General features: G+C 33.1%; 2 protein-coding genes and 2 long non-coding RNA genes across 5 annotated transcripts; 2 read left to right on the forward strand and 2 right to left on the reverse strand.

The window, feature by feature from the left end:
* Positions 1–9,559: 9,559 nt before the first annotated feature.
* Positions 9,560–10,360, reverse strand: LOC145820038 (uncharacterized). The gene has a single exon (XM_082914416.1). It carries the CDS (start codon positions 10,358–10,360, stop codon positions 9,560–9,562), a length of 801 nt encoding a protein of 266 aa, XP_082770542.1.
* An 18,117-nt stretch (positions 10,361–28,477) lies between these two features.
* On the forward strand, positions 28,478–29,350 carry LOC145797525 (uncharacterized). Its single transcript, XR_014339080.1, has 2 exons — positions 28,478–28,612; positions 28,958–29,350. It is a non-coding gene; the product is annotated as an uncharacterized LOC145797525 (long non-coding RNA).
* A 259-nt stretch (positions 29,351–29,609) lies between these two features.
* On the reverse strand, positions 29,610–40,191 carry LOC114317618 (CDPK-related kinase 4). 2 transcript variants are annotated; one of them, XM_082884824.1, is made up of 11 exons: positions 39,367–40,191; positions 34,061–34,191; positions 33,625–33,666; positions 33,410–33,518; positions 33,069–33,147; positions 31,854–32,150; positions 31,615–31,724; positions 31,308–31,412; positions 30,560–30,622; positions 30,031–30,198; positions 29,610–29,948 (listed from the first exon to the last, which is right to left on the reverse strand). In XM_082884824.1, the coding sequence occupies exons 1-11, from the start codon at positions 39,898–39,900 to the stop codon at positions 29,811–29,813; spliced, it is 1,776 nt and encodes a 591-aa protein (XP_082740950.1). In that variant the 5' UTR covers positions 39,901–40,191; the 3' UTR covers positions 29,610–29,810. The 2 variants fall into 2 exon arrangements, with proteins under 2 accessions (XP_082740950.1, XP_082740952.1); XM_082884826.1 differs by lacking the exon at positions 30,560–30,622 and having other exon boundaries at positions 39,367–40,184.
* A 2,024-nt stretch (positions 40,192–42,215) lies between these two features.
* On the forward strand, positions 42,216–45,117 carry LOC145797526 (uncharacterized). Its single transcript, XR_014339081.1, has 3 exons — positions 42,216–42,384; positions 42,506–42,583; positions 44,861–45,117. It is a non-coding gene; the product is annotated as an uncharacterized LOC145797526 (long non-coding RNA).
* The last annotated feature ends 26,972 nt before the right edge of the window (positions 45,118–72,089 follow it).

A 72,089-nucleotide genomic window follows, 5' to 3' on the forward strand; every position in this document is an offset into this window, starting at 1 on the left:
AATACTAAAAGACAAATGTCATTTTACAACTTAGGCCCCGTTTGGTGTAGCTGTTAAAACAGCTTATAGATTATAACTTAACAGATTATAGATTATGACTTTAATCAAAAGTTGTTAATCTGTTTGGTGTAGCTGTTGGATTATAGATTTAAGTTACTGAGTAGTGTTTGTTAAATAAGCTGTGAAATAACTTTTTCAATTAATTTTTATTTTTTGTTTGTCTACATTTCTCATAAAAAATAATAATAATAATCTATAATCCATTTGAGTCTTTTTCTATTTTTAAAAAAATAAAAAATAAAAAAAATTTAAGAGTATAACCATAAATTAACATGTCCACAGCAGAAGCTGATAATCAGAAGTAAGGGGTGAGCAACTTCTCAAAATTAACTTTTTTGAGTTAAAATAAACTGTTAGAATCAGAAGCTGTTTGAAATAAGTTTAACCAAACAGTCCAAAATAACTTTTTCAAAGCTAAAAGTCATAAGTTGGTTCTGAAAAGCTGAAACAAACACCCCCTTAATACCATGGGATTCTAATCCCACCATTTATATCCCACACCCCCTATGACATAATAGTCCAATATATACTGGATTTATAATTCGGTCGGACCCTTAATCCGACTTACAAATTCTCAATTTCTCAATCAAATAGTGGATTCTATGGAGTCACATCACCCCTCCAATCCTTCCAAACAACCCCCCTTCCCCGGGTAGGGTTTAAGTTGTTTAATATAATATGATTAATGACGGACATTTAATTGTATGATTTAAGTTATCTAAATTATAAAATTATTTTCCTGCCCATTATAGGTTAGATTTTCACCCTAGCTAGCTGATGTTGATAGAATGTCTCCAATTGAACCATTTGAACATAAAATTATAAATTTTAACGACTAAATAGCTAAAACTGATAGTTTAAGAATAAAATAAAATAAATAAAATAATAATCAAGGGGATAAAAATTAAAATTAACCCGGAATTCAAACACTTCATGCACAAACTAGTTGAAAAATCACTAACCCAATTGGACAAGGTTAGTCTGAAAAGAACTTAAATCAATGCACCATATAAACTTTGACCTGGTGCCCACTTGTTAGATAGACATGAAAAAGTTGAGTTAAATAATCTTATTCAAAGAGTGTTTGACATGTGTATCTGGGTGATAGTGTGAGATTTAACTACTCTGAAGTCACAATCAAAGTAATTAAGATATAATTTCTAGAAAAGGAAATCTATAGTTAAATTTGTGGACACCATGTTCACTAAAGGTGCATTGTTTCCTAATCTTGAATAATGACAATTTTTAATGACTTTTTAGGAGCAAATTGCGTATAAGATATGTAGGCATTAGTATAATATAATATATTAGTATGTGTCTGTCTGTATCTATCTTATTATTTAATATGGCTGAAACTTGAATAATATATTCATTTTTACCATGAAACCCAAGTTTAAGTAGATAAGACAGGTCAATTTCTGAATTGACAATTTACTTTAACAAACTTCAGCCTGATCTTTTAACTTGGTTTTTTGAATTGAAAATGATATTTTTTTTCGCCATATGATTTTTATCGATTTTCACTTTTATGAAAATTTCACATAATAAATTTTAAGTGTATATATAAGACTTACAATGTCTAAAATGGTAACAATATTTTTTACATATAATAGGTTTTATATGTACGTATGTAATTTATTACTTGAATCTAAGTAAGAGGTTACAAAAAAATAACATACTCATCTTGTGATATATAATCATTATGTTTTGAATTAGCCATCGTTTTCTTTCTTTGAATTAGTCGCCAAATAATAATTCTAAGATGATATAGGGTTCACTGTATGTGAGTAAAGAAAAATTTAAGGAAATGAGTAAGTATAAAAATAAATAATAAAAAAATTAATATTATAATATATATGCTTGCTAAATGGTAAGAGTATTCTTAATAAAACATAAAGTCTTGGATTCAAATTTTACTCACGCTTTTGAATAATATTTTTTTATTTTAAGATAGAAAAATTTGTCACGTGATAAAAAGAAAAGTCAACATACTGTTAGACATCAAATCATGTACTCATATATATAATGAAATAGATATATATATATATTGCTCAGATATTCAAAATTACACCTTGACTAGTATATACCAATTAATTATTGGGTCAAAACTTTTAGGAGTAGCCTCAAGAAAAAGTAAGGAATGAAATGCGTATTCACTCCTTGAAGCTTGAACATATGGCTTTCATATGAGAGACATACAATTGGTTTTAGTTTTTGAAAACTGCTTTTTCTTTTTTCATGTTTTTTGGGTTTAGTTAATATTTTTTTAGTTTTTAGATAACATTGATTTAAATGCACATAAATAAATAAGTAAAATTTTTATGAAAATTTTGAGGAAAAAAAATATTAAAAATATAACAAACAAAAATTGAAAAATTATTTTTGAGAGAAAACCAAGTAAGCTCTAACCAACTAAGCCTCCGTTGGCAAATGGGTTGAATTAAATTAGCCAACAAAAACTAAAATAAGTTAATTTAATCAATAAGATAAAATATTGCATTCAAATTATAATCATTTTATTTTTTTCTTTTACAACCATTAAATCAACTACAAAAAAAATTAAACATTTATCTTAAATAGAACCTTTTTAATTAAGTTAAAATAATTTTAAAAAATCAAATTAAAAAAAGTGTACCCCAAATAACCGCTAAAGACAACCACCCTAGTTGGTTCTATATCTTCTCTCAAGCCGAAGGATCCAATGCCTTTGGGTTCCTTAGTCAAAACCACCACCACCCTCTAAACAAAAGAAAATTAGTATAGCAAAATATAGTATGGACAGAGGGCTGAGACCTTAACAGGCTTTGCAAGCATATCATTAATATTATTATTATTATTGATGGTGCTGAAATCCTTCTGATTCAATCTTTGCGTCATGACATGTAGGGATGTTACTGGATAACCTATTCTATAGGTATTTATAGAAATTCAACCCAAATACATGAGTTTTTTCCTTCTTTTTATCCATTGAATAGGGTAAATGATGTTCTTTAAATCTCCATTAGGAATGGGACAGGGATGGGCATTCACTAATTTTTTCTTAAATTTTTTTTTTAGGTACATCAGAAAATAATTTCTCCATATGTTTTCACTAGGGATGGCAATGGGGGTTAATGGGGTAGATATTAATTCCCGTCCACATTCCCCTATACTTATTTCTCCCCTTTCCCCATTCCCCATAGGTAGGATTGGCAACAGGCCAGGGCAGGGCCGGCGATCATACTCCCCGTCCCTGATCCCCGATGGTGAAAATTTTTCCATCCCCAGCCTCGATCCCCGACGGAGAACCTATCACCGTTCTCGCCCCCGTCCCCTAATGGGTATCGGATTTTCCCGAACCCGAAAATTCCCCGGCCAAAAAAAAAAAAAAACAGAGATTAAGATCGATCTGTTTCATCTCATCATCATCAAAATCAACAATAACAAGCAGACAGAGATTATATCAACACAACTATATATCAATAAGAATCAAAATCAACAACAAAGATTATCAACAATATATATATATATATATATATATATTGTATATATCAACAACAAACAGACATTATTGACAAGAATCAAAATCAACTATAGATATATGTATATATATATATATATATATATCAACATCATCAACTTCAAACAATGGGGATCTGCTCAGATCTGTCGGAAGAGGAGGCGACGGAAGAGAAGGAAGAGGAAGCGATAGGGATCTGCTCAGATCTGCCAAAGGAAGAGACGATGGAGAAGGAAAATGAGGGGACAGAGGAAAATGAGGAGAAGGAGGAGGCGACGACGATGAGGAGGAGGCAACGATGCAGGGAGTGACCGAATGACGGAGTAGAGGAGGCGACTGAGCAACGTAGAGGAAGAGGTGAGAGAATGCGATGTATGTGTCTCAGACTCAGTGTCTCTAACCCTGAAATGGGAAAAGAAAGAGAGAAAACATATATATATATACAGGGGTACAATGATAATTTCATATCGAGGAACTGGGTACGAGGACCGGCTGGGTCCGGGGCTGTAAAACATATCACCGTCCCCTGCCCAAAAATGGTCAGGGATTTGTTTTTAAATACCATCCCCGGTCCGTTGGGGATATTTTTTGAGAAAAAATCATTCCAATCTGGGTCGGGAGGTCGGGTCCCCATGGGGCCGATTTCAAACTGCCATCCCTACCCATAAGTACTACCCTCCCCATCTCCTAATGGGTTTGGATTTTTCCCAAGCTAACTTGACCTTCTTTTTTTTTTTTAAGATTCACAACCAAAACTAAATATACATCCAATCTTATTTTATTTTATTTGGCTCAACAACAAAATCAAATACACATTAATTAATATTGTCACATTATTCTTGTCAAATTTTATGTATATTTAGAATTTTTAAAATTTATTTTGAAAAATTCTATTCTTACAAAAAAATTTCATCTTCTTTTTTAATTTTTTTTTTTTGTTAAATTTTATGTATCTCCTTCTCCTCTCTACTAATTGATCTTAGATAATTTGAAGGTGAGTTGTTGCTCTCGTTTCCATCTTCTTCTTCTTCTTCTTCTTCTTCTTCTTCTTCTTCTTCTAATTTTTATTTGCATTTATAGAATGAATCTTCTTGTTTCAATATTTCCTACAATTGTTTTATTGGATTTCTCTCTGATTTGATGGTAACCTTAGATTAAATTTCTCAATTTTCATCTTAACTAGTGATCACCTTAATTGAAATTTTATACATTTTTATCTTCAATTTTCATGTTTTGGTTATGATTAATTGCGTGTTTTTGATTAATAGTCACAATCTTATCGCCGCTAGATTGTCGCCATCACAAATGGTCGTTGCTATAGTGAAAGGATGAGAGAGAGTGAGAATTAGAACTCTAATTGTAAATAGAGTAGTGAAAACATATGGAGAAATTATTTCCGATGTACCTAAAATATATATATATATATATAGAGAGAGAGAGAAATTAGTGGGTATCCATCCCCGGTGAAGATTTAAAGAATATCACTTACCCTACCCGATGGACAAGAAAAAAAGAAAAAAACCCATATATTTGGGTTGGGTCGCCATAGACCTCCCCCGTAGGGTTTAAGTTGTTTAATATAATATGATTAAAATGATGGACATTTAATTGTATGATTTATGTTATCTAAATTATAAAATTATTTTTCTGCCCATTATAGGGTAGATTTTCACCCTAGCTAAAACTGATAGTTTAAGAATAAAATAAAATAAATAAAATAATAATCAAGGGGATAAAAAGTAAAATTAACCCGGAATTCAAACACTTCATGCGCAAACTAGTTAAAAAATCACTAACCCAATTGGACAAGGTTAGTCTGAAAAGAACTTAAATCAATGCACCGCATAAACTTTGACTTGGTGCCCACTTGTTAGATAGTCATGAAAAAGTCAAGTTAAATAATCTTCTTCAAAGAGTATTTGAAATGTGAATCCGAGGTGATAGTGTGAGATTTAACTAATCTGAAGTCACAATCAAAGTAATTAAGATATAATTTCTAGAAAAGGAAATCTATAGTTAAATTTGTGGACACCATGTTCACTAAAGGTGCATTGTTTCCTAATCTTGAATAATGACAATTTTTAATGTTCTAGTAAAGGTTACTTTCAAATTGCTGGTTACTTTGCTTGTTGGTTTCTCACCAACTAGAAGTTGGAGCTTGAGTTAGCTCTAAGCTCTTCTTTATTGATATACTTTATCATACTTTGTATATTCTCATCAACAAAAAAAAAATTTACTGATAAAAAAAAAATAGTTGACTTTTTATTAGCAAATTGCATATAACATATGTATGCAATATAATGTATTAGTATGTGTCTGTCTGTATGTATCTTTTTTTTTTTGATCGGCAAAAGGAAAACTTTATTGATGGAAAAGGAAAATTACATCAATAAAGTGGAGCTTGGAGCTAAAACAAGCTCCAACCTCCAAGTTGGTGAGAAATCAACGAGCAAACACAACAGAGGAAAAAACCAGAAAAATCAGATAGCTTAGGCAGTACATCACCAAAAATGGCACAGATTTTCTGAGCTATATGCCATGAATTCCCACAGCTCAAACAAAGCATACCAAACACCTTGCCTTGAACAGCTGTTAAGATGCTTCAAATATGAACCCAATGCTTCAACCCACTCATCTCTATTGAGATCTGATGGGATAACAGCCAAAAACAAGAGATTCTCCTTGGAGTATATAACAGCAGCAGACCCACTGTGTGTATCAAATAACAGAACCAGCATGCACCTAATTACTCAATTAGAACTACAACCCCCAGCTAACAACAGCAGACCCATTGTAACCCATCGTGACTATCAATTAATTTTGAATCTTCCTCCTCTGCACAGTCCAACCCAGAAACAGAATTAGACTGCAAAATTCCAGCAAGAGTCAACCTGGGAGCTAAGAAGGCAAACTGATAGTAACAACCATAAAGTAGCCCAAAAACCAGAACACTGAAACTGGTGAGCACCATAACAGAGATAGGCTTCCCAAACAAAACAGCCCATGAACCTTTTGCCTTCCAGATGTATACAAAAACAGCACAATCAAGTAGCCTTCCCACCATAGCAGACCAAAATTCAAACACAAATAGATCAACACAGCACATCCCCAGAAGGCACCATAGCAGAACAACAAACTACCAAAATTGCTAAGCCTAGTTACTCTACACAGCATAACCCTCAGGTGGATTAGCCCCCAGCTGAATCAATTAACTTCAGCAGCTGGCAGAAGAGGATGGGGAGACCACCTTTCCTGTCCACAGCAAACCAGTGCACAGTCATCTGCTAACCACTACTACAACACCATTGGCTGAGATTGATCAGCAAACCAATTCAGACCACCAATTCAAACCACCTAATATGTGTTAGCCATCAGAAGCAAACCCATCAGCCAACAGCCAACTACAGCAGTGCAATAGCTCCAACTGCACTCCAGCCATACGGCATTCAGAGCATAACAGACTATTCTTCCTCCCACACAGATCAACCAGTAACAGACCATTTCATCACACCAGCAATTGAAACCTCCTCTGCTTTACCCCACCAAAGCTGCAGAAAGTCACAAAGATCCCATTCAATCTGCTGCAGAAACTCCTAAGCCAAGCATCTTCTAATCTGTTGCAAATTATGCACTAGGTCATTGACAGTGAAGTTCAAAGCTGGGACATAGGACTTAATCCACAAAGCAATTCAAACCTCAATAGATTCACACAAAGCTAGAAAATTAGGCTCCACCCCATTGAACACAGAGTCATTCCTCTGTTTCCATATGGACCAGAAAATAGCATATGGAATTACACTCCACAGCTTCTTTTCCAGTTTCCTCATGCTACAACCCGACCACCACTGAATAACACTCTGAACAGAACCTGGTGAAGCCCATTGTCACCCCCACCTTCTGACAAAATAAGACCAGATCAGCCACACACGAGGGCAGTGAAGTAACACATGGTTAATAGTTTCCTCCTCTTCTCTGCAAAAAACACAACAAACATCAACATTGGCATTTAGGATACCAATTCTGCGCAAATAACTAGCAGACTTGATTCTACCCTTCCACACCAACCAACCAAAGAATTGTGCTCTTGATGGAGCAGGAGCCTTCCACAAAACTCTAGAGATCAAACTATTAGACCCAAAGCCCAATTCAAACCACTGATAAACAGATGAGACACTAAAACAACCAGCTGTATTTGCATTCCAAGTCAAACAATCGGCCACATTAGCTCTAAGCAAAGGGGGACTACTCAGAAGTACTAGTAATCTACTCAATTCTGCTTCCTCCCAAGCAAAAAGAGGCCTCCTAAAATTAAACACCCAATTCCCATATACATCTCTATTGCTGTGAAACATGAATACAGACTCTTCTTTATCAACTGATAGAGAATATAGTCTAGGAAACTCATCTCTAAGACAAACGCCCTCTGTCCAACAATCAGACCAAAATCTAATTCTTCTACCATCCCTAAGCTTGACCACAGCATTACTCCTAAAAAATTGCATCAGATCTGCCCCAGAAGCCACAGTGTAAATAATATCAGCCCAAGTTTTAGAGAACCTACTAGTCCTCTCAGTGGAGGGATACCATACCCAACCTGTCTCCCTGTACTTTCCACATATAACATCCTTCCAAAGAGAGTTCTCTTCAGCACCAAACCTCCACCACCACTTCAGTAAAAGGCATACATTCATGATTCTAATTCTCTTAACACCCAACCCTCCTAAGTTTTTACTTTTAGAAACATCCTCCCATTTCACCAAGTGCACTTTCCTCCTCAAATCTGAGCCACCCCAAAGAAAAGCAGATTGAATACTTTCCATCTTTTTTGCTACCATCTCAGGCATCTTAAATATTGAGAGATAAAAAATAGGTAGGCTAGCAAGAACAGACTTAATCAAGGTCAGCCGATTTGCAAAGGATAGATATCTTCTCTTCCAAGAAGCAAGTCTTTGCTTACACTTATCAATCACTGGCAGCCAAGTTCTGCTACTACTTGGGCTGGCCCCTAATGGCAACCCCAAGTATTTGATGGGCAATTTTTGAAATTTACAATTCAACCTACTTGCAAAATCCTGGCCCAGCTCATCTGGAATCCCCACCCCACAGACCACACTTTTGTTAAAATTAATTCTAAGTCCTGACAAGACTTCAAAGCACCTGAGGATTCGTTTTATATTTACTATTTCCCCCCAATCAGCTTCACAGAACAAAATGGTATCATCCGCAAATTGTAGATACGTAATCCGCAGACTACTAGGCCCAATAGATGCCCCTGTAATCAGTCCCAAATCTTTTGCTCTACCCATTAAGATATTAAGTGCCTCAGCCACAATAATGAACAGAAAAGGTGACAGTGGGTCTCCCTGACGAAGTCCCTTCTGTGGACTAAATTCAGGAGTTGGAGACCCATTAACCAACACTGAAGTTCTTACAGAAGTAACACATACCTTCATCCAACTCACCCATTTAGTACCAAAACCAAATTTAACTAACATAGAGAACAAAAATTCCCAATTGACAGAATCATAAGCTTTATGAAAATCCAGTTTAAGCACAACTCCACATCCTCTAGCCTTCTTCCACCCATCTACTATCTCATTAGCAATAAGTATGCCATCTAAAATGTTTCTGCCCCTCAAAAAAGCCGATTGAGTTTCACTTATAATCCTAGGCAGCACCTGTTTCAACCTATTTGATAGTACCTTGGCCAAAATCTTGTACATGGAACCCACTAAGCTGATGGGCCTATATTCATTTAGGCTAGCTGGGTTCTCATTTTTTGGGATAAAAGCTATGAAGGAACTGTTTAACCCTCTAACCAACTTGGCATTTTGATGAAAGTCCCTCATAAATAGCAAGACATCCTCCTTCACTATATGCCAGCATTTCTGAAAAAAGCCCATATTAAATCCATCAGGCCCGGGGGCCTTGTTTCCCCCACAAGATTTAATAGCACTTAAGATTTCCTCCTCTGAAAATTCCGCTTCCAAAAATCCTGAATCATTTTTTTTCCCCAATTGACTTGAAGGGGCCATTTAAGGTGGGCCTAACCCTCCAAGACTCCTCAAACATATTGCTAAAGTGTTTGAACACCTCAGCTTTAATGGCTAGAGGCTCTTCTACAATAATTCCACTCATCAAAATGGAGCAAATGGCATTCCTATTACTTCTACATCTAGCCATAGCATGGAAAAAAGAAGTATTTCGATCACCCAATAATGCCCATTTAAGTCTAGATTTTTGAAACCACATCCTCTCCAGCATTTTACTTAGCTGCCAAGCATCACCTTTCAGTTCTCTCTTCCTCGCTATTTCATCTGCAGATAAGACCCTTGCTTCGGCAAATAGATCAAGGGCATGAACTTCCTCCTCTGTAGCTTTGAGCTTGCTCTCCACATTTCCAAACACCTCCTTATTCCACCCCTTCAAAGCTGATTTTAACCCTTTGAATTTGACTAAACATCTGAATCCATCCCAACCCAACACATTTAGAGCAGCCCAAGTTTGTTCCACAAATGGCAAGAAATTTGGATGCAATGACCAAGCATTTATGAACCTGAATGGTCTAGGACCCCAATCCCTCTTATCCTCCATCAGAATAATAGGGCAATGGTCAGAGACCAGTCTAGGTAAACCCCAAAGCTTAAAATTGAAAGTCTGCAACCATTCTGGATTTAATAGAAATTTGTCAAGCCTGCTCCATCTATCACCCTCTTGTGAATGACACCAAGTAAACTTCCTTCCACACATAGGTAGATCAAAGACCTCTAGTTGCTCTATCAATTCATTGAACTCCCTCATACCCTTATCCCTCCTAGAGCAACCTTTTCTTTCAGAAATGCTTTTAATTTCATTAAAATCACCCCCCAAGCACCATGGTTCCAAGAAATCACCCCCCAACCTTTTCTTATGATTTAATATAGCTGAAACTTGAATAATATATTCATTTTTACCATGAAACCCAAGTTTAAGTAGATAAGACAGATCAATTTCTGGATTGACAATTTGCTTTAACAAACTTCAGCCTGATCTTTTAACTTGGGTTTTTGAATTGAAAAATGATATTTGTCGCCATATGATTTTTATCTATTTTCACTTTTATGAAAATTTTACATAATAAATTTTAAGTGTACATATAAGACTTACCATATCTAAATGGTAACAATATTTTTTATATATAATAGGTCTTACATGTACATATGTAATTTATTACTTGAATCTAGGTAAGAGGTTACAAAAAATAGAATAAAGATCCGGACCCTCTTTGAGGGTCACCCCCACAACCCCTTTTGCCTTTGATTGGTCTATTTTTTTTTTTTTTTTTCATCTCCCCCTATCACCAACCCCCACGTGTGTGTAAGGGGTGTGTGGGGGGGGGTGGTGGGAGTGGAGAGTTTGAGGGGGTCTTAATCATGGCCCCAAAAAATAATATACTCATCTTGTGATATATATAATCATTATGTTTTGAATGAGCCATTGTTTTCTTTCTTTGAATTAGTCATCAAATAATAATTCTAATTTAATGTTTACTATATGTGTGGGAAGAGAAATTTAAGGTGATAAGTATAAAAATAAATAATAGAGAAATTAATATGTATGTTGTCTAAATGGTAAAAGTATTCTTAATAAAACTTAAAATCTTAAGTTCAAATTTTGCTCACGCCTTTAAAGAATATTTTTTTTATTTTAGAATAGGAAAGAAAAGTTATCATACTATTAAACACCAAATTATATACTCACATATATAATGAAATAGATAGATATATATATATATATATATATTGCTCAGATATTCAAAATTACACATTGAGTATATGTAGTCATTTTGTCTCACATATACCAATTAATTATTGGGTCAAAACTTTTAGGAGTAGCCTCAAGAAAAAGTAAGGAATGAAATGTGTGTTCACTCCTTGAAGCTTGAACCTATGGCTTTCATATGAGAGACGCACAATTGTTTATAGTTTTTGAAAACTGCTTGTTCTTTTTCATGTTTTTTGGGTTTAGTTAATATTTTTTTAGTTTTTAGATAATATTGATTTAAATGCACATAAATAAATAAGTAAAATTTTTATGAAAATTTTGAGGAAAAAAAATATTAAAAGTATAACAAACTGCAATTGAAAAATTTTTTTGAGAGAAAACTAAGTAAGCTCTAACCAACTAAACCCCCGTTTGGCAAATGGGTTGGATTAAATTAGCTAACAAAAAAATAAAATAAGTTAATTTAGTCAATAAGATAAAATGTTATATTCAAATTATAATCATTTTATTTTTTTACTAAAAAAAATCAAAAACTTATCTTAAATAGAACTTTTTTAATTAAATTAAAATAATTAAAAAATCAAATTAATATAGCAAAATATAGTATGGACAGACGGCTGAGAGCTTAACAGGCTTTGCAAGCATATCATTATTATTATTATTATTATTATTATTATTATTATTGATGGTGCTGAAATCCTTCCAATTCAATCTTGACGTCATGACATGTAGGGATGACAATAGATAATCTATTTTATAAGTATTCATGGAGACCTAACTTAAATACATAAGTTTTTCCCTTTCTTTTTGTCTGTCGAGTAGGGTAAATGATGTTCTTTGAATCTCCACTGGAGATGGGGCAGAAATGGGTACCCACTAATTTCCCCATAAGTTTTTTTTTTTTTAGATACATCGAAAAATAATTTCTTCATATGTTTTCACTAAGGATGGCAATAGGGTTTAATGAGGTGGATATTAATTCTCGTCCCCATTCTCCTACACTTATTTTTCCCCTTTTTCATTTCCCATAAGTACTACGCTCCCCATCTCCTAATGGGTTTAAGCTAACTTGATCTTTTTTCTTCTACTTTTTTTAAGATTCACAACCAAAGCTAAATATACATTGAATCTTATTTTATTTTATTTGGCTCAACAACAAAATCAAATACACATTAATTAAAATTGTCACATTATTCTTGTCAAATTTTATATATATTTAGAATTTTTTAAATTTATTGAGAAAAATTCTATTCCTACAAAAAAAAAATTATTTTTTAAAAATTTTATGTATATCCTTCTCTCTATATGAAGGTGAGTTCTTGTTTCCATCTTCTTCTTTTTTCTTTTTTTAAATTTTTATTTGCATTTATAGCATGAATTTTTTTGTTTCAATATTTCCTACAATTGTTTTATTGCATTTCTTTATGATTTGATGGTAACCTTAGATTGAATTTCCCAATTTTCATCTTAGCTAATGATTACCTTAATTGAAATTTTTTTTGTCGTCAATTTTCATGTTTTGGTTATGATTAGTTGCGCATTTTTAATCGATAGTTACAATCTTATCACTGCTAGATTATCGCCATCGCAAATCGCCGTTGCTGTAATCAAAGGATGAGAGAGTGTGAGAATTAAAACTCTAATTGTAAATAGAATAGTGAAAACATATAGAGAAATTATTTTTTGATGTACCTAAAATATATATATATATATATATATATGGAGAAATTAGTGGGTACCCATCCTCGGTTGAGATTTAAAGAACATTACTTATCCTACCTGTGGACTCGCCTTTTTCCGCGCCCCCGCCTTTTGGAAAGGGTTTGAAAAGAAGGCCTCACAGTTCGGACTCTCACGGTTCTGAATCTGATCTCGCAAAGTGCAATGTGAAACTGATAAACACCAAAGAGTCCAAATCCAGCAAATCTTTTTGGAAAATCGATTTTAAATCAAATAATATCAAAATTGGACTGCTTTGCCAGATTACAGAGTCGCCACCTAAATATTTTATTTTTGGAGAAATTTAGGAAACCCTAACTCGTGCCAAAGGCCACGTGTCCATCATCACCAAAGTTGCCTCGACTCGGAAACTTAGGTACGAGAGGGAAAGGTCCTGAAATGAGCACCCCCACTCGTCCGATCAAAGATCGGCCTCTACTAATCATGATATACTCTTTTATAAACATTATGTGTTCTTGTTCTGGTTATTAGCTAACATTACTATATGACACACACAAGCAAGTATAGACTAGTTGCAAGACTTGGAACAATTCAACTCGTGTTTGTTTGTGAAAATAGTTTGAATTTGCCACCCTCAAGTGGGCTCAAAAATGCGGATTTGCCACCAAACAAAGTGGGCTTAAAACAGGATTTCGCCATAACAAAGTGGGCTTAAAACACACATTCGTTGAATTATTCCAATTCAAACAACAAAGCCTTCATCCACAGGCATTCATACAGTTTAGCATTTAAACACATAACCTCATGGCAAGCATGCAAAACATGGCAATATGGCAATCGCACTCATGCAAGTATGTTAAAGCATAAAACTCACCGAGTACTCCAAGTCAAAATAGAAATTAGTTAGAAAAATGCATGATCCTAACTATACAAGATGCCTAATGCAACGCATGTGATATGCAATTAAATAGGCTCAGCTACTTATATGGCATATAAAACACTTTGATAGCATGCTTTGAAACACGTATTCAAAGAAGTATTGAAAGTGCAATGCAATTTGAATGATGCGCCGAGTCTCGGTGCATGCAAGACAAATGAATGGATGCAAACATGCAAGCAAAATTTATGCTAATTAAAAATGCCCCTAATATAACCATCAAAAGCAATTAAATAAAAGGAAGAAAGACGTGGGGTTAGAAGACATACACATGCACACTTATTACAATATTACGCCTTCACGAAGGAGGGTCTGAATGAATAAACTAGCTAGCTAGGCTAATTAAGCTAAACAAATTATTACAACAATTGAAATGAATTAACTAACTTATTCTAAACTAATTAAATATTACAAATCGAAGTAAGCTAATTAATTAAAAAACAAATTAATTAACTAAATAGTTACAACACTTGTATGAATTAGTTACAACTAACTAACTAAGCAAAGCAACTAAATGGCCTCGAGAGACGAGGGATGCATGCATGCTCAGTTTTCGCCCCAAAAAGCCCTCTGTTTTGCTCCCGAGAGACTCTGTTTGCAGGGTTGAGCACACTCCAGAAACTTTCTGCTCCAACTTACCAAATCTCTGCGAAGGATCACACCAGTGGCCTGCCGGCCATGGGAGGTTGCTGCCGACCCCCTGCCGGCCAAAAGGATGCCTTGCCAGCCAGAAATGAGGCATTGCAGGCCATGGATGGGGCACTGCCAGCCACTGATGCTCTGAGTCACCATACTGCAACAGAGCACAAACAAAGCAAAATGAAAGTTTTTCCAGGGATTTGTTTGTACGGTACCCCTCCTTATCATCTCAAAACCTCAATGAAGTGGCACACTTAGATCCAAAACCACCAATCAAGCAATTTCATTGCATGATGGCCAAACATCCAAGTTGTACAATTTTGATAAATGCACAAATAAGATTCAAAGGACCACTACCCTATCATGCATGATCAAGGACAATGGAGACCAAGGAAAATGGCACATTTCATCACTATTGAGTATGAAATGTCCCATTTTCCTTGTGTTCAAACTAACGTTCGGTTTGAACACATGCAATGCAACACAAATAAGGCTTATCTTGCTTCTTTTACTTATTCAATTTTGTTTACTCATTTTATATTACCGATTCATTCTTTAATTGATTTAGTCCAATGGTGAGAGTCCTCTAAAGAGAAAGAAGTGTCAACCAAATGATGATGTAAGGCAAGAGAGAGTTCATGCCGTTGATAATGAACCCTCAAAGATGATTAAATCATTAAGCATAAACTCTATCTCAAGCTTAAAGAATCCCAAACTTGAAACAACTCTCAAAAGCAATTGAAAGAGTAAAACAAATGAAAATGTGACAGAGCTATATATGTTGAAATTACATGCAAAATGACACTATAACATGCAACCAACTCAAACAACTCATGTTTAAAGGCCTAAAACAATGAGCTAGTGAAGGAATTAACCCTACAACTATGCAATACAAGACTCAAATGACTTAACCAGGCAAAAACAAAGTTACAACAGTCCAAAAAAATAACCTAAATCATACTGGAATTAAGCTACAAATTGCTAGAAAAATAGGCTAACACATAGAGTTATGTAGCCTAGAAAACAAGACAAAAGGAAAGAAGGCTAACCCCTCCTATTTTGAACTTCAAAACATGATTTTTACCACTGAAATTACTCTAAAATTCAGCGTTTAAAATCTTGAAAAAAGATAGTAAAAGGGTGGGAAACACAAGGGCAAAGGCCTCCAAAACAAGGTACAAAGAAGGGCTATTAACCCCTCAACTTTTAATGGCCTTAGGACCCAAACTTCAGCCCAAAAACACAAAGTTTTTATAGCCCAAAATCAGTTGAAAGACATGCTGGAATGTAGACAAAACTAGCTAAGACAATAAGCTAATACATAAAGTTTTTGAACTAGTAAACAAGCATGAAGAGGGGTGGCTAACCCCTCTATTTTTTGGACCTCAAAATAACATTTTTAGCTTCTGAAAACCTCTGAAAATCAATGGTAAAAAGTTCAAAAAAAATTGGTTTGAAAGTGGTGAATAATGGCACAAAAGCTTAACAAGCAAAAGAGCAAGAAGGATGGACAACCCCTTAACTCAAAATAACCTCAAACCAACATTTTTAAGCCATAAAAACAAAGGCTTTTGTAGTTGAAAACCAAGCCAAAAACAGTACAAAAAGATGGTAAAACAAGTATGCAAAACAAGCTTAAAGGGTAAAGGTTATACCTCTTGAAGGGAAGAGTGATTCTATGCCACAATTCAAGTCAAAACCCACTTAAGGAGTTCCAAGAGAGCTTCAAGCACCCTCAGCCCAAAGATAAACTACTTTGATTAAGGGTTGATAGATTAAAGTTTGAAGTATGCAAGCTTCTAAGCACAAAAGCTCAAGAGAGAGAGAAATGTAGAGAGAGAGAATTGTAGAGAAAGAGACTCCCAAAATTTTTTCACTCCTAAAATGTTCTAACCTCTAAATATGAGAGATAGGTTGTCTATATATAAAAAACCAAGAGCTTAGGTCAAAAATATCAAAGAGAGAACAGCTGGAGCAGTATAGGACAGCTGGAGGAAAATATCTGGGTTTTACATTGGTGGCTAGCACATGCATTGCCGGCCATCAATGATCCATTGTCGGCCATCAAAAATCTGATTCTAGGCCTGACTCCAAACGGACATAACTCCTTCATCTAGACTCCTTTACAGGTCATTCTTGAGCCTAAATTGAAGCCCCGAAAGTCTTCTTTCCAATTGTGGTAGCCCCACATCAAAATTCTAAGTGTGCAAAAAGATATGCCTCTTTTAGTGAAGGTTGCTCATTTCCAGCTTAATCAGATTGATGCCTAACTTCTAACAACCATATCTCCATCATCCGGACTCGGCTTTAGTATATTCTTGAGTGTAAAATGAAACCCCGGTAGTCCACTTTCCAATGGTGGTGGCCTCACAACTTAAGTCCAAGTGTACAAAAGGATAGACCTGATTTAGCGAGGGCTGCTCGACTCTCTCTTAACGGTCCATGCCCATCTTCTTCCCCCAACTAGGTTTCTTCCCTCTCCTCCAATTTTCTTCAACTCCAAACCTCTAACCAAGATGTTTTAAAATATTTTTCAAAAATTTCACCTCTCTTTCATGCATTTCCACTTTGTCCCTACTCGGTTTACCGAAAAGTGTAACATTTAACAAAATGCGAGCTTCAGAACATCGTAGAAACTTTTTTTTCAAAAATATTTTGAAAGAGAGGGTTTTAAAGTCTAAAATTATCTTGGTCAAAAGGCTTTTGGTCCAAAAATGGGGTGTGAGGTTGGGATTTGACGCTCTCCTTGCTAATGAAATCGAACATTTGCACAACATAACCTTCATCATCAAGTAAGCAATCAGTGGCGCTCAAGTCTTAAGGACGGTCAATAATGGGGTGTCTACACTACCCGACGGACAAGAAAAAATGAGAAAATCCATGTTTTGGGTTGGGTCGCCATAGATACCCACAAGATAAGTTATCCATTGACATCCCTAGTTTTCACTACTCTGTTTACAATTAGAATTCTAATTCTCACTCTCTCTCATTCTCTCACTATAGCAACGGCGATTTACGACGACGACAATCTACTTAAGATGAAAATTGGAAAATTCAATCTAAAATTACCATCAAATCAAAGAGAAATCCAATAAAACAATTACATGAGATATTGAAACAAAAAAAAAATCATTCTATAAATGCAAATAAAAATTTTAAAAAAGAATAAGAAGAAGAAGAAGATGGAAACGAGAGTAACAACTCACCTTCATATTATCGAAGATCAATTAATAGAGAGGAAAAGGAGATACATAAAATTAAAAAAAGAAGATGGAAGTTTTTTGTAGGAATATAATTTTTCTAAATAAATTTAAAAAATTCTAAATTTAAATAAAATTTGACAAGAATAATGTGACAATGTTAATTAATGTGTATTTGATTTTGTTATTGAGCCAAATAAAATAAAATAAGATTGAATATATATTTAGCTTTGGTTGTAAATCTTAATAAAATAATTTTAAAAAAAATTTGGTTGTGAACCTTAAAAAAAAAAAAAAAAAAAAAAAAAAAAAAAAAAAAATCAAGTTGGGTTGGAAAAAATCTAAACCCATTAGAAAATAGGGAGGGTAATACCCATGAGAAATAAAAAAAAATAATTATAAAATAATAGAGATACGAAATTAATATCTACTCCATTAACCTCTATAGCCATCCCTAATGGCCTGCCATAGAAAATTCACTCAAAAAAGACCTGCTATAGAAAGGGTGAGCCTCAATGGATATTGGTGTAGTGCGGTCAAAGCCAGTGTCTGTCTTGGGCTAACATCAATAAGACTTGTGTCTTAAACCTTTAAAATTTGATCCAAAATAACGTCTCAAATTCATTAATCTTTTATAGTATATTCATATTAAAAATTCAAATAAGTCCAATTCTTTTTTGTTGATTTGTGCCAGTCTAAAGGGTTTAAAAAATTGTGTTGTGCCCAATTGAAAAGAAAAAATAAAAAAATTTATTTACAAGTGTTGTTGGATTCAATTGAAAAAATAAATTAAAACATATGAATCAGATATCATCACACAACAAATGAATTGCGTAAACTCTCCCAACAACGAAACACAAAATCACCTTCTAATATTTTTATATTTTTGAGTCCTTGTAATGATTTCTCTGAAATCTTAATATATGAAAATAAATTTTAATTTATAAGTTTAATAATTATATGTGCAAGTAAACTTAAATAAAAATTTATTGATACTTATCATTTTAAATTTTTTATTAAAAAAATATATATGAGAGAGCCCTATAAATTTCAGGATCGTTCCTGGTCAAAGCCCCTCCGATGCATATATAATTTAGAGAGAGGAGGAGAGATTTAGGATTTAGAATAGTTTTTACCTTTTTTTTTTTTTAACACAAAAAAAAAAAAGAAGTTCTGTGGGAGCATCACGACCTCTGTAGGCCCAGGCTCCAAGATAGCCAGTTGCCGGCCTGGTTTAACCCAACTCATAGGAAGGGACCTACCACCAAGGTACTAATAGAGCTCATCAACCACCCTAGCCATGAACAAGTGCGATCAGAGTACAGCGCGAGGTCTTAGGAAAGAATTCTTGGAAAATCTAATATTTTCGCGCCCCCCAGGAGTCAAAATTGATTCATCATTGTGAGAAGGCAATACCTTCACCACTGGGCCACCACTCTCGGTGGTAGAATAGTTTTTACCTTGTGTTTGTCCTAGTCTTTTATATGGAAACTCTAATATGGGGCACCTACTAATGGTGCGCTTCACATGGTGGGTCGTGCGTACATAATTGGGTCGGGCCTAAAGGCCTCCTAACCCCATTATTACTATTATAAGGGGAACTTACTGATAAGTCCCATGTAACAAAGTTCAAAACCCAACTAATCCCAAAACAAAATACTTGCACCAATTAGTCCAACACATTTTTAATTGTTACCAAAAAATCCTTTTTTTTTTTTTTTTTAAATTTATAGACACTGTTCACATCTTACTACCGTCGGACTTCCGTTTAACGGTCGTCGGAGACTCACCGGAATGTCTAGAATATTGCCGGAAAAAAAATAATTAAAAAACATGTTATGAAACTGTAAAATTTTACAGTTCTAAAGAATGTTATAAAACTGCAAAATTTTACAGTTTTCACCGCCTGTAATTAAAACTCGAAAACTGCTTGTTCAGAATTCGAAAATTTTCTCCATTAGAACAGAAAAACAGAAGTGTATAGCAGAGAGAGAAAAAAAAAAAAAAGAGATCGAAGGGGAAAGACGGATGTCTAACCAAATCTGTGTAGATCTACTCAGATCTGATGTAGATCTGAGTAGATCTATATCAGATCTAAGTAGATCCATTCATCTTCTTCGTCGAAAAATATATCATTTTCTTCGTCGGAGTTGATTTCAATGCTTGGTGGTTATCAATGAACCCCGATCAATGGAGAAAGATATGATCACCGGTGGTCCTCTTCCATGACAAACACGGTGACAGAAAAATGTAGAAAAAAAAAAAACGAAAGAGGAAGGGAAGCAAAAAGCAGAGAGAGAGAGGAAAGGACTTTTGGGTGTAGTGAAAAAGCTATGGGATTAAATGGAGATCACATGTTTCCCATGGGACCTATGGGTAATTTCCCCCTATTATAATTATATTAAGGGTAAGTTTGGGAACCCTTATAATAATCAAAAGTCAAAAGTTAATAAAAAATTAAAAAAAAATCAAAAAATTATAAATAAAAAAAAGTTAAAGATTTTATTTCTTTTCTATTTTTTGTACTATTTTTTGTAAAAACAACAACAAAAAAATATCTCAAACATACTGATTTTTTTTCATATCATATTTTAACTAAAAAATTAAAAATTACTAAAATACCCTATTCTCAACCAAACCTAAGAATCACATAAACTATATCTTTTGAAAGCGTCAAAGGCATAACAAAGTCTTATTAGATTCCACTATTAGTGGGTTCAAAGACTTGGGAACTAGTTTGCTATAACTTTTGAGAAACGCAAATTGGTGTTGAGGAATGCCAATTAGATAATATTAGGGTCGGAAACATTATAGTTGACTTTTGTGGCAACCACTTCGTCAAAACCGTATGGTTCTCGGGAAAGTGGAGGAAAGAAAATGCTCTTGCCATTGCAATTAATAGCAATTGCAAAGGACAGTATGAAGGCAGAGAATTCAAGAAATTTCTAAAAGAGTTCTGCTACGTAGCTTGAAATTTCTGAACTTGAAATTGACTCGAATTCAAAATGATGTCGTTTTGGAATTTTTTTTTTTTTTTTTTCTTTTCTTCTTCCTTTCCATTTCCATAACTCACAGAAGAAGAAGAAGAAAGAAGAGGAGAGGAGAGGTAAAGAAAAAAAAAATAGCGCAGAGACACACACACAGAGATCTGGAAACGCGCACACACAAAAATCAAAGAAACCCACATATACAAATCCATGAAAAACACACACACACACAGATTTGGAAACACATGAAACACACACACACAGATCTGGAAACACACACACACAAATCCATGAAACACACACAAATCAAACCCACATAAACAAATCCATGAAACACACACACACACACATATAGAAAAAGAGAAGAGGAGAAGAGAGAGGGTGGCGACGGGGGTGGTGTAACGGCAACAGCGACGGCGACGACGTGAGAATATCGATCGGCTACCCCTTCATCTTCTCTCTTTCCTCTCTCTTCTCTCTCTTTCTCTCTTCCTCCCTCACTCGGCCTCTGTTTCACAGATAAAAGAGGAGGAAAAAAAATTCAAAACAACGTCGTTTTGAATTCAGGCCATTTGAGCCCCAGCAATTTCGAGTTCTGAATCATTTACATATCTGAAAATGCATTCATTTTGACCTTTTTTATTAATTAATTATTTTCTAAAAAATAAGGCTGAATTGATATTTTCAGCCATGTGTGGAAACAAAAAAAAAACAAAAGCAGAAAAAATATGCATAATAATTAATTCAAATCGAAACTTTTTGTTCACAAAGTCAAATCTTCTTCATTTCAACCAAGGTGGATCAAGTTTTGCACATCGTAGGGACATAATTTTAAGTTGTTCATATGGTTTAAGTGGTTAGTTGAAATGTTACGTTGGTGATTTTAATTGGCGGAGGTGCAGTCAAACTACATCTGAATCCGAGATGTTCAAATGAAGAACTAGAATTCTAGATAATGACAAACTCTCTATTTGTGTAAGATTGGACTCTTGAGAGGGTTGATCTTAATCCAAATAGGAGTTTTTGGATAATTGATATCCTTGATTTTGGGTCTTTTGGGAAGAAGCTAAAAAAGGCAACTTTTTGGCTTTTTAGCTTTTTTACACAAAAAAGCTACAAAAGAGTCAAAAAACGTCAAAAAGCCAAAAAGCCATCTTCTTACAAACTTTTCAAAACACCACAAAGTCTCATGAAGTAAGACTTCTAGAAAAAGTTAAGACACTGATCATTATAAAAGTAAGGCATCCCGTGGATCTAAGGTATGTGATTTATTTTGTGAGCTCTTAATTTGAGTTGATATCTTATGAGATAAGTTACTGACTTGATCGTCGAAGTGCTTCCGGGTGGACGAGCCACCGTGGTATGTTTTACTCTCTTGTGCGCAAGTGTTGGCTTGATCTATTCTTCTGTGTGCTCTCCAGCTGAGTTTCTTAGATCTCGGCAGAGAGATCTGTTTAGTTATGAGGTCAAAAATCAACACCCACAATTTGGCGACGTCTATGGGAACTTAGTAAGAATAGATGACCAACATCTGAAAAGAATGACGAAAAGCATCAACTTGATTCTTGATTCTTGGTTCTTGACGAGTGGACATTTGAGTCAATGTTTCTTGATGCTGACAAGTTATAATCTCAGTCGAAGGAGTATCTCTAGCATGTTGTTTAGCCAACATGTTAGAAAATCAGACAATACAGGTTTCATCACCTCAAGTTACCTTGGTAATAGAACCTAGGGAGCAATTATAGGGACATAATTTTGAGTTGTCTACGTGGCCTAGGTGATTAGCTAAGGTGCCACGTGGGTGATTCTGATTGCCCTAGGTGTGGTCAAACCACATTTGAATTTGAGATGTTCAAATGAAGCACTAGAGTCCTAGATGATAACAAACTCTCTATTTAGGTAAGATTGGACTCTTAAGAGGGTTAATCTTAATCCAAACAGAAGGAGTCTTGGATAATTGATATCCTTGTAAAGGATAGAGTCTCGTGAAATAAGACTTCTAGGAAAAGTTAGACAATGATCATTATAAAAGTCAGACGCCCCCGTGGATCTAAAGTATGTAAATTATTTTGTAAGCTCTTGATTTGAGTTGATATCTTGTGAGATAAGTTACTGACTTAATCGTCGGAGTGCCCTGGGTGGACAAGCCACCATAGTATTTCTTACTCTCTTGTGCGTAGGTGTTGGCTTAATCTATTCTTCCGTGTGTTCTCCAGCTGAGTTCCCTAGATTTCGACAAGGAGATCTCTTTGATTATGAGGTCAAAGATCAACACCCACATACATTTTCTTTTTATTAATGGTTTTTTGAGAACTAATTTTTTTTAGTGATTTTTTGACTTTTTATAAATATAAAAAAGAAAAAAATATATTTTTACGACTATACTTTTCCTTTATTTTCAATAACACCCTCAGATTTTGAATAATTTCAATTTTATCCTTAAAATTTTTGAAATTGTATCATTTTTACCCCTACCATCACATTTGTAACGAAAAAAAGTTAAAAATTACATTTTGACCCCAAATTTTTTATAAAAAATAAATAAATAAATAAAAAAGATACAAACTCAACATTTCCTACCCAAACTTACTATCTCTCCTCTTCTTCCAATTCTTCTATCTCCTCCACCCTTGCAAGCGCTGCCACCCTCACTAACCACCATCGCAATCACTCAATTCTCCAACCCAACTTCTCTCAAATCCAAATTCACTCACTAAATATATATATATGTGTGTGTGTATGTATACATATCATCTCTTCATCAACTTCTCTCAAACCTAAATTCACTCGCTCAATATTCTCTCAAACCTATATCAATTATCTATCTACATATATATATATATATATATCATCTCTTCATCACCTTCACCAACATTACCACCCGAACCACTAACTTGACCACCACTAAACTCCATTATCGCCACCATAATCATCACCATCACCACTACCTTTTAACATCTAACCCACCTCTTTCACAACCAAGTTCAATTACCACTACCATCAAGCTCTACGCCCCAACATCACCGCTATAACCAGATCGTTACCACCGCTATCACCATCTCCATTACTACCAATAACAATGCTCCACATCATGTTATAAGTAAAAAAGAAGAAAAATGAGGAAGATAGAGGAGAAAGATACAAAAGATAAATGTTTTGGAATTTTTGAAGTTAGTTTTTGGTCAACTTTCGACATACCAAAACGCCCATTAGACAAAGAAGTGAGAAAGCAAAGTAGTGTAGGACAAAGTAGGAAGTAAGGTGAAGAGAATGGCGAAAGAATGAAGTAGAACGATCAAAAATCGAGAAAGATATGAAATCCAAAAGATGGCTCGAAGAAAAGTCAAAAACGAGAAGAAAAGTCTTTTTTTTAATAAACTTTCAGAGCTGACGGCACGCCAAAAGAAGAAAAGCAAGACGTGTGAGAGGTGATATAAAAATTAGGCCATGAGGTGAGTTAAACGACGTAAAAATGAGGTAGAATGAACTAAAGTGGTGGTTGGTAGTAGTGGTAGCGCTTGGGGAAATTCTGGATTTACCAATGACATTCATTTCTTTGATGTATGGGGGTTTTGGAGTTTTGGGTTACATGGCATTGAGGATGGTTTATTTGATGTATTAATGACATTTATTTATGATTTTAATTTATAGATTAAAATTTATGAAAAAATTTATGGTCATTGTAAAAGATGACAACAGAGGAGGAGGGTGGCTGGAGTGGGAAACGAATGGCGAATGAGGGTTGCCAGAGAAAGAAGTGGAAGGGGTGAGAAAAGAGGGTGAGTTTGGTTAGAAGATAGTGAGTTTACATATTTCTTTTGAAATTTGGGGCCAAATTATAATTTTTTTTAAACTTTTTCCGTTACAAATATAACAATAGGGTTAAAAATAATACGACTTCAAAAACTTCAGGGGAAATTTGAAATTATTCGAAGTCTACAGTGTCATTGAAAATCGAGGAAAAATTATAGGGGTGAAAATGGAATTTTCTCCAAAAAAAATGTAAAAAATAGAAAGAAAATATTGAATTTTTTGTAATGACATTTTGATTAAAACTTTGAGTTCCTAAAATGGGCTAAGTCTATGAATTCATAGCATAGTCTTAGATTTTTGTTAAGAATTAAAATGTGTGATCGAGATTGAATTATGTGTAGAATAAATCTGAATCACATATTGATATTTCTAAGTAATTTTCTGAATAAAATTTCTAAATTTGTAGTATTACTACATTTTTTTAAATCCAAAACCAAAACATGGAATTATGGAGAGTGCAAAGTAAAAAATCATTCAGCATGTTTGGTCTAAATTTTCAAGATTCACTTTTTAGAAAATTGATTTTTTTTTTTTGTTTTTTCTGTATTTTTTTTTAACTGAATTTTTTAATATTATAAGCAATTTTTTTAATTTTTAAATACACCTAACATAAATACACTTAAGAAGTATAATATTTGTAAAAAAAATCTTTAGAAAATTCACTAAATACCAAAAATACAAAAAGAAAAATATGAGAATTCAGTATATTTTTTGTATTCTTGTGTATTTATTGATTTTTTAAAATATTTTTTCACAAATATTTTACTTTTAGATACATCAAAGTAAGTAAAAAAAATTTCTTAAAATTTTAAAAATATTCACTAAAAATAAGAAAACACGAAAAGTAAAAAACTCAATTTTTAAAAAATTGAATTCAGAAAATTAAAACCAAACACACTGATTGATGTGTTATCTTAAGCGCTATTTGACATAAATTAAATAAGTGTACTTATTTGGGTTATATTATCTCTCTACTTTTTTGCTTATCTTTTTTATAAAAAGTCAAAAAATATATTTATTTAAATCATCTCAAACAATCTCGTAGTCTTTTTCCTTTTTTTAAGATTGGGTATTATCATTGTCTTTTAAGAAAAGTTGTAAAATAATTATATTAAAATAAAAGTTAACATAGTACAAAACAATAAAAAACAAAAAACAAAACAAAGAACTAAACAAAAAAATTCTACTAAAACGAGGACAAAAAAAAATTTTTAGGAAAACTACTAACTTTCTCATCGATGTGATTTGAAAAATAAGATTTATACGTGTATATATAAAGCTCAATCCTACCATTGTCATTGCCATCACCATCGTCCCTGCCGCCGCTATTTTTTGTATGTCGGTCACTACCGGACGTCAAAGTTAAAGAAAAAGAACATCCACAACAATAAGGGAGGAGGATTAAAAAAATAGAAGATCATTGTAAGTGTTGAAAATTCAAAAATCTATATCAAAAATCAAGAGATAAGCTCTCAAAACTCTTTTCCTAAGCATAAAAAAATCTAAATCTATACGTTAAAAATGTTTATGCATCTCACCGGAAAGTTATTGGAGCAGCATCAAAAATCGCCAAAAACCAGCGCCGCTCCGCTGGGTCCATCAGGTAAGGAATCAAAAATGCTTTAGAGCTCTAATATAGGAGCTCTAATAGCTCTAATGGGAATGTGGGTCCCACCCTGATGTGATGTTTGTGCCTTGTTTTGTTTTGTTTTTTTTTTTTTTTTTGCTTTGACACATCATTAGAGCTCAAATTAGAGCTCTATATTTAGAGCTCTCTATCATTTCCCGATAAGGAATACATTACTAGTCTTTAACCTAACAGAACATTAGATCATTTTAAGTAAATTTGACATTTTAACAATGTTAAACTTATATTTTGGGATGTTATGCTTTGGCATTTATTCAAATTGCGCTAATGTTATTTTTATATTTTTCTTTCAAATGAAAATATTTATGAGCCTTATCACAAGAGACATGTAGAGAGAAAGCCTTATTAAATTTAGGTAATTGCAAAATCTTGTATTAAACTTGACAAAAAAATGTAACAAGATTATGGAGGTGTTTGGTGGGAATTAAACAATAGTAGCTTATTACTTATTTTAATTTAAGAGTTTGTATTAAATTATTTGGTGTAATTTTCATTTATAGCTTAAATAAGTTAAAAAAAAAGTTAATTTTTCAAAAAATGAAGAAGGTATACTTTTAAGTTCTATTGTATAATTATTAATTTTTAATTTAAAACAATTTCCACCAAGAATTTGTCACAAACTATTGGACAGCTTAAAAGTTAAGCTCTTGTCAAAGTTCGGCTGACATGACAACTCAAAACGACAAACTTGATAGGTTCAAAAATTATTTTGCTCACACACTAGTAATGTAGGACTTGAGGGTGCTGCTGCGCCACTTTGTGGGAAGTCGTTCTGAATATTTTTTAATAATTTAGATGGTTCAAATGGTAAGATTTGTTAAGAATATTATTTTTGTAGTTAATCGGATATACATATCATGATTAGATCCTAATTATTTTAAAAAATTTATGAAAGTTATGTCAATTGTTAATTTTTATAAAAATAAATATGCTTTTAAGTGTAGACGTGCAAATATTCAATCAATTTAATTTTTTACATGGATTATTTACTTGACGAATTCTATATTATAAACGATTCAAATTATCAAAAAAAGGTCCAGAACGACACTCCATAAAGGAGCATAATAGCCTATTGTTGCCAAAAGACAATAGAATCCCCAAATCCAGTAATGTAAATTACTTAAAACAATATGTTGACCCGTTCGATGACATTTATAAGTCAATTTATTTCATTTATTTATTTAACAAAACTCATTAATAATTATTTTAATTTTAAGTCTCGTTTGTTAACTATATATTTTAGCCCAAAAGTCAAAGTCACTATACATTTTAAGTTATTTTTTTACACAATTTTTTTTTATAAAAAATCAAAAAAATTACTAATATAACATGTTCCCAAACAACACCTTCATTATAATTTATTTGACATTTTCAGCTTATTTTCTTAAATCACAAGATGAAATTGTTTTCAAGTTAGTTCAAACTCTTATGGACAAAAGAGGCCCATCTCTTCTGTCAAAATTATAATTTTTTATTACATTTTGGATATGTGCATAACCAAAACAAACAAACAAACAAACAAACAAACAAAAAAAGTTATTTCTGTAATCAAACATGTTCTACTTTTTTGCCACAAATTATTAAAATTTTCACCAAATATATTTACAGTTTATTTTTAAGTTTTTTAAATTAATAATCAGAAAAATTATAATCATGAAAGTTAACTTATAACTATTACCAAACAACTATTGAATCCTATTTAAAATACAAGATTGCACCGTGTCAACTAATCATAAAGAGTGTTTTGTTCACACATATGATAAGATGAGTGATTGTAAGTGAGTCAAGATAAACTTATCTTAAAAACACGAGTTTTAAATTGTGCTCAAACTTAATTCATATATCTTTCAAATCAATTTCAAATAAGTTTTAATCAAGATGACCATGAGTTGAGTTTGAGCAACTTTACTTTTTATAATGCAACTCAGTGGCAGAACTGTGTAGCACCATATGACTAACCGTATATTGTAAAAATACATATTTTTAATATTATCTTTAGTTGTTTTGCATTTTTCACCCTCTAAAAAAAATTTTAAAAAAAAGAAAAAAATTTATTTTTAAATAAAAAATATGATAATAGTAAAAAAATTGAAACTTATTTAAACTTATCACTTTAGGCCTTAAATTATCTCGAGCCCGATTAACAAAATCCATTTCTCCTAGTTTGGCTCTTTTAACGTTCTATCTTCATGCGGGCCAAGCTCAGCCGAGTAATTGGTTTTACAATCCTGCCAAAATGTGTATAAAATTGGATTTGAAGATGCTCTTACTCCTGGTGGTGGGAGGCATACACCCGTGATTTGGTGGTCCGTATGACATGATTTCAAGTCTATGAAACAACAATCGAATGAGGAAAGATTCTTCCAATGCCCAGATTCCCAAAGGGTATAGTCTTGATTTTTCGATCGGAAATCCTATTCGTTTTTTCCTCTTGGTTAAATCATTGGGGAAAGGAGGTTAATGACCTTGATTGTGTCGGCAGCTAATTACTCTGTTTTGGGCCATTTGGAAGCAAAGAAATAGTGTAGTTTTCTAAGAAATTTCATTAACCTGTCAACGAACTATTGCTCTAGCTTAGGACTTATTTTGATCTTCGGCATATCAAAGCGCGGTTCAGGGGTTTGATGAGTTTTTGGTCTTAAATGAGGATATAATGCTATACATTCTCCAGGTCTTTCAACTAAAACATGTGCACCTGTTAATGATATTCCTCATGGTGTTCATTTTCAGGGACAGATGGGACATGGAGGAAGGAAGACGGAAGCGCAGGAATAGCTTCGATCTGCTACAACGGCACCTGTGAACCAATATCCCAAAGAGCTACAAAACTCTACCTTCCATCAGTGTTTGCGGCGGAAGCTACTGCTTGTCAACAAGCTATTCAATGGGCAAAGGAGCAAAATTTGTTGAATATCTGTATATGTACGGACTCTCAAGTTTTGATTGATGTGTTATGTAAAAGAGTCCATCCTTTTTTATCCTCCACAACTTTAGTGGCGGATATATTGTCTACTAGTATGTATTTTAATTTTCTTAATGTGTCCAAGGTCAATAGGTTGGTCGTTAAGCCGGCACATAACTAAATGATAATGTTTGCTGTTTTCTCCACAAAAAAAAAAAACTCCTTGGGGTTGAATTTATGATATAACTCAAATCCGTCTTGAAAAGTACCTATAGATCTCTTATATTGCAGTACCTCTGTGTCTCTAGGCTCATCTACAAGCCCCAGCCCCCTCCCGTCGATTCCCCAGCAAGTAGGGATTCCTATGGTCTTGCCCGAGAAAAGTTGTCATGGGTTGATCGCCCCCTCCTATCTTTCTTTTTTTTTTTATAATTTTAGCCAAAAAATATATATATATACATGACTTTGTATACCCATCCATTTTCACAAAGGAAGCCTGTTAGATAGATCTTGAGCACATCTTGAGCATATAATTTGAAAGGATTGGGATTCATTTCTACACAACTTTCTTTTTTTCTCCCAAAAAAAAAAAAAAAAAAAAAAAAAAGAATGAAAACCAAAACCAGGCATTAAAAAGGAAATTTCATTTGACAAATTTATGTCCATGATTAGACATGCATTCTATTGATGTCTTGTGTTAGCACTGCGAATTGTCACACCATGCAAAAACTTAGTATAGCCGAGGAAACTTAGTTTTCCATCGGAGCTTCTAATCCAATCCTTGAGTAAAGAGTGAGTCGTATGACCCAATTTCATTTCCTGCACAAAATTTTTGAAGTTCATTGTCCGAGAAAGTGAAATCAACAACAAGCAATCTTATGTTGAGATAAAATGCGTGTACCTGGGCCAATTCGTCAACTGAAATGACTCGGTTTCCTTCTTGCTCAAAATAGTTGAATGCTGTGCTTGCAATATTCTCCCATCCTTCAAGAGCCTCGAGTTGGTACGTGCTTATTGCCGCAGCACAGAATTCCTCAAAATCCATTTTTATATGAGAGAGCGGTTCCATCTTCAATTAAAAAAATACACGCATTAGCTTTATGGTTGGAAGGTACAAAATGAAATGGTGTCCATGTACAAAACCCAGATGAAAACACATAATTACGAGTTAGCTAAGATGGCAATAGAATCCGAAACAATAACAAATTTTATAGTCGAATGATTTTAATTTTTCAACAAATGGGAAGTTCACATCATATCATGCGAATCTTGAATATTTTGTCATAAATCCATCACAATATTATGCATATTGCGTACGACTCTATAAACCTTATACTTTTGTAGCAATATACATGTCAATCAAATTTCAAATTTATCGAGTTCAAAATAAAACTCAAATCTATCAATGCAAGTACAAAGAGACGTCTCACCATATTCAAAATATCAGGAACTATCGAATCTTTCATGGCATCAGTTACATTTTTCACAAGAGCCTGCATAATTTTTTCAGTCAATTTAATGGTCATGAAAAAAACATCGAACACCAAGGAATGACAACAGATACTTTTATTAAATTAACCCCCCCCCCCCCCCCCCCCGGGCGAGAATTGAAGAAAATACAATCTCCACAAGTTTGGCATAGTTACATTGAGTTCTCTAAAGGTTTTTAATTCACTTAATACTTGGCCTCCTTGTCATCAGTAATCTATTACTCATAGATGGAAAAATGATATTTGTCACATCTTTTACATTGAAATGTATATTTTATCTTATTTATCATTGTGTTCTCACACCATCTACATTAGTTCAGTTTCCTTTAGCCTCACTAAAAGGGGGGTCAACATAATTATGTCAGAATTGTAGGACTTATATTTTCTTCAAACATCAGGGGAGGTCAGTGTAATTTACCTATTATTAAATAACTATATCACACTGTGTCACACTAGCTTCTATGAATACAAAGCATTTACCTTAAGGCCTAGTTTGGGAAAACTAAATAAGTGCACTTTTTAACTTTTTTTGTATTATGTGTAGAAAAAATAAAGAGGAGATGTTGATTGATGTGACCCAAAAAAGATAAAAAGATGAAATAAGTGCACTTTTTTCTTTGTAGCCAAACTTGGCTTTACTGTCAAACAAAAAAACAAAGAAATTATACAAAAGAGAAAACCAACTAACCGTTCTAAAATTATCGAGTGAGACACGCCCATCTTTTGGTTCCAAGAGCCTAAACTGAGCCCTAAGGTAAATGAGCTCGTCCTCTGTTAAGGCTTTGGAGAGAGCCTGCAAAGTAGATAAATAAGCATGAAAATTTATGACTTTAACCACAGCTACCTTTTAGCTGCCTTTCTCAAAAGGTGTACCAGGTAAGTGCTAGAAGTTACTTATTGAACCCATATACAGGCACACATGCCCGTATATCAATTACAAGAAGCCTATTTCATTAAGATGTTTACAAATCAACCAGTATTTGATAGGTAAAAACCTTATATGCTGCACGCTTTAAAGGTGTGGCACGAACATATGACTTGACTAATTTGTAGATCAGGAAATCTAAAGGCACATCTTGGTTTTCATCTCGCAACCATGGGTGAGCTGTAGTTAAAAAAGCATTCATCATTTCCAATAGAATATAAGAGTTATCCAGATGATTAAACTACAATAAGAAATATCCAGAATATACCCCCACTAAAAGAATATATGTGCCATTCAGTGAGCACTTACTTAGTGCTTGCGCAGCAGTCATTCTTTTCCTGTGATCCTTGTTCAGAAGCCTTCTGACAAAATCTTTGGCTTCTGATGATACCCCAGGCCAAGGCGAATCATCAAAATTTGGATCAGCTCTTAGCACAGAACGAAAAATTCCTGATTCAGTTCTTGCATAGAAAGGTCTGCTTCCACATAACAATATATATGTTATAACTCCAATACTCCACATATCTGCTTCAAAACTGTATGATCTATGGAGTACTTCAGGTGCAACATAGAATGCACTGCCGACAATATCGTTGAGACGTTGATCTGCATGAGTACAAGAAATTAAGGTTTTTTACTCGAACTTAAATACCAAATCAAGAAAAGAATAGGTAAGAGAGAAGCCATAGAACATTTAAAAGAAAATACATGTAACTGAATATAACGCCAAGGATCATAAAAAGTGTATAAACAACCACAAGAACTTCTTTGGCAACTACATATTTTAACCAAAAAGTCAAAAAATCACTATAAGTTGTCACATCACTCTCTCTACTTTTGTGCACATCTTTTCGTAAAAAACCAAAAAGTTATTAAAATAACATGTTCCCAAACAAGGCCCCCTCTCTCACCCCATCTTACACATGGAGATGCAAACATTTATACATCGAGAAAAGATAGAATGCAAATGAGAGAGAAAGATGCAAACAGGGCCCAAATGTAAATAGTGAGACTTAAACCCAAGACCTCCCTCAACCTAGGAAATGGATCCAACAATGTATATATTAAGCTATCCAACACAATGTATAGATCAGGAAGTTACTTCTTTATATGAAGCACCAGGAAGGATCAGAGATCAAATATGGCATTGTTGACCCCTTAACCCAGCTGGAAAATAGTGATGGAGGACTATACATGAGAGGCAACATTCCTAACCACCAATTATTCTTTCTAACCATACTAAAGGTACATAAAAAAGTGCTACATCTGAAATGAAGGGCTTTCCTTAACAAACACCACAAAGATTGATGACATCAAAGCCTCCAAATGATTTTTTGAATAGTACTGACAACAAGAAAGATATAGACAAAAAACAGCATAGATAGTGCGACTACATATAGTTAAATTGGATTTAATATAACACATATTACTCGTTACCGGATACTGATTGAGCAGAAATATGTCACCTATACAAGGAAGCAGAAAGATAAGAAAGATAATTCAACGTTGTTGTTCAGACATTACCTGGCCTAATATAATCAGATAGACCAAAATCAATAACCTTCATGGGAGCATCCTCATCTCTAGTAGTAAAAAGAAAATTCTGTCAAGCAATCAAATCATACAAGTAATTGGTTAACAATGGAACGAGAAATGGGCATACGACAAACAATTTCTATGTAAAGAAAATTCTGTCAAGCAATCAAATCATACAAGTAATTGGTTAACAATGGAACGAGAAATGGGCATACAACAAACAATTTCTATGTGCCTATGGACACTGCTTTGATTTCCTAAACAAATATTAATTTCCAAATAAAGCAAATCAAGTAAATTATTGAAAAAGATATGCACATAATAACTACCTCTGGTTTTAGATCACGGTGTACAACACCTTGAAGATGACAAAAAGCAACTACACTTAATATCTGGATGACAATAGTTTTAGCATCCTCCTCTGGATATCTTCCACCTCTGGAACAACATAGTAAACTTTATCCTTAAAAAAAAAAACACATTAAATCTGATGGTAAAACTAAACACCACCACAAGTGGTACAGATTCGTATTTCCATTTCTACCTTGATAAAATTCTGTCTAGTAGTTCTCCACCTTCACACAACCTGTTGAAGACAAAATCATAAATGCTTTAGAACACACTTTAAATTTTCACAACATTGTTGAAAATTCATGTATACAAACCCAGGAGTAAAACTGGCATAAGTGAGAATATCATAAGAGACCATCTTCATTAATTGAATTCATTAGATTTGAAAACTCTAAACCAGAGGAACAGCAATGGAAATTTTTTGAGATCCAGAGTACTGACAAAAATGAAGTCAGTATGATTGGACTAAAACTGAATCAATCTGTAAAGACATTGATGAACCACAAAGCCATGCAAATACATCTACACGTACACAATTGAGCAGAAAACCAATATGTCAAGTCCCAGGACAGGTTGAACCATGATTCCATATGCAACTTGAAAAGAAAATTACAACAGGAAACACATACTCCATTACGATGTAGACATTTTGGGTATCCTCAAAGGCATCATAGAACTTGACTAGATTCTTATGCCCAGACAAGGATTTTAATATCTTCACTTCCCTACGAACATCTTCAATTGATATTGTTGTCGTCATCTGCCAAGCGATACTCAGTTAGTTACCTATTTATCAATGACTGGAATTAGAACTTATCAACTTGGTAGAATAATTAATAGGTTTATTTGAGAAATACTAGCAAATTTTGAGTCACCTACACAACATTGAAGAAGATACCATTGCACAGGCAAAACACAAAAGTAATTGACAGCTAAAATTTCAACATTTGATCCATAGTGAAAAAGAACCAAGTCAAACACAGCATTTTTAATCATTATCACTATCAAACAATTTTTTGTTTTAGCTGAAAATTGCAGTTAACCAATAGATTCTAATCATTATGAAACACCATCCAATTTTATCTCCTAACAAGGAGATGAACTAACAAAATAGCTCTTTCAGAACTATCTTTATGTACCTAACGTTACTACAAACAAGTTTCAGATAACAAAATTTCAATGTATTTTCAATCCCAACAACATTATTTCGGACAAAGAATACACAGCTCAGTTGCTACTGCCGAATTCATGACTTGCTGTCATCTCTACATAGGACATACAGTTTCCGGGTTCTAAAACTTATATTCCAAAAAGTGATATTGCCAAGCTTGACTCCAGTTTGATCGATCCTAACTTGATCCAATGATCAACCTCACACGTATCACAATTACCCAATGATTAACCATCCTCAAAAGGTATAGAATGCAAGTGTGAGGTCACTTGTGACCTTGACATTCACTAGTTACTTCTTAAGTTTGAACAAAGCTAAGGAAATTCCCCGCAGATGAAGCATCAATGGTTGAGGAGATATGGAAAGTATTACATGGAAATGCTATAGCAAAAAAGGCTAAAATGAATTTTAATAATTGCCTTGAAAGAAAGCTCTGCCAGTTAGCCCTATTTTAGTACATTGACAATTCATGCCATTGATTACAAGATACGAGGCAAAGAAAAATAAGGAGTAATAAAAATTATCAAAATGAACATGATCTGATTAACTATGCCTCAGAATCAGCAGACACATGTAAAGCTAAGGCTGCGTTTGGTTAGGTTTTCAAAATTAATTTTGAGAGATAATTTTCTGGAAAGAGTTTTCAAATTTTGAAAATTTGTTTGATTGTATATTTTGAAAATAGTTTTTACAGATTTGGAGTTTTGTAGTTTGGGATGATTTATAGTTTTTTTGTAGTTAAATAGATGGGTGTGAGAGAAAAAATAATTGATTGATATGTAGGATGTGAGAGAAGGAGAGAGGAGAGAGAAAAAATGATTGATTGATGTGTAAGATGTGAGAGAAGGAGAGAGGAGATAGAAAAAGAAATTGAAAACAGTTTTGAGAAAATTGTAAAGCAAACAAATTTTGGATTTTGAGCTCTCAAAATTTGATTTGAAAATCCAAACCAAACAAGCCTTAAAATTTTGAGTTTCTCTGAGCTGCAATTGTATCAAGAAAAAGAAGGTTCACCTACATTAAGCTTTAAAATGGGTCACAACAAACCAGCAGAAATTTCCGAACATCTAATGTTCAATGCACACATTATTCATCGGTAAAAAGGATACTGGCAAAAATTCCTCAAGCAACTCATCATTCTTGCATATTTCAGTCAACACATTTTTGATACTCTATTTGGTCTTCCTCAAAATGTTTCTCATCTTTCCCTACATCTTAGAAAGAACAACCTTGTCTAATATAGATATTCCCTAAACATAGTGCAACTATATGTGTCAACTGTAACAAAGCTTCACCACAAATAATCTTCTGCTTACACCTTTTGATGCCTCAATCAAGTATCTCAATCGCAAAAGAGTGAACGAAAGTTGAAACTGCTAAGTTAGTTATTTGCAGACCAAATAATGTCACATTGTCCTTGCCTTAGACATTGACCTCCATCCACTAAACTGCAACTTAATGTCACGGACTGGGCGCTTGTCATCTTCCCAAAAAACCGTCTCTACAAGTGGTACTGTATACCCCGTGAATTATGCCCACGAACCAACCTAGGAGATACGATAGGGACCTACCCTACCTGCCTTGTTGCTCACAAACTAATGCGCTTGCAAGGTGCTTAGTGTAGAATTCACATCCCTAATGAGTCGGTACATAACATGCTACCGCTACCCGTCCCTGACGCCCTCATCAGGGGGACATTACCCTACCTGCCTCCATGCTTGTCCGTTCCCCTACCCATGGGAACTTGCCTGCCCCGTGCAGACATCACCCTTGGTGCGGACCCCACAATGAAGGTGCTTGGTGTGAGTCCCACGTACCGTCCCCATCACAATGCCCCTAAGCTAGCTTTGATACTACTTGTCACGGACTGGGCACTTGTCATTCTCCTGAAAAACCGACTCCACGAGTGGTACTGCATACCCCTGTGAATTATGCCCACAGACCAACCCAGGAGATGTGATAGGAATCTATCCTGCCTGTCTTATCACTCACAAACTAATGCGCTTACAAGGTGCTTGGCGTAGAACTCACATCTCTAATGAGTCAGTACGTGACATTAAGCTCTAGCACCAACTTGGGAATTCATACAAAAAATTTTCTTACTTGGATGGAACTGTTAAAATGTTTTCTCGAGTAACATTTCTCCCAACAGATCTCTTCTTGTTCCTTAATCTTTAGAGAATCCAATGTTGCATTATTGTAAGTTCTATGTTCCAAATATTTCCTGAAAGTAACAAGAAGTTTAAATCTTAAGGCAAGAAAGGCATATCTCATTGAATCAATGGTTTTTGCAACATTGCGTATAACGTGAATCGAACGCCCTCTACTGTTGTCAGGTAGATGAAGAATGTCCTACTTCGATCCAACAACTTGCTAGGAATAGGTTTTAGATTTCCCTTATTATTATGAAGATAGAGGTTTGGAACTCTTTCCGATAGATGGTCACAGGTCGGGTTTGGGGTGGGTTTGTAATAATCAACCCCCATCCCATATCATAACAAACGGTGGCGGTGGTGGTGGCGGTGGCGGTGGCGGTGGTGGGGGTGGGGGTGGGGGCAGGACAGGGGGAGACAGGTTAATTTTGTAAGTTGAAAAATGAAAAACATTAATAAAAATTATAAATAATATAGTATATTACAAATAATGATTTATACTTAATGAAAATTATAAGATATAAGATTAAAATAAATTAGTAAAAATTAATATGAAGTATAATATTTTAGTATTTTAATTTCATTATAATGAAAAAAATTAATTTATACAAACTATATATATAAATATTTTTAATAAATGTAATCTGGGCAGATGCAGGGGCATGTAGAACGTGGTGAGTGAAGCAATATCCGTCCACGCCCCACTTTCTCATCAAGGAGGGGAAAATCCATGGGGGCGGGGTTGAGGAAAATACCATCCCTACTCTTTCCCCCTTTAACTGCTTATTGTTATCTAGGAATGTCACATTGGGTTAGTTATATGCTCACTGCATTGTAGGCTCTCCTCTCCTCCCTCTGCTTTTAGGTGCTACGGGAAATAGCATGTCACAAGAGTTGCATGTAAATAGCATGCTTCACCCTCAAAAGAACAAAAGTTTTGAACAAGTACCATTCCAAAGTCCCAACGCATATCAAGTGAAAGAACCAACCTAATAATATAAATATCCAATTCAAAAATTACCAAAATAAAGATCAAAACTGAAATATTGTAGTTTGAATAGACCTAGAGGGAGGTAAATAGGGCAATTACTTAAACATTACAATCAAACTAACTGATTAGCCAATTTTAATTTATGTTCAATTCAACAAACCGCAAAGTTATCAATTCAATAACACAATATATTACGTGAAAAATCCAACTGGAAAAATCACCAAGAGGGAAAAAACCATGGCCTCGACACTCAATTCAAATCTACTATAAGAATCAAGATTACAAGACACAATTGAGACAACTTGCAACCGTTCACCTTGGTTTACCTAACTTTAATAACTTGCAGAAGCTTCACGAACACATCCTGACCCAGTCAAACTTCTTGATCCTTTGGACACCACAAGGTGCTATGCCTCGATCTCCATTCTTGAACAATTCCAATTACCCAATTGGCCTTGGGTGTAAGAACACAGCAATGCAAAGATATGCAAAGTTTTTGAAGGTTTTTGAAAAACTAAATAAAGAAAATTCTCTCACTGATCAAATATATCACTCAAAATTTTTCTAGAATTTAGAGAAAAAAAGGTTGCTTTGAGATATTCTAAAAACGAGTTTTGATGTTTTTATAAAATAAAAAATCAGCTTTGAAAACCAAATTAGGGTAGATTTTGAAAAAATGAATTAGCGATCGATCACATTTACCTTTCAAGGGATCAATCGCATGTCAATCACTGCCGATCACTCCCTTCTGGAAAATTATGCCCCATCATTTCAAAAAGTGATTGACCCCTAGTCAATCGCTACCCACTGGAAAATTGCTTTCTTAGGGGATCAATCACCTAGCGATCTCCTATCAATTGGGCCATTTTAGAAAAAAGCAATCAATCGCATCCTAGAAGGATTGATCGAAGGATTGATAGCTTTGCAACAAGTTATTGTTTGAAACACATTTTCCAAGTTCCTTTCTATTCTCATTAAAACACTTTTTTCCAAAAACCTTTTTCAAGTGCAACTAAACATGTATGCAAAATCATAACTGAGTAGGTAACGGAGCAAAGTTTTGCAAGTGCGTCAGGCTGACTGAGTATCACAAATTTACCAAACAACCGTTACACAACTAAATATTCCAACACCTCCATTACAACTTGTTTTGTCACCAAAAATTGCCAACCAACTCTGTTCTTCTATTACTAGAAAAACTATCCTGGCAAATCATCAGATTTAAATGGATTTTCAATCCGCACCTTTTATATTGAAACTAAATCCAATACAAACTAGCTTCAAAAACTAGTCTTTGTTTGGAAAGAGCTAAAAGGCTTTTTTTTTTTTTTTTTTTTTTTGTGACTATTTTAGTCTCATTTAGTTTTTATTTTTGATTTTTTTTTATTTTTGTAAAACAAAAAAATATAATGATTATAGTTTAGATGTGACATTTTATCTTATTAACTTATGTAACAAATTTTGTCTTTTGCATTTTTTTAGCAAAAAGCCAAAACCAAACATAGCTTCAATTTCAAATTGAATCATATAACTCAGACAGACCAATTGATTACACATAATTGAACTAAAAAAATCAACCAAAACAAACTATATGTAAATTTCAAATCATACCACACATACCTTAGCTTTGGAAATTATCTTCACAGCAACAGGTTGATTCTTAAGCTCTCCCTTCTTGACCTTTGCCCAACAAGTATGACCAAAATGCCCTCTACCCACCTCCTTCCCCAATTCATACCTCGCCGCGAAATTTTTCGGGTATCCGAAGCTCTTATCCAGCTGCCTCTCAACTCCTCCGCGTTCATCTTCCGGTATGGGGCCCTCCTTGGGCTTCGAAGCTCCTTGCCGCTTCAGAATCGCCGACATGATCGGCTTCGCCGGCGACGGCGGAGGGAATGGCCACTTGAACATTCTCCGAGGAGTCATCGCCGGCGACGGAGCTACGCCGGCCGGGTAAGGGCTTTGCCATGGGCTGGCTGAGAAGGAGTGAACTGGTGTGGTTCCGTTACCGGAGGATTGCGCCGCCGGAATCGGTGATTTTGATCCGCCGGCGGCGGTGGCGGTGGTGGTGGTGGTGGGGGCGGCGGCGGCGACGGTGTTGTCGTCGTCCTTGACGAATGAGACTGAAACGCTCTTGCTGCAGCAATGCCCCATCAACGGCCACGATTCTGCGATCGAAGATCGGTCAAAGTCTTGGAAATGGGCAGTGGATGATTGACTGAATTCAAGAGAATAACGGCTTCGCCGGCCAAAGAACGTTATACAGACAAAAATATGATAGAGAGAGAAGAGGGGGGCAAAACAGCTTTAGAGAGAGAGAGAGAGATGGAAAATAAAAAGAAGTAAAAGCTATTAATAAATTTGAAAATTAAAAGCTTACTTCAAAAAGCCTACTCAATTCTTGTCTAACTCCATTAACGCACATTTGAAATTGACATATCGGTTGGCTTGGGTGAGAGGTTGGGTTTTTAATTTTTTAATTTGTTAGTTATTGGGGTTAAAAATTTTGTTCAAAATAAATTTTTTGATTTTTTTAATTTTTGTAAAAGAAAAAATAAAATAAGTATAATTTAAATGTGATATTTTGTCATATTAAATTAAAAATTTTATTTTATTTTATTGTGACTATTTTAACTTAGAAAATCCCGTTTAGCTTATGCCAAATTTGTAAAACCCTTTTTTTAGTTTTTTTTTTTTTCCGCACGTTAAGTCTTGTTTCGGACATACAAATAAATAAATAAATAAGTGATATCATTCGAATAAATTAATAAATATTTTTATTTTAAATAATATTATATGTATCAATTAATATATTAATTAGTATATTAACAAATGATATGACATAATTTTTTTAAAAAATTAATTGTAATTTATATAATAGGTGGGGTCAATAATAATGTCATTATATATGTTAATACATTAATTAGTATATCTATTGGTGCATATAGCACCATCACTTTATTTTTGGTGTTGCAAAAAAGATCTAAATTACATTTAAATTTTTAAAAGAATATAATTAATACCACACTTTTCACATCATTACACTAACTTTGTCAAAACTTTAATATTTTAAGAGTTCATTTGGCAAGTGGGTTTGCTTTTTGACTTTTTGACTATTTTAGCATGGGGCTAAAAAGCCTCATTTAGGAAAGGCTTTTGTCTTTTTTGATTTTTTTGACTTTTTGTAAGAGAAAAAATATAATCATTATGGGTTGGATGTGATGTTTTATTTTATTGGGCTAAAAAGTCATTTTGTTTTTTATGGCTATTTTAACCGGAAAAACCCAACTTTTTTCTTCCCAACGGAGCCTAAGCAAAATTGAAAATTTTTTGAAATTGAAATTGGATTTTTAAAAAATTCACATTTTAGAAAATTGAAATTATTTATTTTTCATATTTTTTTGTTTTCACTAAATTTTTTTAATTTTTAGATATACTTAACATAAATACACAAAAAATTTAATATTTGTGAAAAAAATCTATAGAAAATTCACTAAATACCAAAAATATATAAAATATATATATCTATATAATAAGGAAAGAAAGTTTTTGAAAATGTATAAAATGTATGTGAGATATTTTTTGATCCAATGGCTGAGATTAATTCCAAGTTTATATCAATGGTTGAGATCAGTTTTTTTCCCACTCAAACCCTCTCTGCTCTCTCTCTCCCACATCTGCCAAACACGTCTCTACAACTCCCTCTGTCTCTCTCTCTCGCAACTGTCCCTCTTATCTCTCTCTCACTCTTTGTTCTCCTGCTTTAACAGACCTTCCTCCTCAACGATAGGCGAAAGAGAGAGAGAGTAGCAGCAACAGAGTCCCAGCAAGCAAGAAAGTTGAATCGGAAGCTAATTCTATGGTGAGAAAAGTTTGGTCCCAATCCCAGACGAGAAGCTCTCTCTCCAAAACCCTCGCCATACCCGAAAGTAAAACCTCTCTGTCTCTCTCTCTCTCTCTCTCTCTCTCTCTCTCTCTCTCTCTCTCTCTCTCTCTCTCTGTTTTGTGGATTGGATTATCATATTATATAACTCTCTCTACAACCGATTCAGATCTTGCTGGGTTTGTAACAGAAGATTCAGATTAAAATTCAGATCTTGCTGTTGAAAATTCAAATCTTGCTGCTGAAAATAGTGAAATAATTATCATCATATAAATTCAGATTAAAATTTATCATCATACAAATTCAGATTAAAATAATTATTTCGCAAGATTCAAAGAGATTCAGAGTTATAATTTTAAATAACCCAAAAAACTTAAGCAGGAGAGAGATTACCGAAGATTCAGAGTTATCATCATATGATTATTACAAAGTGAGAGACAGAGATTACCGAAGATCTGAATTTATATGATGATAATTATTTCTAATCAGGCGAAATAATTTAAAATGATAAATAACCCAAAAAACTATAAATTATTTTGGGTTTGCTGATAATTTATAAGATCTGAATTTATAAATTATTTCTAATAGGTGGAATAGTTGCCTCCAGTATAGAACCATGTAGCAATGCAAAACAGGTGCAGAATGGAAGGACGCATCAAAAAGAAGCAAACTCACTTCATCAGGATCCTCAATACGAAAAGCAAGAATTAAAAACCGCCCTGTTGTTGATGTCTAATGGGAGCAGTATGCATTGGGTACGACCTTTATATACATGTATTTCATATTTGTTGACACCTATGTAAACACAATCTTTGCTTGAAATGTGGTTACAACATTTTTACTTATTTATTAATGAATCATCTTATGTGTTCACAGGTCATTAAGATGGTTATGAAAATGGATGCTGCTGAGCCCTTCAATGTTCCAGTGGATCCTGTTGCCCTGGCAATACCTGTAAGTGTAACTTCTTTATAGATGCTTCTCATGTGTATTATTTTAAGAGCATGCTGCTAGCTTTAAATTTATGGCCACTGAGAATTTCGAGTGCAATATATTTGAACCCAAATGGTTTGGAGGAAACAACTTTCTGGACATTTTGGAGTGGGGGAGCAGAGTGGAACGTTTTTTTTTTCCATTCAATGCTTTTTGTCTTTTTTAAGAGTTAGGTAGGTTAGTTATGAAGACTTGGGAGTTTATTACGTAGGATAGGAGAGCAATGCATGGGTTGTTTCTCTATGTTTGAAGTATCATGTTCCTTTTTTCAATTACTAAAAGTGGAAAGTTCAAGGATTGATGGGGATAAGACTTCAAAGTCGAAAGCTTTGGTTGATTCGAAGAGTAAAAGTAGTAGAAAGCACAATGGTGGTGGTGGTGAGAAGATTGAATCAAGTGGGGGTTTAGTGGGAGAGAAAGAAAATAGTAAGAGTAGCAGCAAAGTTAAGGATTCTAAGAGTAAGAGTAAGAGTAAGAGTAGCAGCAAAGTCTGAAAAAGATTTGGGGCGAAAAGATAAGGATTCAAAGGAAAAGGAACGTGTGTTGGAGAAAAAGATTCATGAAACAGAGGTAATTGTCGATGGTGAAGAGCGACAAGGCAAACGTGGTAGAGAAAATACGGGTAAGGTAACTAATTGTTGTGTTTTTAGTCGATTGATGATTTGGATTGATGGTGGTGTTGTTGGTGTTGTTTTGTTTGTTCAATTTTTCACTATATAAAGAAAAAATCTATAATCAGGCATAATTGAGATTGTAAATAGCCTGTTGATAGAAAGAAAATATAGCAATAGGATTACTCTGCATCTTCTTTGATTTGGAAATTGCAGAGATTAAGACCTGTGTTTGTTTTTAAATGTAACAAGTCAATGAGGAAGTCAACAATAGTACCTTGTGAGTTTGTGTGAAGATATTCTTAGAAGTATGTACATATATAGATATTTTATTGAATTTTATAGATATTTTGTGGTTCAAGATCAACTGGATTCGTTCATTTCTAGGTTTGATTTTAATTCTTTGGCATTTAAATTCGCTTCTGTGACTAGAGATTTGAACAATTCTATGGAGTTATTCATTTTTCCTTTAATTCTGAATTGAGTTTACATGATCAGATAGTGTTTTATGAATCTGGATCTGGGTCTTTTCTTGATTTCATGGTAATTGACTAGAAAATAAAAAAAAATTTAAGAATTTCATTGTCTTTTGAAAATTTCATTGTCTTAGCTCTCAATATTTTAGCTTAAAATTTAAAAAATCAAAAAAAAAATTTAAAAGTAAACGACCTATACCAAAAAATAAAAAGAAAAAAATTTCTCTCTATTTTGTACAAAATATAACTTATTCCAAACCAGGTCTAATTCAAAATATATTAATTTTTTTACCTTATATTTTAATAAAAAATTAAAAATTATTAAAATAACTTATTCCAAACCAGGTCTAATATCCTTTAAAAGTTTCTTTATTTATTTATCTATTTGTGCATTTATTTTTTGTAGATGAGTTTTTGAATTGACCCGTTAGGTAATACTTAATTGGCTTAGTTATGTGATTGCCAAGGAACCCAGTTGCTGCAACTGTGTAATATTCTTTTTCTTTCTCCCATATATTTTTATTCTAGGATTGCCAAAAGGTTTACAAAACAATAAGTTGAAATTTGTGCTTAGCTCTGTACTTATTCCATAGTTGATCCTTTAGCTATTGGTTGACATTGTGTCATGCATTTTATATCTGTTTGAAAATTGAGTACGTTGTGATTTCTGAAATGGGTTTGATGGGTTTTGATTTCCGAAATTTGAAATGGATTTGATGGGTTTAATTCGCTGAAATTCAAAGTTAAATGGATTTCTAATAATTTGATTTCTAATTTCTAATAATTTGTCTTCCCAACGTAAACGCAGAGAGATGGTGAAACTGTAAGTCTCTAATTTTAATTCGGTGTAAGCTATTTTAATTGTTGTGGTTGAAGTGGTTGTGATTTCTGAAATGGGTTTGATGGGTTTTGATTTCTAATAATTTGAAATGGATTTGATGGGTTTAGTTAAATTTGTATGAAACAATAATATTAGGAGTCAATAACTCAAAACACACCCACACAAATATGAAACAACATTTGATGATAAAGAGGATTACATTGTATTCTTATGTGTTAACGCCAACCAGGTGTAGCATACCTAAGTGAAATCTGTATTAGAAAGGTAACTGGATAACATTAAATTTGAAACTCTTTTTAATTATTTGAAGCAGGTAATTTGGATTGGAGGGTGGTTGCATAACTGAAGACCTCAATCTTCTGGACACATCAGCAATACTGCACATGGAACCGAGTAATCGACTTGATTTCTATTTACCTAATTAGTTTTGTGTTCAGTATAGAAACATAAATTTACTTTTTTTTGATATTGTCAATTTCTTTTTGTGCTGCTGCTTCTTCTCATGTTGACTTCTTCTCATATTGTCAATTTCTAAATGTAAATTTTTTCTCTTTTGTGATTTGTTAAGATTTTTATTGGCTTTGAACATGAATTTAGCCTATTTTCTAGCTTCTGAATGAATTTCAATTTTTTCCACCTAATTCCCAAATCATAATATCTTGATGAAGTGACACACACGCGGGTATATGATATCTACACACAAGTGTGGCATCTCCAATGGTTATTGCAACATGGTACAAATGTATTTTTTTTTTTAACCACCATATGATTCAATCTACACTGTACAACATGTTTATCCGTGTCTAAATGTAAATTCTGAAATTGGAAAAATAACAACTATGTAAATTTTAGGCAAAATGTCAACTGATCAAATGTGATAAAATTTGGCATTTTGCTACACTTGGTGCCCAAATATACTACAATGCCAAATTTTGGCACACCATTGGAGCGGTTTTTCTTCTATGCTTAAATCCCAAATTTTGGCTTTGGTGTGAGGTTGTGCATACAATTGGAGATGCTCTTATTTGCATCATATTAAGAATTGAGAACGTTAGGAGATTATGGTAAGTTTTACATGGCCATCAGTGAAATTATTTTTTCCCGTTAGTAGAACATATCAATGAAAACCATTTATTTTCCATGCCTCAATTGAAAGCACTGGTAGGAAGAGCTGAGTAGCTGAAATTGAAATTTGGTTCTTTGTTAGGCATATACTTCACATTCATCATTTCATGATATGTAAGCCTAACAAGACTGATCAACTCTGTTGTCAATTTATCTGAGTAAAATATTTGTTTGATTTATCGATGTGTACTCCACAGGAAATGATGCACATGCAAATAAAAATTTGCTAAAAATTTACCAAATAGGTTTTTGTTTTCAAGCTTCTTTTTTTCTCTTTCCTTGAAAGTTCAAACATTGAGTTTGGATGTGCTTTGATTGTTGGAAAACTTTGTTCTTTACCTGCTTGCAAAAATTTTTTCTTTATTGTTGATGGTAAATGAAAGAACAGAACAACAACTTAAAGATCGCATAAACACGTAATTAAACTAAAATAAAACTATTTGGGCCTTAATTGAATTTCATTTGAAAACTTGCCTATGTTCTTATAAACTTTAATTTCAAATCCCTTCATTTGATTGGAAACTCCCACAGCTTCTGTGAACTTAGATAGATGTTTTTGAGTTTGTTTCATGGTGAGTCACCAAAGCTCAACAATGGTTGTTTGCCTATGCCATTTTCTTGGTATAGAAACAGGAATTTTCAGATTGAAGGCATAATTCCATATCTATAATTGATAATTTATTTTTAAGACAAGAGTTGGGATTACAATTATATTCTAATCCCAACATTATTTACACTGTGCCTTCAGACACAGGTATACGCTAGTGTATATATATATATATGAGAATTCAATACATTTTTCGTATTCTTGTATATTTATTGATTTCTTAAAATATTTTATTAAAAATATTTTATTTTTTAGATACATCTAAGTAAAGTGCATCTAAAAAAATAAAAAATAAAAAAATTTCTTAAAATTTTAAAAATATTGACTCAAAATAAAAATAAAAAACACAAAAAACAAAAAACTCAATTTTCAAAAAATTGAATCAAAAAAATTGAAACCAAGCACACTGTATCTTTAATTAAAAAATCAAAAAATACTTGTCACATTATTTTTCTATTTTTTTACAATAATGCTACGTAGTTTGAATTTGAATTTGTCTAAATGGCCTAATTTTTAGCTTATCAATCGTCTAGTGAGTCATTCGACAACAAGGTGACAACTACGGTAGACAATGTTGCACCGGTCATCTGGGCATTCATCTGGGCAGTCAACCGGCATACACAAATTCGGACGATTCAGGCCAACTCAAATTCAAACTACCAAATATTTTTTATTTTTTTATAAATCTTTTCATAAAATATTAAAAAGTTAACTAAAATACTAAATTTCCCAACAAGGCATGAATCTGATTATTTTTTTATTTTTTAAAAAGGATCAACTACACTTTGCCCCTATTTATGCTTGGTCACTTTTTGATTTTGGCCCTTCAAATTTCAAGTTATTCCGAATTTACTCCTAAGGTTAATTTATATTCAAAATTAGACAGAAAAATGTTACAATAATTGTCACATAATATGAAAAAAATATATATATTTATAATAATATTTGAGTTTGTGTCAAAGGTGTTAATTATATATAATAAAATATTTTTATGCCATGTGACTATTAATGTATCAGTTGCTTTCTAATTTTTAACATAAGTTAATTTTAATAGTAAATTGGAAAAAACTTAATACATGAAGGGTCCAAATGAGAAAAAATAAATTTTAAAGATCAAAGTGGGAAAGTGGTTAAACATAAAAGGGATAAAGTGTAATTAACCCTTTTAAAAATATTTTTTAAATTTTTAATTCATATTTCTTTATTTTTAGTAAAATTTTAAAATATTTTAATCAATTATTTTTCTGACATGTTAAATTCATTTAATTTAAATACACTTTAAAAAATATAAAATTTATTAAAAAAATCTTTAAAAAATTCGTTATATCCTAAAAGATACCAAAAATATATGAAAATAATTTAATATATTTTCATATTTTTTTATATATTTAATTCATTTTAAATTTACAAATATTTTATTTTTTAAGTATATTTACATTAGATGTATCTTGAAAATAAAAATAAAACTTGAACAAAATATTTTTAAAAATTTACTAAAAATAAAAAAATTACAAATAAAAAACCCAAAAATTAATTTAGAGGGGATTTTTTTTTAGGGTCCCTAGTATTAAGATTTTATAGCATAAATGACATTCAATATTCTAATAATGTCTAAAGTCCCTCAAATTGATCTAGAGAAAATTTGACTTCATAGAGAAAATCTTACAAAATTTCTTTGGACTTTCTAGAGAAATTCACTTCAACCCAGAAAAATTCTTCAAAACCAGAGAAATTTCCCTCTCCACCGCAGAGAAATTCACTCAAACCCAAAGAAAATTCCCCTCCAAACCAGAGAATTTTACTTGTGTTGTCTGCAGTTTGATGGCTTCAGTGATTTGGATGCATATGACACCATAGCACTAAAAGTCGAAAGAGATGGAAGATGTTATATTCCTGCTGTGACCTTTCTTCGGTGAGAATGGGCTATTGAAAAGCTTGTATATCTAGTGCTCTGTCTAGGGTTAATAGTTGATATCAGGCTCTTCAATTTGTACTGAACTTTTAGCATACTGTGATGCAGGTTTATACGAAAAATTGGGTCAATTATAATTCCTGGCGAGCGTTTTCAACCCAAAGAAATTCACTCAAATCAGAGAAAGTCCCCCTCTTCAATCCACAGAAATTCTCCCTCACAATCTTTTCTAGTTGAAAATCATAAACCTCAAGCAAAATGTGTTCCACGGTTCACACATTGGCTAGGGTGTTACAAGATCTGTCAACAATAACTTGGGAAATTTGAAGATTGAGGATGAAGATATATATATATATATATATAGAGAGAGAGAGAGAGAGAGAGATCAGAATCTTTCCCAAAGCCTACGCAGCATCAGTGCGCAGCGGAACATTGAATTCCCTACAAAAATTTTCATTCTCATCCATCGGTTGAATGACTCCAATCTCATTGTTCACCATCATGATCAAAACGAGTCCAGTATCGAGACAAATAGCGGATGGGAGCTGATCGAGGTCAACAATTCCATCGGAACTGACTAAAAGGTAGGTAACATTGAAGCCCTCTTGTTAGAGGTGTCGGCAAGAGTCGAAGGGTGTGAGGGTGTGGACATGTGGGTTGAAGGACTTTAGACATCGCCAAATAACATTGTGGATCTTTTGCATTATTAAAAATGGGAGAGAGACATTAGACTAATTTTTCCAAACACAAAACCAAACAGACGTGTTAGATTTTATTTTGATGATTTATTTAATTATGTTTTAATTTATTTGAAAGAGAAAAATATAATCCAAAATTTATTTCGATGATTTATTTAAATATATTTTAATTTATCTGAAAAAGAAAAATAGAATCCAAAATTTATTTTGATAATTTATTTAATTGTGTTTTAATTTATTTGAAAGAGAAAAATAGTATCAAAATTTATTTTGTCCCATTATTTCTCACCTAAACTTTTATCCTAAATATTATTTAAATGTATTTAATATTTGCTTAAATCAGGAGTTCATTTCAACTCAAAAATAATGCCCAAATCAGAGGTTCAAATAGCCCAAAACAAAGGTTCAAACAGCCCAGTACAGCAGCAGGCCAAAAGGTTCAAATGGAAGATATTCAAATTAGTAATAATGGAGTGGAAGATATTCAAATGAATACAACGGCTATAAACGGCTATAAGTTTCATTATATATACCAAAGCCTCTAATGTAAACAAGTTACAAAAAAAACCAAAAAATATTCTTTGATCTATAATCACTCACATCTATTCTCTAAAAAATTCTCTGAGAAATATTCTTCAATTTTGTTTACATCATCTTTCAGAAATTATACACTGAGACGTATAGCTTTAAGCCCATCTTTTCTGTGTGAGGTGTAGCGATCCTAATTTTTTTAAGTCATTTATTTATTATTATGATTATTATAATCTTATTTTATTTTTGACTTTATTCATTGTGTGGTCATATTTAATGAATTTAATGTGTTGTTTAATTAATTTAATGTGTTATTTAATTATAGGTAATTAATCCAAATATTAATATAGTTATATTATTTATAAAAAAAAAAAGTGTTACATGCATTGATTTTATAAAGCATATTTATATATGTTGTAGTTATTTAATAAAAAAAAATATATATATATATATATATATCATATTTATTTATGTTGTATTTATATTATATCTGTAATCTATAATATAATAGCCATGAGTTATATTGTAAGTGATTAGGTTATATAATAGGGAGCTTTTTTGATAAATCTTTTTTCTAAAAGCTTTATTCCATCCAACTCATATTCTTTTTTATTATTCCATTAGGTCCTATTTGAGGTAAGAAGACCAAAATACCCTTTTTACCTACTTATGTTCCATTTAGTCCACATTATTTTCTTATGTTTCAGTAAGTCTTATGGGTGACATAATTACCAAAATACCCCTAATGTGAATGTTCACATCGTCAATGTGAATGTTCCCACCGTCAATGTGAATGTTCCTATTTGAGGTAAGAAGACCAAAATACCCTTTTCATCTACTTATGTTCCATTTAGTCCACATTATTTTCTTATGTTTCAATAAGTCCTATGGGTGACATAATTACCAAAATGCCCCTAATGTGAATGTTCACATCCTATGGGTGACATAATTACCAAAATATCCCTAATGTGAATGTTCATATCGTCAATGTGAATGTTCACACTGTCAATGTGAATGTTTCTATTTGAGGTAAGAAGACCAAAATACCCTTTTTCATCTACTTATGTTCCATTTAGTCCACATTATTTTCTTATGTTTCAATAAGTCCTATGGGTAACATAATTACCAAAATACCCCTAATGTGAATGTTCACACCGTCAATGTAAATGTTCACACCGTCAATGTGAATGTTCCTATTTGAGGTAAGAAGACCAAAATACCCTTTTCATCTACTTATGTTCCATTTAGTCCACATTATTTTCTTATGTTTCAATATGTCCTATGGGTGTCATAATTACTAAAATACCTCTAATGTGAATGTTCACATCCTATGGGTGACATAATTACCAAAATACCCCTAATGTGAATGTTCACATCGTCAATGTGAATGTTCACACTGTCAATGTATATGTTCACACCGTCAATGTGAATGTTCATATCATCAATGTGTAGGGGCTCGGCCCAACCCGGGCCGAGGCCAACCCATGTAAAGCCTCGTGGGTGCTTACCAAAATTCGGGCTGGGCTGGGCTATGCCAAAAAATTAGGCCTAAGCCCTAGCCCTGGCATAAAGGTATTCAGGCTTTGGGTGCCCTGGTGGGTCGAGCCAAGGGGCTTGGGCCTAGACTTAGGCTTGGGTCGGTCTTGGATGAGCCTCGCCATTTTTTTTAATTCTTTTTAATTTTTTCTCCAAAAATTTTATTATTTTCCACAAAAAAGACACTGAGCCCTTGGCGAACCGGGCCTCGGGCCAAGCCTTAAATGGGCCTTATGTTGGCCGAGCTTCAAAGTGATGGCCCAGGTCTTAGCCCAAGTTCTCGGGCTGGGCTCGGGCCCGGGCCCGGGCCCAAACGAGCTTGCCCCAGGCCGCGGGAGGGCTTCGGGTGGCCCACGGACCGTGAGCCAATTTTACACTCCTACCAATGTAAGTATTAACATGTCAATATGAATATTCACATTGTCAACAGGTTGAACCCGCTCCGGGCCGCGAGCCAATTTTACACTCCTATCAATGTTAATGTTAATATGTCAATATGAATATTCACATTGTAAACAGGACAGGCCGGGCCGGCCAGCGGGCAGGTTTTGGGCCGCTTACGGGCCGCGGGTCAATTTTACACTTCTATCAACGTGAATGTTAATATATTAATGTGAATATTCACATTGTCAACGGGCCGGACCGGGCCCGCCCCGGGCAGCCCACGGGCTGCGGGCAAATTTCGGGCCGCCCACGGGCCGCGGGCCAATTTTACACTTCTATCAATGTAAATGTTAACATGTCAATGTGAATATTCACATTGTCAACGAACCGGGCCCGCCCCGGCCCAGGAGGGAGCTTCGAACCGCTTACGGGCCACGGGCCAATTTTACATTCTTACCAATTTGAATGTTAAAATATGAATATTTACAGCCCACCCTACCTCGGGAAACGGGCGGGCTTCGGGCGTTACATTCCTATCAATGTGAATGTTAACATGTCAATGTGAATATTCACATTGTAAACGGGCCGGGTCGGGCCCGCGGGCAGGTTTCGAGCCGCTCACGGGCCGCGGGCCAATTTTACACTCCTATTAATGTGAATGTTAATATGTCAATATAAATATTCACATTGTAAACGGGCAGGGTCGGGCCGGGCCCGCGGGCGGGTTTCGAGCTACCTACGGGCCGCGGGTCAATTTTACACTCCTATCAATGTGAATGTTAATATGTTAATGTGAATATTCACATTGTCAACGGGCCGGGTCGGGGGCGAGCTTCGGACCGCCCACGGGCTACGGGCCAATTTTACATTCTTACCAATGTGAATGTTAAAATATGAATATTTATAACCCGCCCCGCCACGGGCAACGGATGGGCTTCGGGCCGCCCACGGGCCGCGAGCCAATGTTGCATTCATATCAATGTGAATGTTAACATGTCAATGTGAATATTCACATTGTAAACGGGCCGGGCCAGGCCCACGGGCGGGTTTCAGGCTGCCTACGGGCCGCGGGTCAATTTTACACTCCTATCAACGTGAATGTTAATATGTTAATGTGAATATTCACATTGTCAACAGGCCGGGCCCGGCCAGCCCCGGGTAGCCCACCAGCCACGGGCGGGTTTCGGGCCGCCTACGGGCCGCGGGCCAATTTTACACTTCTATCAATGTGAATGTTAACATGTCAATGTGAATATTCACATTGTCAATGGACCGAGCTCGCCCTGGCCTGGGGGCGATCTTCGGACCGCCCACGGACCACGGGCCAATTTTACATTCTTACCAATGTGAATGTTAAAATGTGAATATTTACATCATAAAATTGCTAACCGTTCAAAAAATATTTGTAAGGGTATCAAAATTAAATACAAGGGCATAAGAGTCTAAAAAAAGAGTGTAAATCAAGAAAAGGGACTTTATGGAATAAAACTATACATACATGGGACTAAATGGGTTAATAAATTTCTTCATGGACTTTTTGGGTTAAAACACTTCTAAATGGAATTTATCAATAAAAATCCCTATATAATATAATAACTATTAGGTTGTAAACTAAAGAAAGAAAAGAGAGACGCATTGTGCGGCGGCAAGCCGAGTGTGTGTGTATGTGTGTGTGTGGGTGTGTGTGTGTGAGAGAGAGAGAGAGAGAGAGAGAGAGAGAGAGAGAGAGAGAGAGAATTCAAAGAAAGAAAAAGAGAGGGTCTGTGTGTGAGAGGAAGAGGAAAGAGGAGAAGAAAATATTAGGGTTTTATTTTGGTGGCTCCATTAATTCTTCAAATAATTTTTTGATTTTCAAAAAAATATAGTAAGTACAAACCCCACTTTCCTTAATTTATGTTTAATTCGTTGTTTTTTATTTATTTATTTAGTTTTATTTCTTTGATATTAGTTTGATTATGTTTATACATAAAGATGATAGATTGATTTTAATTAATTTGATTAGTTGTGTATGTAAGGTTTAGGGTTTTTAGATGATTGATTGATTTTAATTATTTTGATTAGTTGTGTATGCCAGGTTTAGGATTTTTATATGAATTTATTTTATGGTTGTAATCACTCTCATAGATATATGAAATTAAAATAAATTAGAAACCCATAGATAAATTCTTTACACTTCACCATGACTCCATGGGTTGTTATTTTATTTGAGTGTTGTGAGAAAGAGTGTATAAAAAAAAAAAGTGAGGATTATGAGATTTATTTGAATGCCTTAGGCTTGGCATTGTTATGTTTATTCTCATGAGTGAGATGTTATGTAAATATATATTGTTGTCTCGTTCTCATGAGTAGACGAATGCTTTGATTTACGCGCGTATGTATATGCTAACCATCCAGGGAGTGTGGGTCAAACTCGGGACGATATCTCCGTGCAAGTTTGGCTTCGGAGCGGTGTTAGGTATTCGGGTGGCACATGGGATATATGTGTAGGCCGGAAGTGGAGAGCCGAATTGGTGGAGTTAAGGTATGAATAATTTAATTATGAGATGATTGTTATAGTGTGCATTGTATTGATTTGTACAAGTTGAAAAATAGTAAATGACCTCGATAAATTATGAAATTTGAGCAGAGGCATGTATACGTGATTCTAGACAAATTTTGTGTTTTAGCTTGTTATTAAAAAGATCGAGTAGAACTTATAATCGGATGATCTTGGTTATTGTCGGTTTGATTCATTTTAGCAATGAAGATTTTAGAGGCTGTTTTAACCCACGAAACGAGCTCCTTTTTATTAGTTTCTCAAAAGCAAAAGTAAAACATTATTTTGCACACTTTTCGTGTTTTGAACTTTTTCGAAAAAAATCATCTGATGGCAGTTTTTGTTCGTTTTCAGCTTCAGATTTTTCAATTGAATTTTGTTTAGGTTTTTCTATCAAGCTTTTCTCTCAACCTGTTCAGTTTCTGTTAACTTGGCCCTTATTATCCTTTAGGAAATTTGATTTTGTACAACTTTCGTTCTTTGAGTTTTGGTCAATTCGAATTATTTAAGTATGAAACGGTGCATTTTTATACTTCTTTAGCAAGTTACTTATGATTAAATTATGCTAACTTTATTTTACAGGATGGTGGGTCTTACTAACTTTTTTTTATGCAGGGCTGACCCACAATATTTTTATTTCTATTTTGTTTACTTTATAATCAATTTATATCTCGTTGTGTACGGACAAGAAAAATGCCACCGTATCTCGGGAAACTACACAATCGTCTCGGTGCGGTTGGAACTACTTGTCTTGTCCCGTAACAAGAATTAAATGTATTTTTGTTTGTGTCTGGTGGACACGTGGGTGTTAAATCTTGTACTTATACTAGTATACTTGTATACTGACCCGTTTTGTCTCTTGGCAACTCAAGTGCGTTCTGTTTGAGCGCAGCCGAGCTTCATTTGCAGGATTAGTTGAGGCTACGGTGGTGATGTGGAATTACTATAGTGTTGGACTTGCCATTTGGACCTCTTTTGTTTTCTTGAGCTTAGGGTTGATATTAGTTTATGTATTTATTTATTTAATTTTTTTTATGACTTTAGTATTGGAATAATTTGACATGGTTTGTAATCGTACTTTATTTAAATTGTTTTGACTATTTATTGTTACTTTAATGTTGGAGGTATTGGTTAGTTATGAAATTATAGTAGATGGCTTGGTCGGCATTTAGTTTTTTTGTTTCACCCCTAGGATTTAGATGATGGAATATTGAATTGAGGTTTAGTCCTAATTTAATATTTAATTGTCCGAATTTTGGGGAGTGACATGAGGTTTACAGAAAAATCAGAGTTTCATTTTTATATCTATCTTTGAGAGATAATTCTTGTAGCTTTCTGTGAAAGCAAAAACACCTTCTTTTCAACCTTGTGAGAGTGTAGTACACTCAATGTTCTTGACTTCAAAAGTTTGTATAAAATCCGTGGAGGATTGCTCCATCTGTGAAAAGGTTGCTAGCACCCTGTGAAGCTAGAGAATAGTGAAAAATCTCAAGTGAAGCTTGAGGAGTGAACGTAGGCCGAGTTGAAACCGAACCACTATAAATTTGTTTGTCTCTCTCTTCCTTATCTCTTTATTTTATTTAAATTGTCATAGTTATATTTCATATTTTTATTGTGCTAAAATCATTAATTGACATAGTTGTTAGAACACTTGTTTTAATTATTTTTATTTTATCAACTATATTTATCTATTGTGCTAGTCATAGTTTTTATTAAGGTATTATTATTTTTATTTGTAAAAACGTAATTCACCCCCCTCTTAGGTTGTCTTTTGGGTAACAATTGATATCAGAACCTAGACTCTTGTTTTAGATTTAAACATCTGGGAGTTTCGATCCATGGCAACCTTAGTTGAAGGACAAGCCACAAATAGGCCACCATTGTTTGACAGAAACAACTATAGTCATTGGAATGATAAGATGACCCTATACCTACAAGCCACTGATTAGGTTGTCTTTTGGGTAAGAATTGATATCAGAGCCTAGATTCTTGTTTTAGATTTAAACATCTGGGAGTTTCGATCCATGGCAACCTCAGTTGAAGGACAAGCCACAAATAGGCCACCATTTTTTGACAGAAACAACTATAGTCATTGGAATGATAAGATGACCCTATACCTATAAGCCACTGATTATGCCATGTGGATTATTGTTACCAAAGGTCCAAAAACTCCTACCAAATTAGTAGACAATATTAGTGTACCTAAAACTGAAGATGAATGTGATGAGAGGGATCATGAATTATTACAAGCCAATGCTAAAGCCAAACTCACCCTTATTTATGGATTAGACTCTAAGGAATATAATTGAATTTCAAGTTGTGATTCGACAAAAGAAATTTGGGACAAACTTGAGGTAACGTATGAAGGTACAAACCAAGTGAATGAATCTCGTATTGATATGCTTATTCATAGTTATGAATTGTTTAAAATGAACTCTGATGAATCTATTTCAAGTATGTTTACTAGATTTATTGAAATTGTAAACTCTTTAAAATCTCTTGGCAAAACTTATACTAATAGTGAGTTGGTAAGAAAAATTCTTAGGTGTTTACCAAAGAATTGGGAAGCAAAGGTCACAGCCATTATAAAAGCCAAAAATCTCTCCACACTTAGATTGGATGAGCTTATGGGTTCCCTTATGACTCATGAGATCACCATGAAAGGACATGAGGATGTTGAAAACAAAAAGAAAAGTGAAATTACATTCAAAGCCTCATCAAATGAAGAAGAACGTGAAAACTCCAATGAGGATGAAAACTATGTCATGTTTAGTAGAAATCTCAAAAAGCACTTCAAGAAAAACAATTATGGAAGAAGAAGACCTTTCAAGAAAGAGTACAACAAAGATAACAAGAAAGAGTCTATTATTTGTTATGAATGCAAAAATCCTGGACATATGAAGATAGATTGTCCAAAATTGGAGAATCATGGAAAAGACTACAAAAGAAACAAAAAGGCCATGGTAGCAGTTTGGGGAGAAAGTGAAGATGAAAGGTCAAGTAATGAAATTGAAAATGAAGTAGCCAACTTATGTCTCATGGCTCTTGAAGATGAAGACTCTACTCAAGATGATGTAACTACTCTTTATGAAGAACTTGAAAGTGCATTCCATGAACTACAAGATAAATTTAGAAAAGTTTTTGTCAAAAATAATGTGTTGAAGAAATCTGTTGCATCTTTATCTATTAATGTAGAAGAATTAAAGAAAGAAAAAATTGTTTTGAAAAATGATTTTGCTACTATCTCTAATGATAAAACTATTTTAAAAAATAATGTTGATGATTTAACAAAAACACTTGAAAATTTTGTAAAAAGTAGAGATAATCTCAACATGCTTCTTGGAAATCAAATATGTGTTTTTGATAAAGTGGGTATTGGATATGACCCTATTAAGAAACAAAAGAATCTCAATACAATTTTTGAAAAGACATCTCTCATGACACACCCTCATATTACTTGTCATTATTATAGAAAGAAATGTCATTATATATCTTATTGTCCATTCAAAAAGAATATGAACATGGGAATTAAAAAGATGTGGGTTATTAAAGAATCTAACAAAACTAACCAAGAAGGACCCAAGAAACTATGGGCACCAAAAACCAACACTTGATTGTCATCTTGTAGGTTTGTTTTAAGTCCAAAGTTAAAGAAGGGAAGTGGTACCTTGATAATGGATGTTCCAGACACATGACTAGAGATAAATCATTTTTTACTAAACTATCATCGAAAGATGGAGGATATGTTACTTTTGGAGACAACAAAAAAGGAAAAATTATCGGTATTGGTAGTATCGGTATTTCTCCTAACCCTTCTATTGAAAATGTTTTACTTATTGATGGACTTAAGCATAACCTACTTAGGCCTCGTTTGGCATGCAACACTTTTAGCTTAAAAGTCAAAGTTACTAAAAAAATCAAAAGCCCATAACCTATACCAAAAAGTCAAAGCCCTTCTCTCTCTAATTTTTGCATATCTTTTTGTAAAAAATCAAAAAGTCATTCCGAACATACTAGTTTTTTTTACCTCATATTTTAGCCAAAAAGCTAAAAAAATACTAAAATAGTCTGTTTCCAAATGAGGCCTTAGTATTAGTAAATTATATGATAAAGGTAATCGAGTTATTTTTGATAAATCACATTGCACAAGTGAAAGCACAAATGATCATAAAGTTTTATTCTTTGGTAAAGCTTTTCATCTTAATGATCTCTATGCTAGTAATGTTAAATGTTTATATGTTAATAATGAAAATAGTTGGTTATGGCATAGAAACTTGGTCATACTCATATGGATTTAATTGCTAAACTTTTGAGAAAGGATTTGGTAATTGGACTTCCAAAAATTAAATTTGAAAAAGATCATCTTTGTAGTGCTTGTCAACAAGGGCAATAAACTAACACATCATTTAAATCAAAATCTCATATTTCCATAACTAGACCTTTACAACTATTGTATATGGATTTATTTGGTCCCTCAAAGACATCTAGTATAAGTGGTAAACATTATTGTCTTGTTATTGCTGATGATTATTCAATATTTACATGGGTTATGTTTTTAGCACACAAAGATGAAACCTTTTCTTCTTTCACAAAACTCTGTCGTAGAATTCAAAATGAAAAAAGCTTTCTTATTACTAATATTCGAACCGATTATGGTAGAGAACTTGAAAATGAGAAATTTGAATTGTTTTGTGATGAACATGGTATTAGACATAATTTTTCAGCACCTAGAACCCCTCAACAAAATGTTGTAGTAGAAAGGAATAATAGAACTTTAGAAGAGATAAGTAGAACAATGCTTTGCGAAAATAATCTTCCTAACTATTTTTTGGGCCGAAGCCGTTTACACCGCATGCTATATTTTAAATCGTGCATTCGACCTATTCTAAAAAAGACTCCTTATGAACTTTGGCATGATAAAAAGCCCAACATTAGTCATTTGTATGTTTTTGGTTGTAAATATTTTGTGCATAATAATGGTAAGGATAACTTAGGTAAATTTGATTCAAAATCTGATGAAACAATTTTTCTTGTCTATTCCTTAACTAGTAAAGCTTATCGTGTTTTAATAAAAGAACTCTTGTTGTGGAAAAATCTATACATGTGACATTTGATGAAACTAACATCTCTACTCAAAAGCAAATTGTTAGTGATAATATAGATTTGGAATCAAATGTGGAAGATTCAAATATCTACAAAGAAGAGAACCAACCATGTAAGTTGAACAAAGAGATTGAACAACCTATTCTCTCACCTCAAGAAGAATGAGGAAACAATGATGATTTGCCAAGAGAATGGAAGTTTGTTCATAATCACCCTAAGGATTTAATCCTAGGTGACCCTATAAAAGGTATTGAAACTCGCTCTTCACTTAGAAACATTTGTAGTAACTTGGCTTTTCTCTCACAGATTGAGCCTAAAAACTTTCAAGAAGCCGAATTCGATGAACATTGGATGATAGCTATGCATGAAGAGCTTAACCAATTTGAGAGAAACAAAGTGTGAGAACTTGTGCCAAAACCTAAAAATCATACCATTATCGGTACCAAATAGATCTTTCAAAATAAGCTTGATGAATCCGGCACAATTATAAGAAACAAGGCTAGACTTGTTGCACAAGGATACAATCAAGAAGAAAGTATTGATTTCGATGAAACCTTTGCTCCAGTTACTAGATTAGAAGCCATTCGCATGTTACTTGCATTTGCATGTTTTAGAGATGTCAAACTTTATCAAATGGATGTAAAAAATGCATTTCTTAATGGTTTTATAAATGAAGAAGTTTATGTTAAACAACCCTTAAGTTTTGAAGATCATGCTTTCCCAAATCATGTTTTTAAACTATCAAAAGCTTTATATGGTTTGAAACAAGCACCTCGTGTATTGTATGAACGATTAAGTAAATTTTTGATTGAAAATAATTTTTCTAGAGGAACGATTAACACAATACTTTTTGTTAAAACTAAAAATGATGATTTACTTATTGTGCAAATATATGTGGATGACATTATATTTGGTGTTACTAATGAAACCTTGTGTAAGGAATTTGCTAAATGTATGCAAGGTGAGTTTGAGATGAGCATGATGGGAGAGCTAAATTATTTCCTTGGGATTCAAATCAAACAATGTAAGGAAGGAATTTTTATCAACCAAGCTAAGTACACAAAAGAACTACTCAAAAAGTTTGGTATGTATGACTCAAAAATAACTGGAACACCTATGAGCACATCCATTAAGCTAAACAATGATGAAAAAGGTAAGTCCATTGATCAAATAAAATATCAAGGTATGATCGGCTCACTTCTTTATTTAACTACAAGTAGACCCGATATTATGTTTAGTGTTTGCATGTGTGCTAGATATCAATCAAATCCTAAGGAATCACATCTCAGTGTTGTTAAAAGAATTTTTAGATATCTTGTTGGCACTCAAAATTTGGGACTGTTTTATCCTAGAGGTGTTGCATTTGATTTAATTAGTTACTCGGATGTCAACTTTGCCAGATGCAAACTTGATAGAAAAAGCACTAGTGGCACTTGTCACTTTCTTGGTAACTCATTAATATCTTGGTTTAGCAAAAAGCAAAATTATGTTGCTTTATCAATGGCCGAAACTGAATATATAGCTTTCGAAAGTTGTTGTGCCCAAATACTTTGGATGAAACAACAATTGGAGGACTTTAATTTGCATTATGATCATATCCCTATTAAATGAGATAATATTAGTGCCATCAATTGGAGGATCAACACTCACGAACAAAACATATTGAAATAAGACATCATTTTTTAAGAGATCATGTTCAAAATGGGGATATTGTATTTGAATTTGTAAACACTGACAAGCAATTGGCAGATATTTTCACAAAACCCCTAAGCGAGGATCGCTTCAATTTTATTCGTGGCGAGCTTGGAATGTCGATTTCTACTTAAAAAGTTTTGTTATGACTGTGAAATTTGAATTTTTGTTAAAATGATATATGTGTATTGCTACATTGATATGGAAACATTTATATCAGTTGAGTACTCTCAAATCTTTCATACATTTATTATCTTTAACAGTTTGTTATTCTCAACTGTGTAATTTTTTTTTTTTGGTTTTGCATCTTGAGGGAAAATTAACTTTGCATACATTGATTTTCTTTAAAACCTTCATCGTATTTTTTTTGCATTACCCTTCCAGCAACACCGAAGTCCCATTGAGTATAATTTCTGCTGGTATTATTTTATTTTAATTTATTTTTTTATTACTATTAGGCTTAATATCTTTTATTTTATTTATTTGTTGTTTTACTAATAGGCTTCATTTCCTTTATTATTTTTTTTTCTTTTCTTTTCATTATTTTTTTTGTCGTTTTGCCCTGAGGCTTAATTTTGATGTATTTTTTTTCTGCACTTTACTTTCAACTTCAAGTGATTACATTAAACATAAAAACAAACACAAATCAAAATATACATATTTTCATAAATTAAAAAAAAATTCCCTTCATTTTTCCGGCCATTGGTCGACCTCACTTACTCGCCTCTTCCACCGCTCTCTTCTTCTTTTTTATCACCTTGGGTGATGCTTGACGTCCCTACCCTTGTGCTTTCGTCGAGAGCGAGCACTCCTCGCCGACTATCAAAAGCCAAGAACGACGTTGCTCCAAATCGGGCCATGGAGGTGGTTTTTCGTTTAAGCTCTTTATTTTCGACCTTCAGTGCGCCTATCTCTGCTCGCGCATCCTTGTACATGCACTGGAGCAGAGAGAGTTGGGCGTTGACTTGATGGAGCTCACTCGTCCTATTCTACAGACGGTGAGCCGATTTTGTGACTACAGTCACCGTGTCCATACAGGACGTCAGTGTAAAATGATTGGCTTTAATGTCTGATTAAGCTGCTATTATTTGCTCAATTGACATTATAGGAAGGTTGGGAAGAGTAGGAGCTAGGGCACTCGACCCAGCAGCGCTTACAGGATCATTCAAGTTCGAAAAGAGAGTAAGGGGATGGAACGAGACCATGTAGTAGGAGAGAGAGATGTAATCGAAAGGAGGGTCATTTTTGGCAACATTTCTGCTCTGCTTAATAGCTCTGTTCTATCTCTCTCACGCAAAAGAAGAAATGGATGGAAGCGAATGAGGAAGAAGACGGCAAAGAGAGTGATTAAGAAAAAGACGTACGAGAAGAAGACAAGAGGAAGAGAGAGCCGAGGCAGCTGATTGACCCGTCTCGCTTTTGTCGGTCGGCTGACACGATTTTCGACAGAAAAGAGAGGCTCAGACGAATCATATATATATATATATATATATGTTTTGATTATCTATTTTTTGATGTCATTTACCACTATCATTTTCCTCCTCCTCCTCCTCTTCCTCCTCCTCCTCCTCCTCCTCCTCCTCCAGATTCTGAGCCATGATTTCCTTTTGATAATATCACAGGGGGAGAAAATTATGATGTTATGTATTATGGTATTATTTTCAAATTATGGTATTATTTTCAAACTAATCTAATGTTATGTATTTATAGTTTGATATCTTAGTCTCATATCATGTTTCTAATTAAAGCTTATTTATTATACATGTGCTAACTTATGTTTTTAGAAATGAATTCAGGGAGCATGACTTGAGGAAGAGTTTTTCTTACTCCTAAATCAAATCAAAACATCATTGTGTGCCATCATAAAAAAATGGGAGATTGTTAAACTTATTTATTTTAATGATTTATTTAATTATGTTTTAATTTATTTGAAAGAGAAAAATATAATCCAAAATTTATTTTGAAGATTTATTTAATTATATTTTAATTTATTTGAAAAAGAAAAATAGAATTCAAAAATTATTTTGATGATTTATTTAATTATGTTTTAATATAATCTAAAATTTATTTTGATGATTTATTTAATTATGTTTTAATTTATTTGAAAGAGAAAAATAGAATCAAAATTTATTTTGTCCTATTATTTCTCACCTAAACTTTTATCTTTAATATTGTTTGAATGTATTTAATATTTGCTTAAATCGGGAGTTCATTTCAACCCAAAATAATGCCCAAACCAGAGGTTCAAACAGCCAAAGACAAAGGTTCAAATAGCCTAGCACAGCAGCAGGCCAAAAGGTTCAAATGGAAGATATTCAAATTAGGAATAATGAAGTGGAAGATATTCAAATGAATACAACGATTATAAACGGCTATAAGTTTTATTATATTTATCAAAGCCTCTAATGTAAACAAGTTACAAGAAAAAAAACAAGAAAATATTCTTTGATCTATAATCACTCACATCTATTCTCTGAAAAATTCTCTGAGAAGTGTTCTTCAATTTTTGTTTACATCCTCTTTCAGAAATTACACACTGAGACGTATAGCTTTAAGCCCAGCTTTCTGTGTGAGGTTTACAGAAAAACCAGAGCTTCATTTTTATATCTATTTTTGAGAGATAATTCTTGTAGCTTTCTGTAAAAGCAAAAACACATTCTTTTCAACCTTATAAGAGTGTAGTACACTAAGTATTCTTGACTTAGAAAGTCTATGTAAAATCCATAGAGGATTGCTCCATCTGTGAAAAGGTTGCTAGCACCTTGTGAAGCTAGAGAATAGTGGAAAATCTCAAGTCAAGCATGAGGAGTGGATATAGGCCGAGTTAAAACTGAACCACTATAAATTTATTTGCCTCTCTCTCTCTTATCTCTTTATTTTATTTAAATATATTTCATATTTTTATTGTGCCAAAATCATTAATTGACATAGTTGTTAAAACACTTGTTTTAATTATTTTTATTTTATCAACTATATTCATCTATTGTGCTAGTCATAATTTTTATTAGGGCATTATTATTTTTATTTGTAAGAACCTAATTCACCCCCTCTTAGGATATCTTTCAGGTAACAAGACGTATAAAGCATATTGCAATGGTTGATTCTATCGAAACCTTAAATTAATTTTTGGGAAAATAACAAAAAAAATATCTTAGAGTTTGACTTTTTTAACAAATTAAATCCTGAATTTTTAATTTGATCAATTTAAATTTTAAAATTTTGATTTGTTTTCAATCTAAATTATTTATCTATTTTTGTTAAATAAATTCAATTGAAAAATAATATTTTAGTCATTAACCTCAATGAAAAATGATATTTTAGACATTTTATGTATATTTATATTGAGTTTAATAACTAAAATGCTATTTTTCTGTCGATTTTACTTAAAAAAATAGACGAATGATTTAAATTGAAAGTAAATCAAAAAAATTAAATTTAAATTGATAAAATTAAAAATTAAAAAATTATTTTATTATAAGTCTCAAACTTAGAGTTTTTTTTTTTTTTTGTAATTATCCCCTAATTTTTTCTTTTTTTTATGGCAACTTTAAATAGAAATGAACATACTAAAATCTTGTTTGGGTTAAACTATATAAGTACTTTTTTGCATAAGTGCACTTATTTGAGTCACATCAAACCAATCCTAAGGCACACCAACCAAAAAGGAGAAGAATATAATGAGTAAGGACACACTTGAGGTCGAACATCAATATTTGTTGGGTAAATTACACTTTGCACCCCTGCACTTTGCACTAAATCTCACTTTGGCCCCTACACATGAAATCATGACAATCAAGCTCCTGCATTTTTGGTCAAATCTCACTTTGATCCCTGTACATGAAATTGTGATAGTCAACCCCAGTACTTTTGGTCAAATCTCACTTTAGTCTCTATACAAATGTCAATGTCTCCCTTTCTTTTACTCAATTATTTAAATCTTTAATAGAATCTAATCATGTGATAAGAATGTAACTATGACATGAGGGTAAGAAAGGAAAATCATCTACATTTTCTACCAATACACACTTTATACTGAATTTTACATCAAAATATAATTGTATTAGGCTAAAACAAAACGCAGATTATGAATAATTAAGAAAATGAACCAGGGTTTTGCATAAATTGAAATCACGAAACTCTGTTTTTCATGGTAACATAGTCTTTTGTCTATTCATTTTTCTTTCTCTTTGATTTCTTTGTTGCATTTTTTTTTTTAATATTTCAAAAGCTTTACTTTCTTGTCTTTTCATCCTAATTTTTACCATATAAACGTATATATATTGTATTATATAACTATAATGTGCTTATCACATAAGACAAAATATATTGGTGGAAAACATGGATGATTTTTCTCTTTTATACTCATTTCGTAGTCATATTTTTGTCGCATAACTAGATTTTGTTAAAGATTTAAAAATGAAGTTACATAAAAGGGACATTGAAATTTATGTAGGGAGCAAAGTGAGATTTGAGTAAAGTGTAGGAGGTAGACTGTCACGATTTCATGTGTAGAAATCAAAGCGAGATTTGACTAGAAGTGCAAGGGGTTGACTATCATGATTTCATGTGTAGTGACTAAAGTGAGATCTGGTGCAAAGTGTGGGGGTTTAAAGTGTAATTTGCCCCTATTTGTTTTACTTCCATATTTGTTTTACTTCTTGTTTGGACGGACTGGATAAAGGAGGATTGGAATCCATTGGATTGTCATACTGGGATTCATAGTCTTGGGACTATTTGGTCAGATAGGATATGTATCCCATGTTTGTTTAGTCATAGGATTAGATGTCAAGAAATGACTATTTGGTTGGATAAGATATGAATCCTATATTTGTTTAGGATGTTATGGAGAAAGATAAATATTCAAATGACTATTTTACCCTTTTCAATTATTTACTAAGTAATAGCAATATTAAACATATCTTTAATATTTTAATTATTTTTAGTTAGATTAAATAAAATTTATTTTATTTTATTTTTGACACAATTAGATAAATTTATTTTTTTAAAATTAAATAAATAAAACATCAATAAAAATATATGTTATTTTTTTAATTAAAATTTTCATTAAATTTATTTTAAAAATAATAATAATTAAATAATGAAATTAAATAAAATAATATTTACCAATATCTCTCATCTCACAAATAAGTATTCTAATTAGTCCAAAGTTTTTTCTATTGATCTGTTAAGTCCTATTAGTGGAGAGTTACTTTCTGTGTGGTTCTATTTTTTATTTTGATAATGTTTTGGTGGACAGCTATACCCTTTTATTAATGTAACATGTATGATGTAATACTCTAATGTGGCAAGTATTAATGTGACACTCCAAAAAAAATTAAAAACTCTTTAATGTACTTTTTCTCAATGTGACAACATAGCTAGTATGATGTGACACTCCAAAACTTTTACTCAAATAAAATAAAAACTCTTTAATGTATTTTTCCCTAATGTGACAATGTGGCAGGTATGATGAGACACTTAAAAAAAATAAAAACTCCTTAATGTACTTTTCTCAAACGTGACAACATGGCGGGTATGATGTGACATTCTAACAAAAATTAAAAACTCCTTAGTGTATTTTTCCCAAATGTAACATGTGCCACTCCAACGTGGCAGGTATGATGTGATACTCTAAAAAAATTAAAAACTCTTTAGTGTACTTTTTTCAAATGTGACACTCCAATATAACAGGCAAATGAGTCATTACACATCAAAAAATGACTAAATAGATCACAAGAAAAAATATGAGACTATATGGATTACAAGTCTAAAATATGGGACTTGTTGGTCAATCTCCCTTAAATAAAAAATCTATTAAAATTTAAATAATGAAATTAAATAAAATATAAACAAAATTTTAAAATAAAACATCAATAAAATACCTATAAAAATTTATTTTAAAAAATTAAATAAATAAAACATCAATAAAAATTAAATAAAATTATTTTATTTTTAAATTCAAACATTTAAATTTTATTGAATTTTACTAAATATAATGCATAATTAAATAGTAGAGAGTCAAAATGGCTATTTCACCACCTAATCTCATATTCCCCCCATATCCTCCCATTTGTGTCCCCCCCTCCCCCCTCATGAGACACAATAGTCCAACACATTTGGGAAGCAAAATTGGAAAACCAAATAACGGATATAAATCCCATCCCACCTTCATGGGACACAATAGTCCAATACATTTGGGAAGCAAAATTAAAAAGAGGGCTACTAAATGTTCCTACCTTTCTACTTTGAACCCCCTACTTCTTTGGCCTCCCACCACTAAAATTGCTTCCCTCTTTATTTTTCTTTGAACCCTTACCATAATCTCAAATATACCCTTTGAACCCCACCCCTACACCTTCCACCTTCAACTCCTCCTTTCTTCCTCTAACAGTCTCCCTCTCACTCTAGCGACCCTCCCTCCCGGGCAACTTGCTCAAACAACGACAACAACAATAACAACAATAACAACAGAGCAATCGTCTGTTTCCTCAGAATATCAGATAGATGCGAACTATGCTTTAAGGAATGTAACAACCTTGGAAGTGTAATGGATCCAAGTTCGAAGGGTGATTCCTCCATTGTAGAGAATCACATTGATGTTGCTGAAGATGAATAATGGATAACTAGTTCGGAAAACCCATCTTTTTGCCTTCATTTGTTGCTGTTCGGAAAACTAGTTCTGAACAAAAGCGTGATGTTTAGTACTATGTAGCCAAACAAAAGGCATATGTTCAGTTGTTGAGCACCGAATATATTCAACAAGTTCAGCTCTGTGTAACCGAACGAAGAGAAATCGACCAACCCGTGAGGTAGAGAGAGAAATTGATGGAGAGAGAGGGAGTCGCGCACAAAAGAGAGAAAAGAGAGTAGGTTCCAAAGGATGAATATGAAGATCGTGAAAGAGAGTTCGCGAATCAGTCGCTCATTCTCCACAGCCGCCACTAAAACCCTAACCTTTACGACCATTGATAGTTTTGTAAATAACAAGTGGTGGCAAGAGGATCGCCAAAGGAGGAAAATAGCGGAGGTGGGTTGGTTGCCGAAGGCTGCCGGCGGGAGTGGAAGTAGTGATGGGATTAGGGTTAGGGTTAGAGTTAGACTTGAGAGGATATGATGAGGACAAAATTGGAATTTGATGTTATGACAAAATTGTAATAAAATAAAATATAAAAAATAGGGGGGTCCAAAGTAAAAAGGTAGAGACATTTAGTAGCCCTCAATTAAAAAACCAAACAACGGATATAAATTCTATCCCACTCTCCAATCCTATCTCAGCCTCCAATCCCTTCAAACAAACAACACCTAAAAGTTTTTCCTTAGAATGCATCGAATCTAATGTATAATTATATAAGATTTATTAAGATTTAAGAAAAAACGGGGGCCCTTTGGGAAGTAACAAAAAAAAGTTAGCTTTTAGCTTTCAATCCATTTTGGATCATATCACCTCTCACATTTTTTACATACAAAATGACAAAAAAGTCAAAAAAAATTAAAAAAATCAACTTTTAACTAACTTCTCTAATCACCCGCGGTGTGTGTTTGTCTTAGGAATTGAGGTTAAGCTGTTGCATTATTTCAAATAAAACAAACAGTGGTAGCACCAGATATTCCACGTGGAACAAGTATTAGTAACAAAATTAAAAAAAAAAAAAATTCTCCTAACTACATATTATTAAACTTATACATTTTTTAATATTTCTGTCACAATATTATAATTATGTTAACATACTTATAAATTCACAATCAACAACTCAACTCTATTAACCAAGAATAAAAACAAACAAACAATTGAATTTACATTCAACAAATTTACTCTATCAACTCAGCAAAGAACCCCGCACTAGAAAGAAAAAACTAAACAAACAAACTTCATAATGAAAAAAAAAATATGATCAATTGATTCAATTATTGCCTTGACATCCTAAGTTAATAAAAATGTATAAAAATGAAAAATTAGAATGGAACACTTTTAAAATTTTAAAAATATAAAAGAGTTTTACATGATTTAAAAATGGACATTATTACAAAATTATAGGGGATAAATATATATATAATCTTTATGTATAAGGATATTATTATAAGTTTCAAAAGTTTAGGGGACACAGAGCATCTCCAATGAACTCTTTAAATGAGACTTGTTAGCTATTATAGTTAATATTATTATATTTTAGTCACTTCAATAGGTTTGTTATTATAATATCTATTTTAATAAAAAAATTTAAACTAGTTACATTTGAAGAGCTTTGGAAGCTCTTTAAATAGTTTATATGTATAAATAAGTAAAATAAAGAGTAGTGTTGGAGTATATAGATAAAAAAAAAAAAAAAAAGTAAGCAAAATAAAGTGTTACTTTTTATATTTTAACTAGTAAAAAATAAAAAATGCGATTGAAGTTGCTCTTGTGACTCATGCTAGATTAGGGACGGCAATTTGAAACCGGCCCGACGAGGACCGGGTCCCCCGACCTCAATTAGAATGGTTTTTCCCAAAAATATCCCCGATGGACCAAGGATGGTATTCGAAATGAATCCCTGGCAATTTTTGGGTCGGGGACGGTGATACGTTCCCTAGCCCCATCCCTGGTCTGTCCCTATTTCCCCGAACTGAAATTACTATTATACCTCTTTATCCATTCATATATATACCCTCTCTCTCTCTCTCTTCCCTCTACTTCTTCTCACTCTCTCTCTGATATCTCATCGATTTCACTTTCTCACCATTGGTCATTGTCTCAACGGCGGCGACAGTGTCAGATTGTCATTTTTGGCAATGAGAGAGAGCTTCGCGTGAGAAAAATGAGGAGGAGAGGGAGAGAGAGAGAGAGACAAAGAGAGAGAGAGAGAGAAGTGAACCGCCATGGACCTCATGGCTCTCGTCCTCTTCAGAGCGTTGCTCCACTTCTCTACCGACTCCTTCGTCGCCCTCCTCCGCCCCATATCTGAAGTTTCTCTCTCTCTTCTGTATCTTTTCATCTCTATTTATTCCTTTCTCTTTCTCTATGTGTTATATACATATATATATATATATATATATTACAAATATGTTGTTGATGAAGTGATCTGTGATATCTATGTTATATTTATTATATATATTATATTATAGATCTATTGTTGATATGTTAGATCTGTGAGTTTCTCTCTCGCTGTGAGATCTATGTTAGATATGTTGTTGATGAGGTGATCTGTTGTTGTTTTTTTTTTTTATGATGATGATATATTATTATACATGATGATGATGATCTGTTCTTGTTTTAAAAAAAAGATCCTCCATAGAGCTGCAAAGCAGTTTTTAGAAGGAAAAAAAAAAGTTTGGGATTTTTCGGAGTCGGGGATACCCGATTCCCGTTAGAAGGCGGGAGGGTGATGGGTTCCCCGCCGGGGATCGATGATTAGGGACAGGGACGAGGACAAGAAATTTTGTATATTTAGGGATCAAGGACGGAGAGTATAATCTCTGACTCACCCTAACCTAACCCGTTGCCATTCCTATGCTAGATTCCTCCTATTTTGAAGTCTTGTTCCTTGCCCTTCAAGTTCCCAAAGTCATTAGCTGAGGAAGTCCAGTCAATGGATGGGAGCAGGTAAAGCCATGAGCAAGTTTTATCTAAATCTACTTAATCCTAGCTTGGTGAGCCTAGTGATAGGAGATTATGTAGTGTTTTGAGAAGTTAGTAAAAAATTAATTTTTTGATTTTTTTGATTTTTTAATAACTTTTTTAACTAAAAAAACTATTTTTTTTTTTTGTGATTTTTTTATAAAAAAAAGCTAAAAATCTGAAAAGTTAACTTTCCCTATCTAGCTTGGTTCCGAGAGCACTGAAGGGAAAAGTCAGCGAAATGCCTATTAATCCTTTTTAGAAGTTTCGTAAGACATAGAGAATCACATAAATAAGTACCTATCTGGCAGCGCGCGAATGTACAAGATGAGCCAAGTGTCAAATAGTAAATCGTTATTATTATTATTATTATTATTATTAGAGTTAATTATTTAAAAAACTTATTTATAAATGTTATGGTAGCTTAGATCTTATTTAAGATTTTTTAAACTAATAAGTCTTATTTAGTAAAATTGAGAATATAATCAGTTCTTTTTTTTAATTTTTAAAATTAAGAATATTATCAATTTTGCATAGTAATATTCCAGATAATTGTTTCACTAACCGGTTAAAAAAACAAAGCATAAGATTAAACGTTTTTACGCTTCTACTTATTGGTTTAATTTAACTATCCAATAAAATTGAGAATATTAATAGTTTTTTTCAATTTTAAAACTAAGAACATTATCAGTTTTTCATTTTTAAAGTGTTTTTTTTTTTTTTTGCACATCAATGTTCCATCATCATGCTCCTTTATAGATACAAAATTTTTAGTTTTGCACAAAAAAATAATTCAATTTTCTCAATTTTTTCAAAAAAAATTTAGTGTGTTTGGTTTGAGTTTTTTGAATTAAGGTTTATGAAAACTCAATTTTTTGGTTTTTGTGTGTTTTTATTTTTAGTAAATATTTTTAAAATTTTAAACATTTTTTTTACTTTTTTAGATGCACCTTACTTAGATGTATCTAAAAAGTAAAAAATTTGTGAAAAAATATTTTAAAATTTTAATAAATACATAAAAAAACAAAAAATGTACTGAATTCTCGTATTTTTTTTTTGTATTTTTGGTATTTAGTGAATTTTTAAAAGGTTTTTTCACAATTTTTTTACTTTTTAGGTATATTTATGTTAGGTATTAATAATTTTGAATTAGAATTAGTTGCTTTAATTGATACTGGTACTGATTTAAATTGTATTCAAGAAGGTTTACTTCCTACTAAATATTATGAGAAATGTCATGAGAAATTAACCTCTGTTAATGGTAGTAAATGCATATTAAATATAAATTACTAAAATTTCATGTTTGTCAAGATAATATTTGTTTTAAAATATCATTTGTTTTAGTTAAAAATATGACTGATAAAATCTTTTTAGGTACCCCATTTATATATTTATTACTAGCCTATCACCCGTGCTATGCACGGGATAATTATAGATATTTATATTTGTTTTAGATTTTTTTCAATATATAAATTATGTTTTTTAAAATTTTTTATAAAAATAATTTAACAATCTTATCACTAACCATAGTGTATAGAAAAAGTTGAAAAGGTTACTGCAGTAACTATATACGGATTGTATCTACAATTGTTTGTATGAGGAGATTTTAAATGCTGATCAGGGAATTGTATCAATAAATGCAGACATGTGAAAAGACATGTGGATTGAGAAAAGTTAATAATTGCTAATTAAGGGATTTTGACCAAATCAATAAATGCTGAGTTTTTTTTTTAATAAAAAATTTAAAAAATTCAGATTAGAATATTGAAACTCCCACAGGCTTTGGGGGTTAAAAAATTTTTAATATATAAATTATGTTT

The sequence above is a fragment of the Camellia sinensis genome, chromosome 1 (assembly GCF_055761805.1).
Source record: "Camellia sinensis isolate YWXY chromosome 1, ASM5576180v1, whole genome shotgun sequence".
Classification (NCBI taxonomy): Eukaryota; Viridiplantae; Streptophyta; class Magnoliopsida; order Ericales; family Theaceae; genus Camellia; species Camellia sinensis.

Bases quoted from the DNA above. Each gene is read 5' to 3' on its own strand.
- LOC145820038 (XM_082914416.1), bottom strand. From the start codon at position 10,360: ATGAGGGAGTTCAATGAATTGATAGAGCAACTAGAGGTCTTTGATCTA.
- LOC114317618 (XM_082884824.1), bottom strand. From the start codon at position 39,900: ATGGGGCATTGCTGCAGCAAGAGCGTTTCAGTCTCATTCGTCAAGGAC. The intron at 31,413-31,614 runs GTTTTTACCTAT...TCTACTTTGCAG, and splicing joins TAAAGCGTGCAGCATATAAG to GCTCTCTCCAAAGCCTTAAC. The intron at 30,623-31,307 runs GTTAGTTGGTTT...AAAATTATGCAG, and splicing joins CACTCGATAATTTTAGAACG to GCTCTTGTGAAAAATGTAAC.